Below are 72,089 nucleotides of genomic sequence, written 5' to 3'. Positions count from 1 at the left end.
TCTGGCGTGAACCGATAAGCCATGCTGAAGACTGTTATTTCTGTTTAACAAAGATTACGGGATTTTCAAAGAAAACAAGATCTAAAATTAAATACCCTAATGTTCCATCTGCAATAAGACCTGTATCACATGAACCAAAACTCCATATTCCATATCCACCTTCGCAATTGGAAGAATTGGTTCTTCCAATAGAACAAACAGGCGACTTGGCTCAACCATCAACATCCTCTGATCCGTCCTATAGTCCAGACCATCATAAAGAACCTCATTTAATTCAACAATATGAACTGAACGACTTAATAAGAGATCTTAATCTCACTAAACAACAAACTGAGATTTTAGGGTCTAGCCTGTAACATTGGAACCTGCTAGCAACAGATACTAGAATTTCATTGTAGAGGAAGAGACATGAACGGTTTTCGAAGTATTTTGTAATGAAGAATTCTATGTGCGTGTGTAAATATAATGGAAGAACGAGGATTTCAATACATCCCAGAGGAATGGAAGTTATTCATAGATTCTTCCAAAATAAGTTTAAAAGCAGTGTTATTGCACAATGGAAACACTAAACCATCAATTCCAGTGGCGTATTCAATGGATATGAAGGAAACTTATACAAATTTGTCAGTGTTACTAGATGTAATCCAATATAAAACATACTGCTGGTAACTCTGCGGAGATTTGAAAATTGTCGCCTTATTACTCAGACTTCAGGGTGAATTCAAAAATACTGTTGCTTTCTCTGTTTTTGTGATAGTAAAGCGACTGAAAAGCACTATATAGTGAAAGACTGGCATCCCAGAGAAAGCTATGTCCCAGGAGAACATAATATCAAGTATGTCCCTTTAGTAAAACCGGAAAAATTACTGCTTCCTTCTTTACATATCAAGCTTGGTTTAATAAAGACATTCGTTAAAAGCTATGGATAAAAATGGAGAAGATTTTGCATATGTAAGGAATATGTTTCCGAAACTCAGTGAAGCTAAAGTGAAAGAGGGAATTTTTGTTGTCCCTCAAATTAGGAAACTTTTGAAAGATGAGAGCTTCGAAAAAAAGTTAAGTGTTGAGGAACTAGAAGCTTGGAATGCCTTTGGAAGTGTTGTTAGTGGGTTTTAGATAATGATAAAGCTGACAATTACCAACAGCTTGTACAAGAACTCCTGCATAGTTACCAGAAGCTTGGTTGTCTAATGTCTTTGAAAATACACTTCCTACATTCCCATCTGGACTGTTTCCCAGAGAACTTAGGAGCTGCAAGCGATGAACAAGGGGAAAGTTATACACAGATGGAACAACGATATCAAGGAAAGTGAGATTCTAATATGATGGGAGATTACTATTGGTTTTTGTTCGGAGAAAGCGACTCAAACTACAAGAGGAAAAAATAACTGTAAGTAACTAAATATATTTCTTAAAAATCTAGCTTGAACTCTGTATATGGTTGTTTACTTCAATATAGGGCTCCTAAGTTATTTGATTTGAGGTTTTAATAAATTTAATTTGTAAACCTTAAAAAATTATAGTTCAATTGATCCTATTTTAAATTAATAAAATAAAAGCCTATTTTGAAGGGAAAAAAGGAATATAATGCTACTTTTCCTTATTATAATTATTATTTATGCAGCGTTATTATTTTTCTGTGAAACGTCAGTGTATTTTGTGTATAAATTTTGTATCTTAGGAATTTATTTATTTTCATTGTTGTAATTACGTATTTTGAAATGCGCGAGAACGTTTTTTTAAATCAAAATACTTCCCCTTCTGTCACACAAAAATGTTACGTGTTACAGATTTTTCGCTGTCATTTTCGTAATCAGTAGGATCGATTTAGTAAAAATCAGCTGATTTCATTTCTGTGACAGACAAAAAGTTAAAATTTGTTGACTAGTGTTATTATTAGTGTCCTTGCTGAATTTATTGGAATTTTAGTTGAATTATTATATTAGAATAGAATTATTATACATTAGAGGCCAATAATTTTTAAAGGGTGACCAAAACTTGCTAGAAGATCACATATTTTCTAGAGGTATGGAACAACAAGTTTTGGTGGAGAAATCATTGCAATAAGTGAAAGTCTCAGGAATCTTCTATTTCACATCAATAAATTTAAAAATGCAGTTATATTGTCAGACTCCAAAGCAGCTATTCTATCAATCGTCTCTAAACACACACCTTCATCTCAAACAGCAGAAATAACTAAAATGCTCTCTCAATTAATATCACTCAATAAAAGAATTGTATTCCAATGGATACCATCCCATTGTGGAATCCTGGGAAACGAGAATGCGGATGCTTTAGCAAAGAAGGGCAGCAGTGCTACTTACAGACCTGTTACTAAATCTACGTATTACTCTGTGAAAAGATTTATTAAATCTACGTACTTAGACTTCAACAAACAAAATTTGATAACACAATCCCAAGGGAAAAAATGGAACTCTCTGCATCAAAATCCACAGTTAATTCCCGAGTTACCACGAAAATCGTCTGTAGCTGCATTTAGATTGGCAACAGGCCATGATTGTTTGGCCAAACACCTGCATAGAATTGGAATATATCAGTCCCCTAACTTCCCATTGTGCAACTCAAACCAAGAAATGGATTCGGAACACCTCAAAATCTGTGCTTCAGTGGCTGGCCATGATAATATCTTTGAAAAATATTGGAGTGCAAGAGGTCAAATGACTTTATTGTCAAACGCCTGGCATTAGAAAACAACAATAACATTTTCTAGAGGTGTCCAAAGTTTTAATCCATGAACATTTTAAGGAATACCGGTATTCTAAATTTGTTGCAGCGACATTGTCAATAGGTCCCCAAAGTTGAGGGACTTCAATATTTTAAGGGATGTCCAAAGTTGTGTTTGAAAGATACATTTCACGACCAAACGTTAGTCAATGCAATCCCAGAGATTTCTTCAATCTTACTGTAACTTTTTGGGGAATTGGGAATTAATGAAGCATCGCATTGTTATGGAATAATTTGAGAACAATCCACCGACTGAAATCTAGTGGAGTCTTCAAGAAACATCCAATGGCTGCAATTCTTCCTAGAGCGAAACCTTGAGTTACCTGTCAGGCAGTCAGAAGGATCATCCATCTCTCTGAAGAGGTCAAGGTATGTCGAGACAAGAAGTCAAGCAGTATTTTGACCTACTGAAAATAACTCTATGTGAACTCAATTTGTAGGGAAGCCACATAAAATAGAGGAAAGTGGCATCCAACTAAACAACTTTACAAGGAAAAGTGGTTGAGAAAAAGGGATCCAAAGATGTTCAAGTCCTAACTTCAAGCGAGAAAGGTGAAAGTGATTCTGTCATAACATGTTACAATAATTCGGAGGGAACATTTTATTCCTCCGGCAATGTTTGAGAGGAAAAATGGAAGTTTTTTGACGGATTCCTAGCAGAAACGGGGGTTTATATGAATCCAAAATCGTCTTATGTTCCATCAGAATTATTTATGAAGCCATTGAAGGAAAATTTTACTCCAAGAAAGAATCCTGGCAAGATTCTCTTAATTATGGATGAACATTCAGCATATTTAGATAACATAAATTGCTAGAATGAGGATAATGAATCACAATTGTTTGCCTACCAACCTATGCAACTCAGGCACTTCAATCTCTTGATCACTCACATTTTAAGTCTCTCAAGCATTATTTCAAAAAGAGAATCACAGCAATGGATGGCTTATAAAAAGCAAGCCTGACTATCCATCTAGAAAGCTGCGTTGGTAGTAATAGAGTGGTCATTTGGATTTCGAGACAGAGGTTTCTATCCTTTCAATCCAGATGCAGTTCCTAAGCAGCTCTTCAGTATTTATGATCCATTAATCAACAACACAGCTGTAAGAATTCCTTTCAGTGCCTCTTCAGGAAATCTCAAAGAAAAGAAACTTTATCGGCTACAAGTTCTAATGATAACGGGATAATAAGTTGTAATCTCGGCTCAAGTGCCACAATGGCAAATTCAGCGACAGCGAATCCTTTCAAATCCCTTCATGAAATAAACTATGTGCCAGCAATATCTTTTGGTTCACAGGGCTAACGGCTTCGAAGCTGGGTACCTGGTTCTAATGAAGTACACTGGTAGCAATCTAAAACATGGGGCATGAGATAGTTACTCTGCCTGTCATTAAAATTCACTTCAACTAAATCCCCAAGGTAATAAAAAAAATCTTTTGCTGTGAACAAAAGAAAGCGATCGTTAGATCGCGTTACAGGTAGAGATAAAAATGGAAACACTATCTTTGAAAGCCTCCCAGTTCCAAAAAGCTCAAAATCAAATTCTTCAAAATCTAGTAGATATAGAAGACACTTTTGGAGAAAATATGGAGAATGTCGTCAAATGAAACAAAGTAGATAGTTTCTACTTTGTTGAGTGCCTTGAAAATTTTATCGAATGAAGGAAGTTGTTGATTGTATTCAGTGACTTTCCTGCAAGAAGTTGCATAACATGTGGGCTAAGTGCCATATGTGTGGTCGCACTGAAAAATGAGCTCAGAAAATGAACTTATTGCAAAAATAAAATAACCAACATTATTTAGAGTGTTATTTATCACATTAATAGTTTAATTTGGGAATTACCACACCAGGGCATCTCTCCCCTATATGTGTGTATATTACAGAGATATCGTGTCTGATTAATTTTTATTTTACCGCTTATTGTGTACGAATTATCGATTGTTTCATATTTTACTTAAACCTATAATGTATTTCACTTGCTATAACACATGAATAAAATATCTGCTTTGGTTTATTTAATTTTTAATCGATAAAACTTTAAGTGGGGCAACTCTCCCGGAATTACCTTATATATTAAAATGAAAATGGCACAACAAAACACATTATATACTGTAATATATCCTAACCTAAAACAGACATAAAAGTGTATAATTGGGTAGATACCATTATCCCTTCGTCAGTTCGTATCACAAACTTCCACAGCTGCACTTCTAATCTGTCTCGCCTTCAAGAGAAACAATCCAGTCTTTTGTTCGTATTCTGTATTTATTTATTGCTATTGAAGTGCTCAAATTAGCTTCTCTTGCAAGAAAAACATAAAATAAACACTAGTTTTTAAAAGTTGCCGTCATTGAACAGAAACCAAGATGGAGATTTCATTGCAACTAATTAGAAATTCCTCTTTCAGGTATGTAATAAACGATCTTCGCACAAAATAATGTACGATACACGGGCGGTATGTTTTCTTTCAATTCTCGGAAATTAAAAAAGCTCAACTACGTTTCGCTTTTTCAAACTTTTCCTTGAACATGAAAACTTCAACATACCGCTCTTGTAACACATATTACTACTACACAACCTTACAAATATTCAGTCTAAATGAAAGTGAATAAAATCAAGGTTGAAGTTAGGTTAATGTGTAGTTCATATTTTAAAATGCAATAACATTTTATTTTAAGGTTATAACATGTCCAGAAGGAAAGAGTCTGAAGAACTTATAGGCCTACATGAAGAAAGAAAAGGTTTTCGTTACAGAGCAGCTTACAATAAGCAATGGTTAATATGTACAGACAATTAAAGGGTGAAGCAGAATAGGAAGATATCTGTCAAACCAAAGCGGCTCTAATGACAAGAATTTCAAATCTCTTGTAAGTACGCTTACCTGTTTTCATAGATATTATTTGACAGGATCAGTACAGATCTTATTCCATAAGGATGCATCCATGATAGTGAGTTAAAGAATATTTACACATAATTTAACATATGAAGACTTTTCTGTAACCTAATCTAATGCAACTTCATTACAAACTAATGCATGTGGTTGAGTTTACATGCAACTGAATTTTGAAAAATTTTAAGCTTACTTAGAAATACAAGTCCGAAAGAAAGTAAAGTCCCATCACTGACAAACTTTGGTATGTATAAAAATATTCTTGTTAGAAATTAAGTAAAAAAAATACGTATTCAGTAACACAGAACAATATATTTATTATTGTCCCAAGTACTTCACTGTAAGCTTATTACCATAATCTTTCAGGCTATAGGAATAATTAAAAAGGAGCATATTATATGTCTATTTGTTCCAGATATTGCTACACTATAGGCATGTGTGTATAAGAAGCATTAAATTGCACTCTCACTTTGAGAAGGGAACAGAGGTTAAGGGTGTTGATTTTTTATTTTATTGGGTTATTTTACGACGCTGTATCAACATCTAGGTTATTCAGTGTCTGAATGAAATGAAGGTGATAATGCCGGTGAAATGAGTCAGGGGTCCAGCACCAAAAGTTACCCAGCATTTGCTTGTATTGGGTTGAGGGAAAACTCTGGAAAAAAACCTCAACCAGGTAACTTGCCCCAACCAGGATTCGAACCCGGGCCACCTGGTTTCGCGGCCAGACACGCTGACCGTTACTCCACATGTGTGGACTGTCTACTTGAAAGTTACAATTATTGAGCCAACACTTCAGGTTACTGTGTTGAGTATAGGGAAATGTGACATTTCTAACAGCGATTTGGGGTGACTTTTTCTCATCAAAGTTTGCTCATGTTTTGCATTGAAAATGAATTTAGGTATTTTTGATTTGCATTTATAGGTATACATGAATACTAACAAATACTGGTAATTGCTTTTTTTTTTTTTTTCATATAGGTACGCCTAGGTACGTATTGATCCATCATAGCACACACGTGTATGTCCTCAGTAGGTAGCCTGCCCTACAAAAACTACAATGAAGAAACTCTGAAGAAAGCTGTAGATGATGTCTTAATGAAGCGATTAAGGCAAAGAAAAGCGGCCATAAATTATGGAATTCCTATTATAACTCTGAAGAACATACTGAAAAAAAAAAAAAAAAAACAGGCACACAAAAACACTGGGGCGGGGGGGGGGCAAAAGATTTTCAACGATAGGGAAAAGCAATCATTTGTTGACCATCTTATCAAGTTATCAGAGTTTGGGTTGGGCACGCTTCCGAACAGGGGCAGCGGCATTTCCCCTAAGGTTAGAGCCCAGTTTAGGTGTGTATTAATCGAAAAAAAAATGTCATATAAACATGCGTCCTATTCTCAATACTTTCTAGTCCCTAATTTTCAATTAATACACACACACACCTAAACTGAGCTCTAACCTTAGAGGAAATGCTGCTGCCCCTGTTCGGAAGCGCACCCATTGGGTTTCTTGTGGATGAAACTGATTTTAAAATATCTGTGCTATATTATATGCCAGGCAAAGGTGTAAGTGTGCCTTAATTCAAGAATAATACCCCAGCCTCTGATTGGATCAAAAGTTTTCTCTGTGATCACCCTGAATTAATGGCGAGATTTGCGCAAAATATTAACAAAGTAAGAGCTGGCATCTCAGCAATATGAATGGGAGAGCATTTTGAGGAAAGTTGACCCTCTGAGACCTGTATTGGTGAAGAGGAACAACTAGGCTATTTTTCAGTCCTAGAGTTGAATGAGCAGGAGAAACTTGTTGGAAATAAGTAGTTTTTGAATCTGATATGTTTGAATTTTCAGCGCAGAATGCACCGTTGAGGCTGTACATTAGTATGACACACCTGCCAGTTCCAATGCTGCATTATTAGTCACTTTTCGGCTAGTTCTACGCGATTTTAGTTACTGCATGTATTATTTAACGGAGAAGAATAGTTGACATGCATAATTTAGCAGTTATTTAACTTCTCACAATGCAAAGAATCACATCTTCACAGTCTAGTATATACAGTAACAAAGCTCAATACGAAGGGAATATGCATCCATAGATAGTTGCTAACCACTAGGATCGCTACTGTCGCCTCGTTACAGACAATGCGAAATAGCACCGGCACAATCTATTATTCCTAGTACTCTCTTCACCTCAAACTTCGTGGCTGTATGTACTAGACTGTGATTTCTTTACATTGATAGGATAAGAATTCAGAGAAATTTAATTTTTGCCTGGCGGTTTTCCCTCAACATGTATTGGTAATATTGTCAATCATCGTCATAATTTCGTAATTTACCCTATACGCTACGTATCTAAAATCCGGTAAAAATAGCGGAAAATCCACTAATTTCGCAACATTTGGACTGCCGGGTGTGTCGTACTAGTGCACAGCCTGAACAGTGTATTCTACGTTCAAAATTCAAGCACATCAGACTGGACTAACAAGTTTCCCTTCTGTCCATTTTTCACTATCTGCACTAAAAATGGCGTTTGTCTATGTCGCGTGACATTTGAATCACCCTGTATTGCTGAATAAATCCATGTATCTAGTCTACTTCTTCTCCTAACATAATTCACTTGAAAACACCTTGAAGGGGGAGGGTGAAACCTAAATCTACGTCATAGTGAACTATTACGCCAGTCTCTGGCGAGGCGCATTTTCAACAAGACCAGTTGACTACGCTAAGGTTAGCTACATATAGACATACTGGTTTCACGTCCGCAGTCCAGCCGGCCTTCTCTATATGTCAGTGATCAGAGAAGTGTGATGGATATGATAACGGAATAGAGGGCGGCCAGAAAAATATTAATGCCTAACACGGGGAAGCGGAAGAATATCGAGAAGGATCCTAATTGCCCGCCTCAAGTGTCACTATGCATTTTTGAATGAAAAATCTCAGAATTACCGAGACTCAAACCAAGACTGCCTGCACGACAGACTGATGGTCTATACTACGCAGCCATCGCAGGAAGCAAGGCAGATCTAACCTTCGAAAAGACGTGTTGTATATTTTGGTCAGCATTCGAAAAAATCCAATGTGTTCAACTGTAAATAGTATAATGCACTGTTCAAGGTGGCCTTGCATATAAACTGTAGATTACTGAGTAGGCCTAACAGTATTAGTTCAATAACATGCACGATTTGCCTATTCACAAAAAGAAAGAAAGAAAGACAGACAGAGATGCTCTTCGTTCAAAAACCAATACCTTCTGTCAAGTATGCAAAAATATGCAGTTTAGTAGTAATAAACATCCATTCGAATTATCCAATACCGAATTAACCTATTTATTGCATTAATATTTGAAAAAGTTCTGACTTCTACAGAAGTTTCTAATTTATATTTTCTATCATTACGGTACCACATGACTGACAAAATGTAGTAAGTTAAAAAAAGGTGACATTTCAATTGTCTACTTTCACTTACTGTAGAGAAAATGGAGACACATGCAAAGAAATGTAATTTTTAAAAAGCAGACACACGAACGTGGGAAGAACTACGTTCCCTTAACTGCACAGTCGCAATATTAAGGTTCATCTCCTATTACGAAAATGCATCCAACATAGTATAGAATGAAGTTTCAGTTATAAAATTAATAAAAGAAGAAGAAAAAGAAGGTCTCTAAGCCAAAGAGTTTTGAAATTAATATTCTCAGAAAAAGTACAGATTTGTGGTTTTTATACAGATAAAAATGTAAGTTACATAAATTTCTTCAGAAAACTTAAAAAATATGATTTAAATATAACAAATGAAAACGACAATATTTAAATTCTCTTGCGCCGGTTGACTACATTTAAAATCAGATCGAAAGTTCTCAACCCAAGTACTATCAATTTTCTTACCTACAGCTGTGATCATAGACAAATAAATACAGCTGTGATACAGCTTCTACTCATTGACGCTAGTTCCATTTTTTCATTCTCTATGGAATTCACGTTCATTTCTCAACGCGTAACAACGCCGTCTTCAACAATGCAAATGACATATTGGACCGCCATTATGAGTTTCGATTTCAGTTAAAGCAAGCAAAGATAGCGCCTTACGGAGAGTACGTGCATTGAGGAGCTCGGTTCGATTCTCATAGGACAACTAGGATAAACCTCTTCCAACTGAGGTAAGCTTTCTACCTTATATTACGAATTATGCTTGAAAATTGCAACAATAAGTAGGGAATAAAAACATTTACGTTTTGTGGTATCAATGGCGATTCTAAGATTAAATGTGTATATTGGGGGCTGATAATTAAGCCTCGATTGGACAGGCATATTAGTTCGGAATTCTGTGAATCGTAAATTGTGTTTAAATAGTATTTTGAATTTAGAGAATAGTGTAAATGTGTACAATTTCACGAAAATACGAATCACTAAAAACATGAAACATCACCTATCTCAACAGAACTATTAAGTACTATATTTTATATATTTACGTGTATTAGTTATTAAATAATATTTTTATTAAACATACGGAAGTTAGAGGTAGAATATATTTTTGTCTACAAAGTTTGGTTATGTTTTTATGAGAAAAACTGCCCATTTAGGAATGGTGCATTTACACAAAATTAATAACTCCTCTTCTATATAATATATTTTTATGAAATTTTGTACAACAATTTGCCTACAGGTATCATACAGATGTAACCAGAGTTTGTACACAAAACATGTATGTTATTTGTAATTATTCCTGTACAAATCTCATAAAAATCTGTTATGGGAGAGAAGTTCTTAATTTTGTCTAAAATTACCCCTTATAAAGGGGTAGTTCCTCTTACACATCCGTAATCAGAGTTTGTACACAAAAAATATGTGCTACCGATAAGGTCTGTACAAAGTTTCATAACAATCAGTTAAAATGCATAAAAGTTATTAGTTTAGTCCATCTAGATTTGCATTTCTGCACACTGTGGGTCAGTGGTCGTCAGCACTCGCTGAAATGGATAACGGGTATGCAGTGCATCGTAATATGCCCCGTCGTGCAGCAGGAAGAGGAAGAGAGCATACCTGCGAGCAAGCACGGATGCACCATAGTGCAGTCTCTTATCCGCGATTAAGTGACGCTAGACCGAGGGTGCACTGTGCTGATGACCGCTGCTCTACGTTATCCTAATGGTTAAGAAAACGGAGTGCCACGAAATGGCGTTTCCGTCAAATGTGAGCTCTGCTGGACATATTTTCACTCAGGGACACCAAGACCTAAGGGGCTTTCATAGCACAATCAAAATTACCCCATGCCTACCTGTGTGCCCCCCACTCACATGAATATAAAAATTGAGTTAAAACTTTTTTTCTTCAAAATTATATCAGTCATATAATTATTACTTTAATAAATTATGTTCAGGTCACGATTTTTCATTTGTATTGCTTCACAAATTTTTTATCACTGCATAAATTAATAATATTGAAGTGTTAGTTAGGTTAATCTTTATAGAAGTTTAATTTCGTCTTGTTCTTGTTTCGCATCTAGGTATTGCGCAAACTGAATATTAATTAATTGTATTTATGAATTAAAAATGATGTCGTTCTGCCAATGTTATTATTAATGTAGACAGAACATCGAGTTTATTCTTTAGTAATAATGTTAATTTTACATATCGAGATTTTCAATGACATGACTTTAATCTTAATTCATCCTTACTCTCTTACTTAGTTACTTACTTACTTACTTACTTACTTACTTACTTACTTACTTACTTACTGGCTTTTAAGGAACGTGCAGGTTCATTGCCGCCCTCACATAAGCCCGCCAACGGTCCCTATCCTGTACAACACTTTGCTGTGATCGTGCCAGAGAATGTCCCATTCCGAGGCTTATTGTATGTATTCGTAAGAAGCTGTTTTTTCTTTACGGTGATGGGTTGTTAGCCCTTCGTCCAACCCCCAGTTTGGAGGACCACCCCTTATCGGCTGTCCACGACTGCTTATTCCATATATTCGCAGCTACCCTCGTATTTGATTCTAACAACATTAATATGTATTTCACTATGTTTATTTTTATTTTATGAGGTAAATTTTATGTAACTAGCTCTTTTGATCTCATTATGTACCTAAATTGTATCAGTATGTAATTACTTAATTCCGATCCAGTTTTATGTTCAACTGTGTAAGAAAGTTTTAATCCTGGTTGAGTGTAAGAGAAGGCCTTACGGCCTTAACTCTGCCAGGTTAAATAAAGTCATTATTATTATTATTATTATTATTATTATTATTATTATTATTATTATATCTGGAGACCGTCTCCTCTATCCGTAACCTGAGGACGCGCCATGCCGTGGTGATAGGGACCCACAATACATTGCTTAAATTATCCTGCAAGACTAAATTTCTTGGTGTCACGTTCGATAAGGATCTTAGTTGGTCTTTTCACATCGATGACCTTAATAATGCTTCAGACTCAAAAAGGGCGGCAAAGGCTAATTGGGATTTCCTGGTCTCTAATCGGAACAAAAACCCTGATGGAACTGGTATTTAACCCTTGCGGTGAATTTCGGTGAAGTCCACGCTGGGGCCCCCTGGGATCTTTTAAGATGCGAAAGAGAGAGTGGTGTGCGGACAGCAATGGGAAGCTACCGCATTTATCTATCCCAAGAAGACTTGATTAAAACAAATGGCATAATGAGTCTTTCCCCGTAAAAGATTCCGGACGTGAACTATCCCCCCGTTCGGATATCCGGGAGGGGGATACTGAGAAGGACACATCATGGCCCAAGCCAACGTACAAGAAGAAAGAAGATCGACGGACGCAGCACACAGACAGGAGAATCCAGCATTTCTGGAGGTACAGTACTTGTTTACATCAATGGCTGTAGTAATATTTCAAAGTAGGGAAGCAGTAACTAAATACAATAAATATTTAGAGAATAAATTACTAACTCATCTGTCATTTAAACTGCAGAACGATTTTTCCGTTTTGTTTGTTAAACTCGTCTATGATGACAATGTAAAATCTAAATTATTATGACAGTTCCTTAATAAAAGATTTTTCAGTTTCAAAACTGCCGACTCTAACATTTACTCTTGGCCTAAGAGTTTCTCACAAATGCCTTTACCCTCTTTAGAATAGAGAGGGAGTAGTGGCAGGATTTGTTAGTGTACGTTCACAAACTTTTTTTCCAACTGCAGAGTAGGCCGCCTCTAGTTTATCTTCCTTAATAAATTTCAACAACTCACTCACGCACCCAAAGATAATAGAATATAATGGATTTTGAAACTTTAACCTGCTATGCTGTGAAAACAGTAAAACGTTACTTATCAGGTTCTTCCCCTGTACTATTCATATATGATACATGACATCACACGATATATATATATATATATATATATATATATATATATGATATATAATACTATTCTTCCAGTCCACTTTTTCTCCTTGAATGTTCTATGTCTTTCTTGAATTGCCCTTGTTCTCTTTGTACACGCCGTTCTCTACATGTATTGCCCTTTTTCTGTTTGTATTCACGTTGTTCTCCTTGTATTCAACAAGTTTGCTTTGCTTTGAACTTGTTCCCCTTGTACTCCTGGATTTTAAAATGTTAAATTAGAACACAGTAATGCGAACAAAGTAAAATATTTTAGGAAAGCAAACATCAAAGTATGCAATTTAGTTATGTTGTTCAATGTTATGTTGATTTTGCTTTACTTAACAGTTTCTATGGAGACCAAGAGCCCGACTGCCATCCGGACAGCTCTAGAGAAGGCGACCACCAACTACAGCAGTACCGGTACCAACTTAGATGAAGACGATGGAGGCTGTTCAGCTGGACCGGCAGAGACAATGACAGAAGCAGCCACTCAGACCAGCTGCCAGAACTTGTACTGGAGCCTATAGTTATTGGGAAATATTGTGTTGACGCGGGCATCCACACAAACAATGGAATCTGAAGGTACAGTAATTGTTTACATCAGTAATATTTCAAAGTAGGTAAGAAGTAACTAAATACTGCCCACAGAGAACAAATGCTTGGGGTTGTATCTATATTCGAAGTAACCGTTACTACGTGCTTCATCTTTTTATTGATTTTCAGTCTTTACTTTCACGATTCATTTATTGTTAATAGTTTGGTGACGTACATGTTGTCATGCTACTGTCCGTCCGAGTGCAGGGAAATCACATGACAGTTACTTCTTAAGGCGGCCCTTCTCTTTAAATTATTTTAAACAGTTGTATAATACTACGCAAACTTCCAATTCCGTACAGCAAATATTTGCAGAGAAGAGCCTAACTGTTCATCCACTAGTCCAGCGGTCCTCAGCGCAGAGCACCCTGGGGCTAGCGTCTCTTACCCGCGGAAAACACAGTGCACCATGGTGCACTAGTAGCTGCTAGCGGGTATGCTCTCTACCTCTTCCTGCTGCACGACGGTGCCCACGGGACGGCACCGCGTACCCTTTGCACATTTCAGCCAGTGCTGGCACTAGCCCTTACAGAGAAAAGTGGGGCAAAATGGGATGCGACATAACCTTTCGGCGGAGCAGTACCTATTTATCCTATGCATTACGAAGATTTACACTCAGAATTTGTAATGCGTGAGGCTGTGGAACTGACACCTCAGAACAAAGATTATGCATACGTTAGGAACACTTACTGGCCCAACATTAAGAAAGCACTTTGATAAGAAGTAATTCAAGTTTACAGTTACTATCATAATATGAACATATTATGAAGCTTGTGGGTCTGCTGCCGACACGAATGCCACTTATGATTTGATGAAAAAATGCGTTATTTTTTTCAGTTTTACATTTGATCTATTCATAAATTAGTATAGTTTTATATTTAATTTGTAGAATTTGTTCTTAATTGTTTGAAGTTAAATAAATTAGGTTCTTGACAGAAGCGAAGAACATTAATTTAACATTTTAACACGAAATTCTGTAGCATTTTAATATGACAGTAAACATAATAATATCATATTATTAAATAGTTGTTTCTTATCCAAGTGTGCAGACAGACAAAACAGTAATACAATATCGACGGCCGAGTTCGAAAGTGAAACAACTCAACATTTAAAGTTTTGAGAAACCTGCATTCTGAAGCTTTAAGTAGCTGTGAAGATTCCAAGGATCACTGAACTAAATCCAAATTTAAATCATGTGTTATATATGCCGTAAGTTTCACATTAGAGTGTGTTAATTGGAATTTTCACAGCAACATGAAGCTTTGAATTACAGATGTACATATTATTCTTACTGATTATTGTGATTTTCATTGGTTCAAATAGATACAGTATTATATATAATAATAGTTTTGTCTCTCCTGAACATTTTGGAAAAATCACAAACGTGATACTAGATCTAGGCCATCGATATGATAATTTGGGGCTTTATGACACAAACACTGAAAATATGCTACATTGCATGCTGAATAGTCCGTTATATACAGGAACGCCTGAAATATGCAAAAATATGTAGGTACAATGAATTTTGACTATTCGTCATTACAGTCGTTCAAAACATAAAAAGAAAAAAAAAAGATTTTGTATGACTTGCAAATGGACAGCAAAAAATATACAGTTGCATACGAATCCTTCCTTTATTAATATGCCATTCACTGAAAGCCAGTGATTGCAATGACACATGCTTAACGATCAAGTTTGTTTTGCTTCTTGTCGCCAACTACCCAGAGGCCTTTCGAGCTCCCATGGCAGCATCCATAGGTCCCATACCAGCACCATCATTCGAAAAGGAAGAAGAAGAAGAAAAAGAAAACGAGGAAGATTCCATGTTTGCACAATCATTCGTCAAAGAAGAAGATAAGAGAAGTGCGAAGGGTGACTGCTGTCCCTGTTTAAAGAATGTATTTCGTAGGTTTCGTCGTCTTTTTAGACGTAAGTAGTTACAAATTGTAGGCCTATGTCACAGAGCCAGTTTCAGATAGATCGTTCTGCGTGTTTCTGTGTTTCCTTCCCCACTTGAAGCAATTCTGTTGCAGTAATAGTACATTATGTGCAGTCCTTAATGTTACCAATCATTAAAACTTTCGTTTTGTTTGGCGGCCTTTTTCTTTATGTGCTAAAATTTGTCTGAATCTCACGCTCCGTCCCTTGGCTCCACTCAATGTGGCGATAATTAAGCGCGTGTGGTCGCATTTTTCATTTAATTCTTTTGTATCCCGATAGGCACATCACGCCTAGAAATGTTTGGAGCTGTAATATTATGAATTAAATCATGTTTATGGCCATGTAACAGGAAAAGAGTGTACCGGTACGTTTTTTCTTGGTTCCTATTTTTTTCACACTTCCGTCCCAAGAAATCTCTTTCCCTCTAGCTGCCACTAGAGTGCACTGATATTAATGTGTGAACGGCAACAGACTTTCTGCAAGCTAAGCTCATGCATTTGCTTTGTTTTCTTCAATGTATTTAGTAATTACGAGTGTTCTAGAATTTCTAAAGATTATGTGGCACTTTGTCTGAAACTAGATTAACAACTCCGTCCTAGCTCGCCGTTTAATAAGGAAACATGATAAAAAGTTCGAAATATTTTTTTCTCAACTCAATGTTTGGCGGTAAAATCATTACCACTTAACCAAGCCGAACAATCGAGTGCTCAGACTAACAAGATTCTATCTACTGTTTTGTAAATTTTACCGGAGAGCATTTTTAAAGTTTGTTTAGAAGTAAAATGAAAATGGAAAACATTTTTAATGTTCGCTCTGATCTGTTAGCTTCGTAAATGACGTGTTTATTATTTCGAGGACTTAAAATGTTCGGAATAATATTTTTTTATATTGTACTGAGTTGAAGAATATGTGTGCGTTAGAAATAACTTTACTACGCGCTTAACTTTTGATTCCCTTTCAAACTTCACTTTTATGATTTACTTATTGTTAATAGTTTGATGACGTACATATTGTATACTTACTTAATATACTCCTATTTATCCTGTTCATCACATTAGCTAACAATCAGTTTATTACGACGATTTAAACTCAGAATTATGTTGCATTTTAGGTGGACACGAAGACAGCCAGACGTCGAGCAGTCACGACAAGGACAAGAGAACATCAAGCATATTCACACCAGTCGCTATGAAAGTACAGTAATTGTTTACATCCTGAAGTGTTGGCGCTATCATCGATTTTCGATTTTTACTGTAAATAAAAGAATAAGGATAAATTAATTTCATTCTTTAAACGAAATTAAAAACACACTCATACTTTTATTTAATTTAATTTGTTTTCTTTAAGGCTAAATGTGCGTTAGAAGTAACTTTACTACGCGCTTAAACTTTTGATTCCTTTTCAAGCTTCAGTTTTATGATTTACTTATTGTTAATAGTTGATAACGTACATGCTGTCTACTTAATATGCTACCTATTTATCCTGTTCATTAGGTTAGCTAACAATCAATTAATTACGACGATTTAAAATCAGAATTATGTTGCATTTCAGATATGTCCAAACGGATTCACAAGGAGATGAAGCATGAAGTTAACCCGACGACGAGCGGTCACCATCTGGGCAGAAAAGCAAGCACGATCACTTTGAGCAGTGAAGAAGGTAGGCTACAGTAATTATATTGTTTACTTCCTGAAGTGGTGGCGCTTTCAGCTGCGCACAAGTTCCATTGCTGGTAACGAATAGCAGATTTATGGAGAAATGCCATTCAGCCAGTTGGCCCAAACCGCTTGTTTGAATCTGTCGCCGTTCGTAGAACCTGCTGTTAAATATTTGAATTGAGTTCTTTACAGAAAGGAAGAACATTAATTTAACACGCAATTCTCTAGCTTTTAATATGGTAGTAAATGTAATGCTAAAATAAACGACAAAATGCAACTAGAAACGAATGATATTTATTATTACATTTTCTATCCAAGTGTCCAGGCAGTGAGGACAGTAATGTGATAGCCTATTATGCCTGTAGCCTTGAAACACACTTGCGCTTATTTTGGCTGTCGTTTACACCTATACTTTCAAAGATAAAACCGCATACACAACAGTGAAACGTAGTAAGTCATTCAAAAACATAATTAAAAATAAACGGATTTCCAACTACAAAATGGACTATTGAGCACTTTATAGGGACCGGATTTGTAGGTTTTTACCTTTTTTTCTCTTACTTCTCAACTCCTAATTTCTAATACTTTTCCGAATCGTGAAAGTAGGAGTCGTATATGTGAATTCTGTTGAACCTAAAAAAACCTCAATCGGTCTTTAGTACCTAAAATAACCTAAATCATTGTTGATAAGCATTATCTTGCATTTACTGCGTTTTATATTGACTTTTTTTTCAATTTTGAGAGAAATATCAATACATTGAGAGAGAGAGAGAGAGAGAGAGAATACCCTCCACATGGAGGAGGCTGCCTCAATCCCTAAGACAAAATCTGTACTTAGCAGCGACAACATGTATGACTCCCTTGCTTTCCTCAAGGTACATTTCAGTGACCTTCCGAAATATATTGAGTACTTGGAATCTTCGTCGCCACAACTGAAAGATGTAACTGGTGTCTACAGAAACTAGTACCGTGGGTGGGTGAAGCCGTGACTTTAACACTGAAGAAACTATTGCATAGGAATCCAGTTTATTTAGAAGAGCGCCTGAAATGTGCAAAAATATGCACGAGTAACTTCAAGTATTCGTCACTGCAGACGTTCAAAACATGCATAAAATGTTTTTGCGTGGCTAGCTTACGAATCCTCGCCCTATTAATATGACATTCAATGCAAGCCAGTGAATGCACGCTTAACGATCAAGTTCATTTTGCTCTGTGCAGAAATACCGTTTGTGGACTACGAAGCAGAGCAGAGAAGGAGGAGAAGAAGAAGAAAAAGAAGACGAAAAAGTGTGGTATTTTCTTTAACCTATTTTGTTGTTGTGTGTGTTTGTGTCGTTTCCCTATTCTCCTCGCATTGCACCTATTCTCCCCGTAATCACCTTCTTCTCTTCCAATTCCTCATGTTCTCCTCCAAGTAGTAGTAGTGATTTTCAAGTGTAGAGGTGTGGCAATTAAATAACGATACTCGCATCTCCTATCGCGCAGCCATATGGGAGAAGGCTGGTACTGGAATGTAGTTGACCTCGATCCTTTCGGAGCAACTATGTTTCATTTCGTCGTTGTGTGTGTTGCCAATTCAGCGATTTTTCAGCTAGATCTAGCGTTTTTAAGTCACCAACCGCTACTGAACAGCTGTCCGGTATTATTATAGTAAGGTATTTGCTTGTACTCTCAAATGCAGGATTCTAGCAATAGAACGTGATGTGTGTGCTAACCGGTATAAAGCTATCGTTTATCTACAACAGCGCCGGGCATGAGAGCGGCTCTGTGTAGCCGGCCAGAGCTGCTCTCGCTCCGCAAGGCATTTCAATTCTAAGTCGGAGCAGAACGCTCACGCAGTGGCGGACTCACATTACAGCTACCTTCCTGAATTAATGTAACAAGAGCCACGGTTGTTCTATTCATTCAGTCTGTCAGTACATAATAGTTTATAAGGATATTATATCAATCCATTGTACAGGACAGACTTTATAACATTCTTATTAATTTAATGAAATAAACTTTGCTCTAAACACATATACACATGCACACACATATCATTAGACTATATGCACAATGCTTTAACAATTACATAAAGGTATTAATAATATAAACATATGTAATAAAGGATGTAAATAAGAAATTTACTGTCCTTGTAAATTTAACGTTATATTATTGGCTAAGACCACACCGTACATGAGCCTGGCTGTTACGGTAGTGGCTAGAAACACTTTTGTTTTATAAATTTAATTTGTACTCACTAGCTAGCTAGTTAAATAAATAAAATAAACACAATAACAAAATTAATAATAAAAATTCTCTTACACCTTTTTTTGTATGAATAAACTATTGTAACAAAATCGTACTTCTATCAATCTGAAATCAATAACTATTTGCTATTGAAACAAAACTTTTTCAAACTCAATAACCAAAATAACTATGTGGTTGTTTTCCGAGACTTATGAAAACGTTTCATTTGCAGAAGTCGTTTAATGTTTGGAACAAATGAATTAGCCATGTTCAAATTATAATTTAGGTTTTCGTCTTACATACAGCTTCTCCGGCGGGTGCATCTTCAAAGTTCGCCATCCTACTGCAGAGTCAACCACTGCAATGACAGCAAGTGACGTAGAGTATGCATACGTCACACCGCTCGGGGGAAATGCTCTTTAAAGTAAACAGCGCTCATTTCTCAGAATCACATAATGTGCCCAGCCCTGGTCTACAACAATTAAAATCGCCGCGTTCATCGTCAGAGTGGTTTTTTTACCGGCGAACTTCGTAGGGATAGTAATTTGTTTTATATAGTTGACCATGCCTGATCAACTGATAAGTGGATGATAATATGAGAACATTATAAGTTTTGCCTTAGTACGGACATTTAAAGTAGCTAATGTTATGTTTAGAAATAGATATACAGAGGGCTCTTTTAATTCATTGATATTGAGACATCTTGAAAATGATCCCACCAATTTTAAGGAATATTTCAGACTTCCTCCCGAAAAATTTCATTTTGTTTTAAGTTTAATTGAAAAATAATGATATTGTAACATTATCCACGAAATTTATTCACAAACTAATGAGCCCAGCTGAAAGATAAGCAGTAACTTTAAGGTAAAAACCAATGACATAAACATTTTATTATTACTTTTTACAATGTTATTTTTTTTAATTTAAGAGCATTTATTTAGGAAATAACACTGGTCAACAAATTTTAAGAAGTTGTATCTATCGGAAGTAAAACCAATCAATTACAGTGTAATTTGACCTCCTAAATTCGAAAGTGATAACGAAAATGCTTAGTTTAGTAGTATTTTAGTATTATTTATTAATAGTTCAAAAGTACATAAACTTAATCTTAAAACTGATACATTCACAAATAATGATAATACACAATATTTACACAATTTAATAACAAATTTTCTATCATATAATTATTCAACTTATGTTGGTTTAACTTACACTTACTTCTGGTTTTAGTGCAAGCTTTCACCCTATCGCATTTATTTTACACATTCAAAACTTGTTTACATGCTAAGATTGAAATTCTCATTTTTTTTATTCTATAATAAACAAGTGTATATAAATCGTCCCTGCTGCTATATTCATCTAATTATCTTTTACCACAGTCATATTTATATTTAAATTTCAGTTCCTCGTTTACAGAATACTTAATTATTTCATGTAATAAATATCGCATAGAGGTTAGCAGATGCCGACAATATGAGAACAAACAGAAAAGCTGAATCAGTGCAGTCTATGTGTATATGTAGGGCAGTGTCTAACCTCGTGCTTACGCTTGTGAGCAAAATCCTCGACGTAACCTCAATACAGCTGTCAACTTACTTGTTTAAACACATTATTTGTCAATCTAATTACATGATAACCAGACATCGGATTCTAGGGCAAATGCCTATTTTGTTTCTTTAGGAGAAAAGTAAAAATAATTATTAATATTTGTGTTTCATGGAAATTTAAAGGTATTCAAAGAGTTTTATAGTGCCCTAAAATGCCCTAAAACGGTTATTAGAGCCTAATTTGTTAATATTCGCCTAAAAATGCCTAACTCACTGTAAAGTTTCGCATTTTACTCTTACTTTTCATAATTTATACATGCATTCACTGCGAAATTTAAGGCATTTAAAAAGTGGAAAGTTTGCTTCACACCGGCCATGAAACCATTGATAAAGGAAACAAAATGTTTTGAATCTCACGACACTCGCAATAGATTTCACCGAATTTAACATGTTTGGAGGCATAAATGCCGACAAAGAACCAACCTTAGTTTTGAAGCAGGCAACAATCACAACATGTGCTGCTACCGTTTCAGAGATATACTATACTATAAAAATGACTGTTTTCGGTCTGAAACCGATTAGCTGTACTGCCCTTCAGAGTGTCATAAAATCACAATTTTTGGAGAAAGAGTGTTTTTGAAATATTTATGAAAAGTCGTAAAACTGCGAATTAGTAGGGTAAACCGTTACAAAATATTTAAAAGAATGGCCCTCCTAGTGTTAACACTACCAGGAAATGCAACAATAAGTGGAACTTTGTATTTTTGTCCAATTGAATCTCAATAACAACGGTTCATTTGAATGCTCGTTAACAGTTGCTCTTTCCCTCACCTTATTTGTGTTGAGAAGTTTTGAGCGGTAGGACGTTTTCCTGTGAAGTTTAACGCGATAATGCCGAAAAATATAAGTGCAAAATCTACATTGATCCGGCAGTGGCTAACAGAATATTCAGAATTCACTTATGATGGAAAAATAATATTCTGCAAGATTTGTAGCAAACAGGTATGTAACAATAGTTGAAATATATAAATTCTATCAATTTTAATGAGTAGGCCTATAATATTTATACATTGACTGAGCTATCCCGAGGTATAATTCTTTTTAAGACCACTACACTTTAACCTTTTAAATTCCGATAGTTAAAGTATTTGCAGGTCATTAAAATTTTGATTGTTCGAACCCACTGACTTTGTGATAGAAATACGGCAATACAACAATTAGGATTTTATTTTAATTCAGTTTACTTTACATTTTTAGATTTCGCAAGAAAAGAAGTGCCACCTAAAGCAGCATGTGCAAGGAGCAGCTCATAAGGCTAAAGCTCAGCAGAAAAATTAACTGCAACAAACTTTACTAACACAGCCTACTTCATCCAATCTCAGCAGTAATTTCTATGCTGATTTAACCAGAGCGTTTGTTGCTGCTAACATTCCCTGGAATGCAATTGAAAATCCGGTTTTAAGACAGTTTTTACAAAAATACTGCAAACAAAATATCCCATCTGAGTCGACCCTAAGAAAAAATTACTTAGACAGAATATACAATGAAACTTTAGCTTCCATTCGGGAGGATATAGGTGATTCTTACATATGGGTCTCTGTGGATGAAACCTCAGATCCTATGAATAGGTATATAGCAAATATGGTAGTAGGAAAACTTAGTCCTGATGGACCTTCGATTCCACACCTCGTATGTGTTAAGGAACTTTCGAAAGTGAATAGCCAAGCCATTGCTTATTTTGTAAATAAAGGCCTACAGTCTTTATACTCAGGTAATATAGACGATTCTAAAGTTCTGCATGTAACCTGTCTAGCACATGGCCTTCACAGGGTTTCTGAAACAATCCGGAATGAATTTCCTCTGGTCAATTCGTTTATTTCTAACACAAAAAAATGTTTTTGTAAAGCCCCATCCAGGATTTCAATATTCAGAGAGAACTTTCCAGATATCCCACTCCCACCTCAGCCGGTTGTTACACGATGGGGAACCTGGATTCAGTCAGTGGTGTATTATTCTAAGTATTTTAAAGAAGTGGTCACAGTTATTGATAAATTACCTGAAACTGATAGTGCAGCGTGTGTGAAAGCAGTGAAAGATTGTCTGAATGACTCACGAGTGAAAAACGATATTGCCTACATAACATCAAACTTTTCTTTCATACCTGCAAGCATTGAACAATTAGAACGTGAAAAACAATCTCTTTGTAGCCAAATAGCAATAGTAAAGGAAGCTCAAGTGAACATACATTCTGCTTTGGGCGAAACTGGGAAAAAAGTTAAAAATAAGTGGGACAACGTATTAAATAAGAATGTAGGATTTTCATTGTTGGAAAAAGTATCAAGAGTGATATCGGGGGAAAGTGTAAATGTTCCAGTAAGTATTGATGTTTCTATTGTACCTAATTTAAAATTTGCGCCTCTCACATCAGTTTCGGTTGAAAGAAGTTTTTCTGCTTTCAAAATAATTCTCAGTGACAATAGGCAAAGGTTAACTGTGGAGAATTTAGAAAAAAATTCTGGTGGTGTACTGTGCAGATAATTATAATAAAGTCTGAGCATGGAACTGAATTTCAATAACTTAAAATGAGTAATCTTGATATCAATAATCATTATTTCATTAGTTTCAATATATTAAATTTGTGCAGCTCTGTTTATAAATATAATATAGTATTCTTTTTTAATGTTTAAACATACTTTTTTGTGCGTATTTTAGTGTATAACTAAAAATTTCAGTGAAAGAAATAAGTATGATACCTTGATGTGTCTAAAATGCCTATTTTCATTAAAATAGAGCCTAATTTTACAAATTTTGAGCTTATTTTAGGCGCCTAAAACTGCAATTTTTAGTGCCTAAAAATCCGATGTCTAATGATAACATAAATTCCACTTTAATCAATTCAATCGCATGCACTCATTTACATTCATTGCTATTATGTTTCTAATAAATTTATAACTTAGTACCATCCTGTCAAATTTAAAGAATAATATTTACCAATTTATAAGGTCTTAATCTTTTTATCACTTTTTATCAGCTATAATAATTTACGCCGTTATTACTTAATAAATTCATAAAAGTATTATTTTCAATTTTATTTATTAAAACTTCGACACTAATAAATCTTATTTTTAAATATGTCTACCATTCTTACTTAATTAATTATTAATTTTTCTAATGACAGGAAAGTTTATTCGTTGTTGCTGCCTATCTCTTAGCGAGTAAATTCTTTCAGTAACTATCTCCTTATTCGAATTAGATTGTTCATATCTATTTCTATTAAAGTTCCTATCTGTCATTTTACCTCTGAGCAAATGTTCGTCACCTGCATCCACCTCATCGTTTGATCCAGCAACGCTTCCCCTTACAGTAGACGTTTCACTCCTCTCAAGCACCACGAACTTCCACCAGACTGTGTCGCCAGATCTTCACTTGCGCTGACATCATTAGTTGCTCCAAAACCGCTCCTTCTTGCTATACATCTACTCGAGCCCCTCGGACTACCCTCCCTGGTAGCCTATGGTACACCTCCCCTAACAGCATCCTCTCTGGCTCCTTTAACTTCTTCCTTCTCCACGCTTGTTTCGTCTGTCGGGATTTCTGTTAACATCGTTCTCACTTTTATCTAAGTAGCTTATTAACTCCTTTGCTCCTGTAAGCCCATCCATTCTCCAATTTGTTATTTCAGATTGCTGAAGCCTATTAGTAGCATTACTTATCTGCTCAGTTCTCTCTACGCTTCTAGATTTTCTATTTCGTGACCCACTTCTTCTTCTGTTTGCGTGATGTGGAGAGGATGATCTATTTCTACTGTCGCCATTTTCGTATTTCTATTATTTTTGCAGCTGCTCAATACATCCTCAATATTTTTATCTTTGAGGAATTCTAGGTTGACTACATTCCCATTTATCTTTATTTTATCATTCACTAAGATTGCTTTAAAGCCTATAAAGCGGGCTTCTTTTAATAATGGTACTAATTTCTTTCGTTTCTCTCTTATTTCTTTCGAGAAGTCATTCTTTAAGTTGATTCGTGTTAGCCATAATGTGTTCTTTGATGAAATAACTGTTTAATTTCACGACAATTGGTCTATTCTTTCCTCCCCCAACTCTATAAGCATTATTTATTGCGCTTACGTCCAAGTTAAGTCTGAAAAATTTAATTAATAAGTCTAAGACAACGGAACAAGTGTCACTTCTGTTTCATAATTCTCCTCTTCCACACCATAGAAAACAATGTTATTTCTTCTGCTTTCAATTTCCCATCTTTTCACTATTGTTTTTAACACCACCTGCTCTTGAATGACGTCTTTTAACTTATTTTCCACTTCATTATACCTCTTAACTAGTGTATCTAAGTCATTTGAAACTTTATTTAGTAGAACACTTGCTTTCTGTCTGTCTTCTCTCGTTTCTTTCATATAGTTTATCCATTCTCTTTGAAACACTTCATCACTGTTATCTCTTCCTTCCCTAGAACCAGGCCCAGGGTTTATCTCCACATTTCCAATAATTAAGAGGATTGATAAAACAGCCGCGGTCAGAAATATATTGAATCTGTCTATCACTACAGCATTTTCACATTTTGTATGCCTGTGGTAATGCCCTGCATTATAGCCTCCGATCCGCGCTCTGTAGGAAACTAGATCGTCACCCATAACTTCTTCCACACGCTAACCTACTTATAGACACTGTTTACCACTCGACCGCTCTCTACGACTGCACTTTGTGAACTGAAATGCTTAGTTGGTTCTTGTTTTTAAGATATTTTGAACTTCATAATATATTATAAATAATTTTCTCATTCGCCAACAAATAGGAAGTATTTTTTTTCATACCTTCGAGGTCAAGGTAGCTGATTCTTATGGAAATTGATGTGCTGATTCCGAAAATGCCATTGGATGTTTTCTACCGGGTCTTGTTTAAAAGATATTCAAGAAAATATATTCAATAAAAACCAGAAGTCTAGAAATTTGAAATATTATGTTCATACCATACAGACTCAGACGAGGTTTTTTAGCCTTTCTTCTATATTTTAATTATGGGGCATACCTTATTACTGACAAGCAATCATCGTAGTGCTTCATGTTAATCACTTACTTTTCCGAGATTGTCAGGGAAGAAGTCCAAGTGGAGTGGAGGAAATGTATTTTGTGCGAGATCGTGCGTATTTGCTTGGTTTCCGCACAAAACCTATCCGCGGAAAGTCTAAAATTCCACATTCAGTATTCCCAACCTAACACATAACAATTTCCCTCTTCTTACCGCTTAAGTGACATATTGATTTTACTACTTTAGGCTTTTAACATATTATTTTTAGAGACGTTCAGTATAGTAATAATTATAAATTGGAAACTTACCACTGCAATTTCACCTAAATTGCACTGTTAATTATTGTTTTTAAATATTTGCAAAAATTAAGTAAACTCTACAACTCCACTAAAGTTACTGCATTCGTGATGCAAGTAACATTAAGGAAGCCGTGAAAAAATCAACAAGATTCCAGACTCATCGTAGACCTGGGGGGGGGGAAGACAGACGTATATCACGGCCTGCTGGAGTATAGTAAACACGGAAAACATTTTAAAGCAACAATGTTGAAGATAGATATTTTTGTTGTGCACATTTGCCGTCATTGAACAGAAACCAAGATGGAGATTTCATTGCAACTAATTAGAAATTCCTCTTTCAGGTATGTAATAAACGATCTTCACACAAAATAATGCACGATAGACGAGCGGTATGTTTTCTTTCAATTCTCGGAAATTAAAAAAGCTCAACTTCTTTGTCCTACTGATACCTATCTAGTCTAGTCCTATTTTTAGCTCCTCTACTCTTCCTATATTTACAATACGTCCTACTCATTCCTACTAATTAAATAACTCATCATGACCCTTCTCATACTTAACACTGTTCACCCATATTCACTGCACCCTTAATTAATCCTTCATTCCACTGACACACCATTTCCTTAGATTGTATGATGGTTTAGCCTTGCTGCTCTCCGCCTTATTTCCTCTAACTGCTCTATTTACCTTCTCTATACTTTCACTTCTTACCCCTAACCCCTCTTTCTTATCCCTATCGTCTTTCTTTTGCACATTAACCTTTCCCAGCTGTTGTCTCACGTTGCCTTCATTTCTTTCGCTGACACCACACACGTCTACATTACCGCTCCTATTCGTTTGACACATTACACTCTTGTTGTGACCTTGTGGTGACGTCACTACAGATTTCTTCCATACGTTCATGCCACTTTTCCCCTCTCGAATCCTCAATGTCCTCCCTCTATCTTCATCTTTCGTCATCCACCGGGCCGGGGTCGTTCTGCCCATGGCGGAAACCCTAGATCATATATACTAATATGATATATATGATCTAGGCGGAAACATAGTAAAGGTGTGGGATTGCGCATGCTGTTGCGATAGCGGCTGAGGCGTGTGACGTCATCTTCACTGCAGACAGCGATCACAGCTCATTGCGTTGAGTACATTTTCTTTAATATATACCCTAGAAGCTCTACCAAAATCAGACGCTCCACATTAATTGAAATTACACAGGAATCACTTTCTAGATCATGGTTTCAACTTGAACGGATTGAACATGTCATTAGAACCCATTCATGAACTTTTACGTCCATCCCCGTCCTCTCATACAAAATTAGCTTACAAGTTAACTCCTTTACACTTGAGTGTCCGTGGTACCCAAAGACAAAAAGTTAGTTTGGCAGCACAACTATTTTCGAACAGGGTAGCAAAGGATTTGAAATGGTATGGTGAAAACTAGCTGTTGAAATCAAATGAATGGAAAGAAACTTCAAAGGCAATAAAATTAAATAATGATTGGTTTGATTTATTTAATACCGTTTCTAAATTCGGTACCCACCGTGGGCTGCATAGTTACGGAATAAGGAGATATTCCGTTTCTCATGAGAAATATATAATAAAAATACTATAAAATTGGTTAATTCTGCCATGAAAAACGAAGCAGAAATCAGTTCTCCTCTTCCGCCAGAAGTAATTACGACATTGGTTAGAACAAGAACATTTATTAGAATTAAAGAACTTAATAAAACAATAAAAATGTCTGGAATTTCAAAGAGCAATATTATAAAGAAAATTAAAAAGATTGCATAAGAATAAGTATTTACTTAAGAGAGTGGGATTCAGAATAGTGAAATTATATTATGTCGTGAGTGGAATAGTAAGGTAAATAATGTAGTAGAATATAATATATTATATCTCCAATAGCCTAAATATATAAAAATATTTGTTTACTATATAATGACAAATTATTCCAAGAAATGCATATAGACTACATATACGTTAATGAAGGTTCAAAAGTATTTGAATTTATGTCTAAAATAATGTACTATGTTATAAATAACTGTATAGATCTAAATACGTAAATATTTATTGCACAGTGTATTGTAATTATTATAAAAGCATGTGTATATTACAGAAGGCAATTATTAATAACACACTGCCATATCACATTGTTTCTTGAAACTTGGTTTAATATATAATAGATCATAATTTTATTACGTTATAATTTCAAGGTAGTCCCTATTGTATTTGAATTCATGTGTAATATAATGTGTGTGTTATATGGACATAATTTTGTGCATATTTGTAGCATAATATATTACAATTATTATAAAAGTACGTGTATATTACAGAAAGCAATTTTATTATTAACGTTGCACTATCATATTACATTATTTCTTGACTCTTGAATTTAATTTATTGTTCACTATTTTATAATGTTATCACTTCAAGGTAGACCCTATTATATATACTGTAAATATTTACTGAATACACAAACCATGAGTTTTATTTATTCATTTAAATCTATGGACGCAGATCTAACCATCAACAATCTGCTATGTTGACTGTGTCATTCGAGTGCGGCCTGCAGTGAAGGTGACGTCATGCGCAGACTGAACGAAAGCACGCACAGCTTGTCCCACACCTCTACTATGTTTCCACCATGGTTCTGCCGCATGCTTCTCGATCGGAATTTGCTGTCCTCGACAAAACTCCGACTTCCGCACTCTCTAGCATGTCAGGTTTCTTGCTCTTCACGCCTTCGTTCCTCGTACTAAATGAGTTTTCTTTCACTATCCCCTATCCTTAAGCATTTTTTTCTTTTTTCTTCGCTTATATTTTCACCTATTCCAGATTTATTTAGGCTGTCCAAACATAACTCTACGTCGAAAGTCTCGTCATTAATTTTTAACTTGTCCTTCACTAGCCTCGCGTAGTGACCGTTTGCCCTTGCCGTTTTAAAAAAAGGCACTAACACTTTCCTCCTGCATCTCACTTCATAATCAAAGTCACTATCGATGCTAATATTAGAGTCTTTTAACTCACTCTTTTTGCTCATTACATTATATATGTATATATTTCTTACTGTGTCCTTACATTATGTGTTTATCAACATACATGTAAATATAAATAATATATAAAATGTAAATAAAATATAATCTCGAGAAAAATCGAGAAATTCGAGCAAAAATACTATGCAAAATCGAAATGAGATCTAATCCACAAAAATGAAGGTCATTTTCGTTTTTAGCACCCCAAAATTAGTAAGAAATGACCAATTTTATCTCCGATAAAAATAATGTGAGAAGGAGGTTGTTGCACTTCTCCCCTTTGCACGGCATTCGACTTTACTCACCATTTTACACTCAAACTTTTGCTTCAGTACCTAGCTAAATCTGCCGCACGGTGTGTGTCCTTCAATTATGAATCATTTTACTCAATTGTATTAACAGTTCTGGTTGTTGCAAAATATAGATGTGTTATTCTTTACGTTGGTTCTTGTTTTTGGCTCATGTCGAACAGGGATTTGTGTTTAGAAACATAATAAATTAATATCTGATCTTCATTTGTGGAGAAAGTGCAGAAAGATTTCTGTTTTACCGCCATTATGATATGTATAATGTGTAGATCACATGATATTAAATGATTTAGTTCATGATTTTGGCCTTAGAAATGGATTATTGGAGACGATCAGCAGGCATTGCAAGAAGAGATAGAATTAGGAACGATATAATCGGAGAGAAAATGCAAGTTAAGAATGATATTGTAGAGGATATTTTCACAAAACAACTAATATGGTATGGGCATATGATGCGAATGAATACGGAAAGATTACCAAGGTTGGCATTTGATTGGACCCCATCAAGAAGGAGGAAAAGAGGAAGACCTATGACAACATGGAAAAGGGCATAGGAGAAGACCTATGGAGAGATAGAGGGGAGTGGTACCTTGCAGTGCGACACATTTATCAGTGACTGTAAATTAATATTTGGCTGTCAGAAAATGTCAAAAGGCATTGTAAACTGACTAATATATATAGTTCATGACCTACTATAATTTTACAATTGGTTTCTCGGCGATGATCGCCAAGTTTTTGATTCGAAGGCAAACTCCGACGATGTTCGTCCAGCCCAGCGATGTTCGTTGACGTTCATGGCTGTAAAGAAACCATGCACATTCAAATCAACGGGACAGAATCCCAGCGAAGATCGTCGGCGAAGATCACAGTAGACAAGCCGTTGCTTAAATGTAGTATGATAAAAACTGTGAAATTTCAACTGTCTACTTTCACTTGTTCCGGAGAAAATGGGGACACATCCAAAGAAAATAAATGTAATTTTTTTAAACCCAAATACACAGTCGAACATGTGAGAAGAACTGTGTTTTCTTAACTGCACCGTCGCACAGTGGTCCGGATCGCTAAAAAGCCGGACAAAAGTCATTTTTCGAACTTCATATTAAAAACACAAAATTACCTCACTAATAATCCTCAATAGTCATTCTAATAAGACCAAGTGTTTTTCGAATAATACTTCAAAGGTTCTGGTCAATACTTACGGGCAAAAGTGACACAAATCTTTCCTGATTAATTCTGCATTTTTATAAGTGATTTCTGAACATTGTGTATACCTTAATTATGCAAAGTAAAATGCTAAGTATATTTTTTGTGAAGGTGTTATGGTCTTATGTATTAGGAACAATTACAGTTTTCAGTACTTTTTGTTTCTAAGTACTGATAATAAATCAAGTTTCTATTGCTCTTGTTTTGGGCAAAAAACAAAATTGTTTTAGTGTTTTAAAAAAATGTTCACCAGTGTACACTGTGAAACTTACATAATGTATATTGGTAGGCATTTATAAGTTTGTCACTGAAGGTTGTTTTTTTTTTTTAAGGCTTCTCCACTTTATAAGCGGTTGCCTTGGATTCCCTTTTTCCATTCTTCTCTGTTATTCAAGGATCCATCTTCCAGGCCTCTAGCTCTCATTGCTTCTATAATTCTCCCCCTCCACATATATCTAGGCCGTCCTCTTTTTCTTCTTCTAGGTGGAGACCAATTCAATACTTTCTTGGGCCACCTCTCGTCTGACATCCGTTGCACGTGTCCAAACCATTGTAGTTGTCTTCGTTCCATACGGTCATCTGCAAAACCCTGCAACTCTGCGAATTATATCTGTGCGCCTGGTCCGTCAACACGTGTCGCGCCGTACGCACTTACCGAGAGTTATGTTTGATTACTTAAAAGACTGAGGAGTGATTTGTTGGAAGTAAACAACAAAGGCCCTTAATTTTTTCCATGTTCAGAGGACTTTTGTTGATTTCAGGTCATTGTATAATGTGTGCATAATGTAGTGTGTAAAAATGAATTTGTGTTAGTTGCGAAGAAATTTACAAGATAATTAAAGAAAAGGGTAATAAGATTCTTGTGCAACATAAAGAATATGTTGTGTAATATATAAAGAATAAATGTGAATTAAATTTGGACAGTCATAGCACAAAGTCACTAGAAAGTGTAATAAGAATGTGGTTTTTTCTTCAATATTATCAGCGTTAGAACAAAATTAGTCACCGCAACGAAACCACGTATCTTCGTAAAAATTCAGACTGATTATAACAAGAAAGTTAGTTACCATTTACAGACATTTCTTCTACTTCTTATTCTTCTGAAAAGTGTTATCAATGATAGCAAGTATAATAATAATAATAATAATAATAATAATAATAATAATAATAATAATAAAATGGCTTTATTTAACCTGGCAGAGTTAAGGCCATAAGGCCTTCTCTTACACTCAACCAGGATTTTTCAAAATGTCAATAGGCCTACTGTATGCCACCCAAGTAGGCCTGCATGGGTCTGTAATTGTGCCGGCAGCTCAGTTATTTTATCGGTTGCAGAATTATTAGATGATCCCACTGAATCTAAAAACTAAGATGTGACAACATTTCGAGAAGTTTTATTCGAAGAATTTTAAAACGAGACGACAATTTAGACCTCTTTATCAGATTAATGTTGACTTCTGACCCATTAATTTCCAGTTTGAATAAACCACCAAAAGAAAATAAAAATTAAATATATCTTCGGAAGTGCTTGGTCTTTTGGTAATATCCGAAGAAGAGAAGGGGGAAGATGACGAATTTGAAACATCAGCTTGCGGGGACGAGTGACAGGCTGGAGATCTAAGTTCCTCTTGAAATTCTTTACTTTATCACGTAAGAATATTTTGTCTTCCTTTTTCAAATTCGCATCACTCTTGGTGTAATAATCATGATGAAGATCTGGAACACATTCTTCTATACTGTCCATCCATAAACCACAAAAGAAGTAAATTAAAATCATCAGAACCAGTTGCAGAAGACACAGCCCTGCAGTATATATTGACTACACCCCACCTCTGGCTACTAGCAACAGGCATCTATAATGAACACCGATCAAAATACCCCTCATTTCTCATGAAAACAAAAACTGAAAAGACTACAGTGGACTATAGTGGACTTTATGTTATCAGCAAACAGCTGGATACATTACGAAGATTGACTGATTGATTGGTGTTTGAATTGCGACCTTCAAACAGTTCTGTATTTCAACTTGTCTGCATTTACAACAATGAAACTACTCAGTGCATCCAAGGCACACTTCTCAGATGCAAATGCTCAACACCTTTGTAAGTATCAAAATGCATACTTTATTTCTGCTTAGCCATAAACTTCACAACAAAATGTATAAACATGTAGATATTCTAATATAATTTAGCACAATAATATAATGGAATTTACAAGTGTGCAAGTTCATACAAGTTATATTACCAGTAGTATTAAATGGTACGTAACATTTTGGATACCCCTACAAAACTATGAAAATATTAACGGATTATTTATGTTACTAAATGTAAGAATGTACTCACCCACAAAAATACAATCCTTAATTGAATTTCGATTATAACTTATACAGGTTATATATAATTTTAAACTTGTGGATTACATAACTTATGTAACTTTTCAACCCTTATATTAGGGGTTGCTGATGAAATCGTGTACATAAAATGACTATAATTATTGCATTTATCGAGTTTTGCAATAAAATAACAGCAGTGTGATAAAAATATCTAATTTGGCCCTTATTAATGAATGCATAATTATCTCACCCCTCAAGAGGGGTAGTTATTCATTTCCAAATGATATTAAAATTTGCATACGTTAGATACATGTTATTAGTAATAAGTGTACCAAATTTCAAGTTAATATGGGCGCTGGAAAAGAAGTTATTACTTTTGTCCGGGTTTTAAGCGATTCGGACCACTGAGCGTCGCAACATTAAGCTTCATCTCCTAACTGTTATGAAAACGCAGCCAACATAGTAAGAATGAAGTTTCAAATACAAAATTAATAAACGAATAGGAAGAACATCTCTAAGCTAAAGAGTTTTGAAATTAATATTCTCGGAAAAAGTAAAGAATTATGATTTTTATACTGATAAGTAACAAGAATGCAGTACATAATTGCATCAGAAAATGTACGTTAGATCAATCTTCAGAAAACTAAAAAATACGTTTGAAATATAAAATATGAAAACGACAGAATTTAAATTCCCTTGCAGCCGGTTGACTACATTTTAAAGTCAGATCGGAAGCTCTCAACCCAAGTACTATCAGTTTCCTTATCTACAGCTTCTATTCACTGACGCTAGTTCCATTTTTTCATTCTCTATGGAATTCGTGTTCATCGCTCAACGCGTAACAGTGCCGTCTTCAACAATGCAAATGACATATTGGACCGCCATTATGATTTTTAGTTTCAATTAAAGCAAGCAAAGATAGCGTTTTATGGAGAATATGTGTATTGTGGAACTCGGTTCGATTTCCATGGGGCAACTAGGATGAATCACTTCCCACCGAGGTAAGATTTCTTAGTTATAGTAAGATTTCTGTTTGAAAACTGCACCAATAAGTGGGGAATAAAAACATTTACGTTTTGTAGCGTCTATGACAGTTCTAGGAATAAATTTAATGTGTGTACTGGGGGCTTAGAGTTAAGATTCGACTAGACAGGTACATTTAAAACACTACCGAACGCGCGACGCAATTTAAAAATTACTGAGGACAATGAGGTGTTATGGTTTTAATACATTACATTGTTTTATGACCATCCTTCCTTCTCAATAAATACAAAAAAAATAAATCGCATAATGCTATGCTTTTGAAAGTTTGGAATTCTGTGAATGGTAAATTATATTTAAATACTATCTTAAATTTGGAGAACACTGCAAAATGTATAGCTACAAAGTCACGAACATACGAATCAATAAAAACATGAGACACCACCAATGATAATTAGGCCTATTATGATATAATCGTAATATTAAATAAATAATAATTATTATATTTAATTATTAATAATGTCATTAATACTATTAAAGATCTAAAAAGCATGAAACATAATAATAATAATTATTATATGATCGTAATATTACGAAATAAATATTAATAATTGTATTGTATTATTATTAATATCGTTAATACTATTAAAGGTCTAAAAAATAATAATATTTATAGTTTCGTAACTTATCTGGATTCTTTGCGTATTTATCCATGAAAATAGATTAACGAAATAAGCTAAATGCAGAAGTAGAAATGAGGCTACAGCTTTCCGCCCTAAAAGCAGATAATTATACAAAAAATGTGTACCCTTTAAAAAGGAACGTAATTATTCAGCCCACCCACAGAACAATTGAGGACTGGTGACCGATGAAAGTGCCGCGAAGGAAAAGTTTGGGAATCTTGCCAATTTCCCATAATTTGCACCTCATCATTAGCTAAGTCTTACCACAAAAATTATACTAAACCAGATGGATCTAGCATTTTCCACGTTCACCAGGTTACAAAGCACGGCACGCAGGCTACAATCGTTCCAAGCGAAGAAGCGGAAATTGAGATTTGTGACACTTTCCGTCGTTTGCCATATTAAGTCCTCAATTGACTACTAGATTTTATATAATAACGTGTGTGAATAAATACTATCAAAACATATTAACATTTATATAGCTGGTGAGGATTATTTTATTTTTTATTCTTTTAAAAATCTTACAAAGTTCATAGTAGGCTTACTGATTACAGCAATGTGCACTTTAAACTGTATTGAAAATGCGAGTTTTTGACCATTAATTAATTAATTAATTAATTAATTCATTCATTCATTCATTCATTCATTCATTCATTCATTCATTCATTCATTCGTTTTACCTTTAAGGAGGCCGAGACGTAGATGGGAGGATAATATTAAAATGGATTTGAGGGAGGTGGGGTATGATGATAGATACTGGATTAATCTTGCACAGGATAGGGACCGCTGGCGGGCTTATGTGAGGGCGGCAATGAACCTTCGGGTTCCTTAAAAGCCATTTGTAAGTAAGTAAGTAAGTATTCATTCGTTTAGTGTTCTCCCCAAGGGCAGGTCTTTCACTGCAAACCCAGCTTTCTCCAGTCTTTCCTATTTTCTGACTTCCTCTTTGTTTCCTCATATGACCCATATATCTTAATGTCGTCTATCATCTGATATCTTCTTATACCCCGGTCTCTTCTCCCGTTCACCATTCCTTCCAGTGCATCCTTCAGTAGGCAGTTTCTTCTCAGACAGTGACCCACCAATTCCTTTTACTATTCCTGATCAGTTTCAGCTTCATTATTTCTTCACCCACTCTTTCCAACACAGCTTCATTTCTTATTCTCTTTGTCTACTTCACACGTTCCATTCTTTTCCATATCCACATTTAAAATGCTTCTATTCGCTTCTCTTCACTTCGTCGTAATGCCCATGTTTCTGCCCCATGCAATGTTACACACCATACAAAGCACTTCACTAGTTTCTTCCTTAGTTCTTTTTTTCAGAGGTCCCTAGAAGATGCTCCTTTTTCTATTAAAAGCTTCCTTGGCCATTGCTATCCTCCCTTTCACTTCGTGGCAGCAGCTCATGTTATTGCTTATATAGTACACCCCAAGTATTTGAAGATATTCACTTGCTCTACTGCCTCAATTAGAATTCGGAAGTTTCCCTTCTTTATCTTTCTTCCTATGACATGGTATTCGTCTTATTTGCATTTCAAAATATCCATATTTTTCTTCTTGTCTAATCTAGTATAGCCAGCAGTTCTTCTTAAAAACTCCATTTCATTGGCAATGATTCGATGTTCGTCACATTTACGTATGGTCCTCAACCTGTCCATAGGCTAAAGGTGACAACCCCACCACTAGACTTGCTTTCATCTCTATTTGTACAACATAAGTTAAAATACTAATTTTTACAAAATTGCAATGTAATAATAATAGCAATAACAATAACAATTACTTACTTATTTATGGCTTTTAAGGAACCCGCAGGTTCATTGCCGCCCTCACATAAGTCCACCATCGGTCCCTATCCTGTGCAAGATTAATTCAGTCTCTATCATCATATCCAACGTCCCTCAAATCCATTTTAATAAATACCCTCCCATATACGTCTCGGCCTCCCCAAAGGTCTTTTTCCCTCCGGTCTCCCAACTAACACTGTATATGCATTTCTGGATTCACCCATACGTATTACATGCCCTGCTCATCTCAAATGTCTCGATTTAATGTTCCTAATTATGTCAGATGAAGAATACAATGCGTGCAGTTCTGCGTTGTGTAACTTTCTCCATTTTCTTCTCACTTCATCCCTCTTAGCCCCAAATAATAATAATAATAATAATAATAATAATAATAATAATAATAATAATAATAATAATAATAATAATAATAATAATTGTATTTTTGCGAGTGTTGTAAAGGACGAGTATTTTCCCTAGGCCAAAAAATAAAATACAAATTAAGGAAAAATTACTATTTTACCGTGGACCTACTGAAGCTGTTCATTTTAATTCCTAAGGTTATTCTAGTGGTTAAGAAAACAAAGTGCCATGCAATAGCGTTTCTGTGCTCATCATTTACTCACTTTTTTCTCCTGTGTTTCTTAAAATAATATTTATGTTCCACCTTAATTTTTTATTTGTTTTTGCTTACAACGTAAACAATGATGCACAATTAGGCCAACACAAAGAATTATCTTGGTAGGTTAGGCCTACACAATCCACGCTATTGAAATTGGATTGGATTGATTTATTAAGTGTAGTATCCAAGACTGATTTAGAAACACGTTAATGGAATTATTCTTGCACCAAATATATGCGTCATCAACTAAAATTATCATATTCTATTATTTATATACAAGTTAAATTCGGAAACATGTTGAAGGATTTATTCTTGTCCAAAGACGAATGCTGCATGGACCAAATAAGGGCTATCATGTTTTTATTATGTAATTATTTCATAAAGTTTGTTCCAGCACGGTTCAGAATCGATTCTGAACTGCCTACTTATGCGTAGTATACGATTAAATTTCACAACACTTGTTCATTTAAGATATGTTGAGTGTTACTCCATTACCATCATGTGCTTCTTTGCCATGAAAACAGGAAGTCACTGCAGCAGACTGGGCAGGAGTAGTGACTGACGTCAAAAGAAGAGGCATGGACGAAAGAGGGAATATTGGATGAGTGTGTCGAGGAAGTAATTAACTCCCTCAATTCCGGTGATTTCAGCTCTGAAGATCACGGACTCATCACTTGGTGCAGCCCCTTACCATAATGTGAGTAACTATAATCACTATTGAGTGTTTTGACACTGCAGTCGCACATTAAAATTTAAGTAGTCGCGTGTTATATGTTGGTTTGTATTATTTTTACGCTGTTGCCCAGCTTATCAGTACCTTCCTTAAAGGTGTCGGCAATACGACTACATGATAACTTCCAGTTTATCACTGTCATTTGTTGCGTTAATTTAAATTTTCTAGGCTTGGGGTTCTGTTGACCCCACGCGACTACTAATATCATAAATTAGTCCACAAGTAGTATAGTGTTATTTTTGTGATTCTATACGTGAAATCTCTTACTCTAGAAGATTATGGCAAGTAATGATGCATATGAGTCAGAGTATTTACATACAGTAGAACAGGGATATTTCGTATTTTAATTCGTGTTTTTAATTGGGGGTCACTCTAACCCCCACGCGACTACTAATGTTACAATTCGGCCCACACGTATTACAGTGTATATACATGCAAATTATTACTTAAGAACATTTTGGCAAGTAATGAGCCATAAGAGCTAGAAAGGTTACGTGGAACAATGAATTTTATATTTTAATTATTCGTATTTTTGCTTGGAGGTCACTTTGATAGTTCTCGAGTACTTAGATGTTGAACGAGGAGCTTCGTTTCAAATCGTATTAGGTACGTCCAACATACAATTTCTTTACACGAATGACGAAAAACTGAATTACTCGTAAACCGGACAAGTTTTCAATACACTACACAAAACCATTTTTAAGAATTTGTTTCACAGTTTACAAATATGGCGACTTGGAACCATCAAACTTCACAACATGAAAGATAAAGGAATAGAAAGTAACAAATTTAATTTCGTTCACTGGTGGACTTAATACGTGGTCATGAAATCACTGAACAATATGGATACAAATTATTTATCAGAAAATCTGCCGTCTTTATCTGCATTAGCTTTTGCTGATAACATAACTTTGATCAGTAAACAACAATGCTCAATGTGGCAGAGGGCAGTCTGCAGAGTTGGGTTAACAACTAATCCTTCAAACAGTAAAGCTTTAGAACTAAGGAAAGGGAATTTAACACAGGGAAAAATAACAACTTTACAAGGGTAAAAAATTGATTCAATAACAGATAAAAAAACAGATATCTTGGCATTGATTTTACTGATGAAATTTCAATTGACAAAATTAGAATTTTTAAAAATCTAACATCTGAGCTTAATGGCCTTGTACAAATAAAATTACTTTAAATCTGAGCAGAAATTAAAAATTATTAATGAATATGTGTGGCCTAGTCTCATATATCCCTTACAATATGCACCTTTAAATCAATTATCCACCGGTTTCTTAAGAGATCTTGACAAAATAGAAGTGCTGTCAAAGAAATCACGATGTTGCCAGACGACACTCCAAATTCTTTGTTATATTCATCTAAAAGGTTCGTGGACTGGGTATACTGTGTGCGGAATGGGAAGCCAGTATACAGCATTTTAATATCTGTAATCGTCTTCAGCCCCTTCATGATCCACATTTACACCACATACGGAATCTTGAAGAAGAGAAAAATGCGACCCTTGGAAAATTTAATTTTACTAAATCGTCTCTTTCTCCAAAGACAAGTGGGAGGGAACTTAGAGAAATTCTAAGAACGAGATCTTTCCAGGCTTGGCGTCAACTGCCACATAAAGGGAAAGGAGTGATTATGTATGCTGAGTGCCCTAAAGCTAATTCATGGATGTCCAAGTGCGTCTGGCCGCGAAACCAGGTGGCCCGGGTTCGATTCCCGGTCGGGGCAAGTTACCTGGTTGAGGTTTTTTCCGGGGTTTTCCCTCAACCCAATATGAGCAAATGCTGGGTAACTTTCGGTGCTGGACCTCGGACTCATTTCACCGGCATTATCACCTTCATCTCATTCAGACGCTAAATAATCGAAGATGTTGATAAAGCGTCGTAAAATAACCTACTTAAAAAAATCCAGCAAAAAACCTCTTTCAACATCTGAATACGTCAATGCGGTGAAGGTTGCTTGCAATCTTATTCCTGGAAGATCCGTTCCTGGCAGATCCTTTAATACAACCCGTTGTAGGCATACTGTCTGCAACGAGACAGAAACTGTCGGTCATGTATTGGGATTCTGCAGGAAAAGCGAGCTGCTACGGAACAACAGACATCACAGAGTGAGGACAAGTATTGCAGAAGTCCTAAGACACCTTGGTTGGGAGGTTCACGAAGAGGTTCATTGCATTTCGGCCGCAGATTCCAACAGGCGCGCGGACATCATAGCCATCGGCAGGGTTAAGGATAAGGCCATGGTATTAGATCCAACCATCCGCTTTGAGAGAAACCTCTTACAAGCGGACGAGGTCAACAAGGAAAAACAAGAAGTACATGAACCATGCTTACCTTTCCTCTCTTCTAAATATAACATACCTGTGAATCAGTGGGTCGTCAAAGGTATGTTATTTGGAGCGAGAGGTTCCCTTCCACAGTCTACCTACAACTAGGCTATTAGTGAAATTAAAATTCCAAGTCTTTGAAATACGAAACATTTTATTACAAATTCTTAGGGACTCTTTACATATCATTCAATATCATCTATATTTTCAAGAAAGATAATTTTGTCAATATGACATTTTGGCATCAAGCGCATCTCAAATCGAAAATTTAGTATTTTTTTTAATTAATCGATTTAAAAAAAAACATAACTATTCTGTATTCTGATCTTTGTGGTCACCCTCACTGGAGGGCTGATGATTTAATCAGTTCCTTCTCTGATGCACTTTTTTCCATTTTATCTTGACTTGCTACTTTCGTATATCAACTCTAGCCAAATGTGTAAGAAGTCTTTGCACATGTGTCCAAGATAAAGAAGCTGTAATGGCAGATAAATAATGATCCTTCTTTCACAGTATTATTCATTTCCTTGGGCTTACAGCCGCAAATGTAGCATTTTTGAAATTACATAACTATTACACGTTACACCTTGTTGTCTACTATTGTCATAAGGAATTTTAGATTATGTGTACTTGTGTCCTCTTTCAATTAATATCTGGTACCTAATTGTATTTCAAGGCTTCTTACTTCTCTCATATGTTTCTTTTTTGTGAAGCAGTTTAATAAGTTTTTGATGGTGTGGAAAAGAAGGCCTGATGGCCTTAACTCTATCAGAGTAAATAAATAAATAAATAAATAAATAAATAAATAAATAAATAAATAAATAAATAAATAAATAAAATAAGTAAGTCTTGCCAAATCTGGCTGACAAAAGCCTTTACTTTTTTCATTCCACATCTTTTTCCTTTTTCTGAATTTTTAAAACATATTTGCAAATATACAGCTAATATTGTGGCCTTATATTTGAAAATAAATACAGGATTGCTACGACATGTTAGTTCAACTTCAAAATCTTAACAAAACAATTCACATACAGTGGGCACAGTCCCGGCACATTGTGGGATCGAGTGCAACGAACTGGCAGATACACTTGCCAAGAAAGGCACAACAATAGGCTACAGCAAATGAAAACGACAAAATTTGTCAATGGCTTCAGTAAATCGCCTAATCAATTCTGAATTCTCACACTTTCATATTGAGGAAACAAAAATACATGCCGAAAACAAAAAATGGAACACCCTAATCTTGAACCCAGAAGTAATCTCACAAGCACCACGGAAAACTGCAGTTGTAGCCTTCGGGCTGATTGCTTGGCAAGCCACTTACATGAATTACAAATCGTGTCCCTGTGCAACAGTCAAGAGCCACTGCAATGCACTATCTGCAGAAGACATTGTAGCCCAGAAGTATTGGAGAGCAAGAATGCTAATGACTTCGTTGCTAGATGCAAGGCATTGAAATAACAACATATTTAATTAAAAATATTTTCCTACGGAATTTCTGCTTAAGCTACATTATTCACTTATATCTGAAGTCAGGAAATCGTTTCGGCAGAACTCATATCATTATACGTTGCAGACGGGCGACGGCCAACTGATCTACTGCGTCCATTCATACTGCGTTCAAGTAACCTTTGCGAGGTTCATACGAACCGTGTCCTTGCATATTTATGTCCATTTTTATAGATTATATGTCTAGATTACTGCAGTGTCGGATTTACGCCTAGGCAACCTAGGCAGTTGCCTAGGGCGGTAATTTCCAGAGGGGCGGCATTTTCTCTCCCTCTTTCTCTTTGTCTCTTTTTTTTTTTTTTCCTTTTCATTTTAGAGTGAAATTTGTTTTTAAAATGCTTGTTGGTAAATCTTTTCGGAAGTTTGTTCTTGAACACCTTGTGGAAATTGGATATTGTCTTGTTATCGCATTGTCGTGGTCGTGGCGATAGTAAAAGGAAAGTGTGCAGCTGCATAATTATATTGTAATGCCTGTATCACGTTATTGTACTGTGAAACTGCTTAAATTTAACTGCTTGTATAAACAAGAATGCATTGTTGAAAATCAAATTGGATGTGTGTTTATTATATTATTGCTATGAATAGTAACTAGAACCCTCAGTTACTACTTGAACGCAGTATGAATGGACGCAGTACATCAGTTGGCCGTCGCCCGTCCGCAACGAATAGTGATATGAGTTCTGCCGAAATATCGTCAACAATATTATTTAACCACTTTCCAGAATGTGCACTATATAATTCGATATGAAAGGTTTATTCCGCAAAAAGATTGGAGTTAATTTTTCAATTTACTTTATACTTCCTATCGAAGTAAGAAATACTCGTAATAATTATTATACCACAGACAAAACCCACAGTTTCCCTTTCACAAATTAATTTTGTTTCGACAATGATTAGGTTTGAATATATTCGTATTTCTTTGCTTCGAGTCTGATATGCTTCGTCAGATCTACTTTGATGTCGACCTGGTTGGCAAGTTGGTATAGCGCTGGCCTTCTATGCCCAAGGTTGCGGGTTCGATCCCGGGCCAGGTCGATGGCATTTAAGTGTGCGTAAATGCGACAGGCTGATGTCAGTAGATTTACTGGCATGTAAAAGAACTCCTGCGGGACAAAATTCCGGCACATCCGGCGACGCTGATATAACCTCTGCAGTTGCGAGCGTCGTTAAATAAAACATAACATCTACTTTGATGACGTCATGAATGCTTTCTCTGGGAAGAAAGTGAGAAGGAAATCGTTATAATTCATAAGTAAGACGCATGTATTTTGATTCCAGTAATTTATTGTTTTCTGAACTGTAACATTTCATTCAAAACTAATTTAAACTAAACATGACATATACAGGGACATCATTTTACTTTTACTTCAATTTTTATTGTACCTGAGTTTTTTAATGTACTTCACTCCCACCCTCTCTACTAGTAAATTTGCAACCGTCCTTCACACAGAACCAAGCGTATGCAGTCAAAGTCGCCTTACGGTTATAGTAAACACAAACAGTACTGAGTTAGTGGTTATAGTACGTTCCAGAAATATGTTCGCGTTTTCCAGTGACGAAAGAGCTTTCAATATTGAATCATATTCTCGCACAGGTACTATCGTCCGTTTGCATATGTCGCATCCCGGTTTCCCTCACCCACTTCTGCTCGGCCCTCTGTAAAGGCTAGTGGCTGGGCTATCTTAGATCTTTTCTGAAAACATTAATTTCTGTTAGAAATTGGACGTCTACGTAATATTATATAACTGTTTAAAATGATTTAAACAAAAGGGCCTCGTTAATTAAATGTCACGTGATTTCCCTCCTTTCTACGACCCTGCGACAAAACCACTTGGAAGGACAGTAGATAGCTTGTTTGAGTAATTTTATCTTTCCGGATCGGGCAGAAGTGAGACAGACAGACAGTAGGTTATTTTACGACGCTTTATCAACATCTCAGATTATTTAGCATCTAAATAAGATGAAAGTGATAATGCCGGTGAAATGAGTCCGGGGTCCACCACTGAAAGTTACCCAGCCTTTGCTCATATTGGGTTGAGGGAAAACCCCGGAATAAACCTCAACCAGATAACTTGCCCCGACAGGGAATCGAACCCGGGCCACCTGGTTTCGCGGCTAAACGTGCTAGCCGTTACTCCACAGGTGTGAACGGCAGAAGTGAAGATTGTATTTACAGTATGTAAGGTACTCTTTTATAGAGTAGGTACAGAATTATTCCCACATCAGTTACTAGTACGAAGGACGAAACTGGTAATTGAAATTAGGTACAATATTCTATAGTGCGATAATATGTACAAAAGAACTGAAGCCTGTATCGAAATGAACGGCCACCATTTTCAAAAATATGTTTAAATGTCCATATTATGATTATTTTTGAATTTATCTTCATTCTCCATATTGTACGCGAATGTGCAATAGACAGTATAATGTACATTGCATAATGAATATGTCGGAATGGATAGCTCAGTTCATGAGTGAAAACACTTGTTGTTAATACTGTACTGAATTTTGATTAAAGAAAAACCTCATGAATATTATCAAACTCAAAATCGCGATATTTCCTACTTTACGTAAATGGATGAACTACTTTTCTTCTCTCCTGTACCTAGTAAAATGATTTATTTGTATTTTACGCCAGTATCATCGAACTCCGTGGAAAGGGGTAGCAAATAGTGTTTTCGGTTCTCAACCGTTAATCCAGAGGTATAGCCAGGTTAATATTAGAAATGTTAGTAAAAATAAAATGATATCCCTGTATAATAGCTGCTCATAAACTGTTTGTGGGAGTTGGGGGCGGTAAATTTTAGCACTGTCTAGGAGCGGCACTATACCTAAATCCGGCCCTTGGTTACTGTAGTCATGGTAGTGCAGAATAAGAAATGCATATGTGTATTATTTACAGTTAAGGCCGTAAGACACACCACCAGGCAAATTTGTACAAATTAATACAGTGTTTTCATCATCGTTTGCAATTTTATTATGCTCAATGTTCTTTTCCATTGTTTACTGTGACTGTGAGAACGATTTGGTTATACCTATCTCGCTAAATTTATCCAGTCGTAGAAAGGAAAACCTTTGTTATTGTACAAATTAATACGGCAGGAATGGGCAGGAGAATGGAAATGTGAAAATAGAGGTACTTATAATGCAATTTGTACAGGAACATCCTGACTTAAAGATATTAGTTATCTTGAAGGTAATATGAAAAAACAGAAGACGACGTCTGGGTAATTGATTAAGTGGACATACAATTTGTAGATGGACTTAATTAATTGGACATTCATGCAGTGGACGTACAAATGTGGACACAACATTTGTATTTTGGACAAAAATAAAGTGAACATGTACTTAGTTGGACATATATTTATGGTCATAATTAGAGCCCGGATTTTATATAATATGAAAATACGACATCTGTAGCCAAAAATGGCAAAATATGTAGATCTAGATAAATATGTAAAGGTAAAAGGTAAAGGTATCCCCATAACATAACACGAAGGCACTTGGGGGGCATGGAGGTAGAGCCCCATGCTTTCCATGACCTCGGCACTAGAATGAGGTGGTGTGGTCGGCACCACGCTCTGGCCGCCTTTTACCCCCGGGAAAGACCCGGTACTCAATTTTATAGGAGGCTGAGTGAACCTCGGGGCCGTTCTGAAAGTTTGGCAACGAGAAAAAATCCTGTCGGACCTTCCAGTCCGTAGCCAGCTGCTCTACCAACTGAGCTACCCGGCCGCCAGATAAATATATAATAAATAAAAAAATATGTAACTTAAAATGTAAGCTCTATTAGATATATTTTGCAAAATTACAGGCGCACATGTAATTGATGCTCATTTAGAGACGCAATTAACAATTAAATATTTATTCCATATGTTCTGCGGTAACCCATTGCATAGGAATCGACAAGTGAAGCTCTAATCTTTTCCATTGTGTCAATGTAGCAGGAGTTCAAATAATTTTTCCAGAGTGTTGATTCATCAGAGTTGCAGTATTTGCTTAGGAATGCTTGAAACTCTGGCATTCCAAGTTTATACCACAGTCTACTATATACAGTCACGAAGCTTGAGTTTTGAGGGTGCTAGAAACAATAGACTGTGACGGTACTATTTTGCATTGCCTGTAATGAGGCGATATTAGCGATCCTAGTGGTGAGCAACTACCTAATGTTTGCATATTTACTACGTATTGAGCTTCGTGGCTGTATATACTAGACTGTGGTTTATACCCCTTTGCCATGCACAAATCTTTATTAAATTCACTGGTAGAAGGTTGCAGCACCACTTGTGTAAGAAGAACTTGTTTTTTCGACGGAGCACGGTTTTTATTTGTAACATGAAGATTTTGTACGGAGCGATTTTGCCGTCACTATAGTGACGGTCACATAAGAACACTTCCTAAACAGCAAATATTGCCGTCTTGTCAGTATTGCCAACTGTTACCAGATATCAGACGATCCTTCGTACTAAATGTCTTACTTGCTTACCGTTGGAAGGTTATTCTAAATAATTCAATAACTTGTAACATATTTTCGTAGGCAAACTATGCGAGAAAGGGATCAACATGTCAAGTATTTTGTCTAGCAATACGAAATTCATTGGTTTGACTAAACAATTCACTTACGAGTCCTACCGTGTGCACCATTCTCGATCATCTATCCCGTTTATTAGCAATCACGGAAATATGGTTAATTCTTGACAGTGATCAAGTTACAGATGCGGTGCACCGACATCTTCCCTCGATCAACTCAGTACCGTCAGCTGACGGTACGCTCGCTTGAGAAGAATCATCTGAGCGCTAGGTTACAGCGTATAAAACAGCGAACGAACGCACTCTGTCAATTATCGCTTCGTTTTTGTTTGTCGGACTGCTTTCAAACATCCTCGCTGTTTTCAAATAACAAGTTTCAGTAATCATGGAAGAAAAAAAGAAAAGAGCACCGAACTTCTCACAGTTCGCAGTGGGAATTCCTTTAGAACTCGTCAGCAATTGAGGCGCTGACATGGGAAAGGTAGTAACTGCCAAAAACAAAATTTTTCAGGGGAAGCAAAAAACAAATTTATGAACACTTTCTCACTTACATTATTACAGAAACTGCTTTAAATGAAAGGCATACACATGTTTGTGTTACATATGAAATTTGAAAAGTGTGGCACAGATTTACCTGTGAAATCCTATTTTATGAAAATACAACATTGAAATAACTCCTTAGCCAATCTGAGAATTAACGTTATTTATACATTATGCACAAATTTTTCGGTAAAATGCATGATACTTTTCATCGAGGAAGTCTAACAAAGATAACAAGTCTCTCTTTTTGGCATCAGGGACGACTGGTCTTCTTTCAAGGTGTTGCAAGCACTGCAAGTTAGTGATTGACGTTAATGACTGTCCTTTCTTAAAAATCCTGTGCTCTATCCACATTTCAAGGTCATTAAATGACTGTCTTGTTTTTATTAGAGGAAAATCAGCTCTTGAGAGTCTAATCCAGTTGAGGGTGCTGATTTTGATAGGAGTTGTATTAAAAACTTGTCACATTCTGCAGAAAAGTCGAAGATATTCTCATCCTTCATCATTATTACATTATTAGGCCTTACCTCTTCTGGAACCATGGTCTTGCATCTTTTTTTTTTTTCTTTTCTCTATGATGCCAAATTCCCTATCACATGGCATGTAGGAATGTTCTGAAACCAGGAATTTCAAATCCACTGAATCAAAATGTTTCTTGGCAATCATGTAAATCAAGACCATTAGAATCATCCGATTCTTATTCTGCCCTGCACAGTTATCAGCCCATATTTGTCTAGACACACTCTGATGTTGTAAAAGGAGTTACTATCTTCTCCGCGCCAACAGCTGTGCACATACAAGTTACAATATCTAGTGACTACGTTTCCAACTTCGTTTCATTACATACGGACATACTACCTTCTCTGTGCCATTGGCATGGCCATTTACTACCTTATCAATGAAAAACCTAAAAATTCGAATTTTTGGCAGTTACGACCTTTCCCATGTCAATGCCTCAATTATGCATCCATATTACAGAATAAAAGTACTGACGGAAGTTCTCTAAGAGAAAAGCAGGCTACCTGGTTGGATTTAACCTCACAATTCACATGAGTTATACGTGTTTACATAATTCCACATAATTTGTAACGTAATTTATACGGTGGTTATTTCATATTATTGATAATAATTGGGAAAAATTCAGTATACGGATACCTCACTGACAATTATCTTGAAATAGGCTACTAAAAAGAGCAGATTTGTATGTGTTTGTCGAATGCTCATCATCTTGCTTACGAAAAGACACATTTCGGTGCCAATAACTTATTTGGGAAAATTTCAGTATACGTATACCTCGCTAACAATTATTTTAAAATTACAAACAAAAAAAAAATTCGTTTGTGTATGTCGAATACGCATCATCATGCATACGAAAAGGAAGTTTTTAGTGCCAATTTATTTTGTGTGCACAAGGTTGGAATTTTGGAGTAAAAGGGAAAGGAAAGTATCCTTGTTCTGAAATTTATCCATTTATTTTGTGTTCACAAGGTTGGAATTTTGGAGTAAGAGGGAAAGGAAGGTATCCATGTAATTTCTCTTAATTCAAGCGTAAATAGCCTAATTGTCCAAAACGTCATGTAGGTCTTAAAAGTTCCAAACGGCAAATCTATAGCTAATAAGTGATAATCTCGCATTCTACAAAATGGTCATTTAGTTTTGCTATAATATTACCGGCATAGAATAACTACTTTATTATTATGTTAACAAAAATGGACAATTAGGCCTAAATAATGTTTTGTCCTCAAGTAAAGTCCCGATCTTCCAAAGCAGAAACATATATAAAACAGTAGTCTAGTTTGAGAAAAAATAACATTTTTATTATTCATCTACAAGCTTACTCTTTCTACAATAACACCAATTCTGTTATTTCCGCAGTGATTTGCGTGTTCAAGATACATCATTTCATCTTCAATTCCATCAAGTACGTCAAATCGTGCCGCCATTTTGGTTTTCTCGACTTTACCATGTTCAATTCAAGATAATCGGTCCCACACCCGTGATCAAATTTGATCATCATCAACTCGCTTGTTTAACTTTGCTCGAGATTGATACTCCGCAAATTGGCGTTGAAGATGATCAAGTGCCGACTTAACCATGGTCAAATTTTAATCGAGAATGGTGCACACGGGCACCAGTCACGAAGGTAAACAGTTATGGGAGGTCTGAATGAGATTTTGCCTGTCTCCGCTAGCAGCAACTGTAGTCGGTAGGGATTATTATGAACATACGGTAACCATTTATATTCATTAATAAATTTGTAATAATTTTATTGTCAATATTATTTAATACAAAGATTCACGACCATTAAGTGGCATTATTCAGCTATGATACTTGTTACTTGCATTTTGTTGTTTGTTTACAGGTATTACATACTTTACAAATTGCTTCACTCGAATTTTTCTTAAAATCTGTAGCTTCTTGAAGCCAGCCTGAAAATATTAATTTCCTGCATTAGGTGTGTCTGTAGTCTAATGGTGCCCAGGGCCGCTTCTCCCACTCATTGTACTTTCTGCACCTCTCATATTTCGGCATCTTCTACATAAACGTTATCACAGTTAGAGAAAGTAACCAAGTGAAAGAATCAGCTAATATGTCCAAGGTAAATTGCTGATTTCCCGCTATTATTAATTAACGGCTTACTGCTCAACATCGTATCTTATTAATTATCAAAGTTTAGAAATTAAGCATAGAAATGGATTACATGTATTTTAAACTAAAAGTTTAATCGGTAATAAAATCCACTTCTTTAATCTATTAATGTAATACATTTATAAGCATTAATTCCGTTATTAAAGACATCGTTGTAAATCACAGATCCCCGTGTCATTGCCTGGGAAGCTTTCTATGCAACCTTGAACGTTAGTCTGCCATCTTTTGAAAATTAAGGGGAATGCAATAACTGACGAATATTTACGTTCTGAAGAATATTACGTACAAGGGATCACAGTCACTCTTGTGAGAAAATGTTTTAATTAAATTATTTTTATAATTTTAACATTAAAGACGCCAGAAACGTAGCCAGGTCGCCAAGTGGAAATTTTCGTCGCCACAAGGAACATAAAAGGCGCCAGAATGGCGACAGTAGCCACATCTGGCAACTGTGGTAGCAGCCATTTCGCCTCAACAATGAATAAATTTGTTTATATGAGCTATTATAAGACAGTGTTACCAATTAGGAAAACAATGTTGACACAAATAATCTTTCTGAGTTTCTCTTTCCATTGGTGCTATTTCACGCATCTCAGATTCATAGAACGTAAATTACATGTGTTAGAAACCGGAAAGGTCTTTTGTAGATCTGTATATAAAAAAATCTTATTGTAACACATTGTGCGATTTCAATTTATGAAACGAATTGTTGTAAATCCACAAGCAAGACTTCGTTACATACGATAAGAGAAATGTTAGAGCTGATGTTATGTTACTTATCACAAAACGTCTGTTAAATACCATGATAAACTGAGATGTAATAGACTAATATGATGAATTTTCAATGGGAAAGTTCTATCATGTTTGAGAAATTATGAAATAACAGCAAACCTACTTCAAGAGTTAGGAGTTAGGTTGAACTAAATTAATAGGGAAACGTGAAAGGCCTAATTGAAAGTACAAAAAAAAATAATATTGACAAATATATAGCATACTCAGGAAAGCTCCCCATTAATTATTACAAAAAATGAACGGCATGAAATTGGTTTGTTACATCCCCAGCGAAACAAATGCATTTCTATGAAGATACCTTATCTTGGCCAACAACTGCTAACGTTGAATCACCGGAAGAAAACTTCTAGATGTGAAAAACTAGAAAGTTAAAAAATACTGACTGACTACTGGCTTCACAAAATATAAGATAGAACTGTAAGAAATTCGACATCCCGTTTGCAGCTCTCTTTATATTGTCATACTTATTTGTCTGTAGTGTTAATATGATCATCAGGGAAAGGATTTATATGTAAATACATATTTACTTATAAAGCTAATATAATTTATATTTTGCATTATCTTTATGTTTCACAATGTGTAGGGTTGAAAAATCCTACTTTTATTTTCCATATTTTTCCATATTTTAGAGTTTAGTACATATTTTCGTTAATTTCCATATATTTTCCATATTTCATATAAAACAGTCCATATTATATTAGGTTTAACAATAAAACAAAACAAAATTCCATTAACTTTTAAAAATACATTTCAACAATAGAGATTTAAACACATGTTCAGTAATCCCTTTAACATCAGAGTTATTTGAAAATTAGCAGTCCTATCAACAATGGGAAAGTAAGTTACAAAACTGTATTAATTTAATTTAAAATTTTTAACAGACTTCAGTTGTGCAGCTCAACAGTTAAATGCCAGTCAGAGTACACATAGGTTCAGTTTTGTAAATCATACTATAAAGACGGTAAATATGCCAAAAGTACGTCATTCAGTCAATTTAAAATCAAAACTAACAAGTTACATTTCAGAATTTAAAGAAGATGGTTTATCAACTGACAATAAAATATTATTTTGTAATTTGTGTCAGTGTGCAGTATCATCTACACAAAAGTTCCTGGTGCAACAACACATTACAACTAGTAAACATCAGGCCAACAAACAACTAAATTCCAAGCAGAGACAATTGTTTTTAACACAACCAACAACATCGAATGTAAGATCTGAGTTTAACATCGACCTGTGCCGTTCTCTCATCTCTGCTGATATTCCTCTCTACAAACTAAAGAATAAGGTCTTCAGGGAATTCCTTGAAAAATATACTCAACATACAATCCCGGATGAGTCAACACTTAGGAAGACGTATGCTCCATCCATCTACGATGAGACAATACAGAAGATAAGAGATGAAATTAAAGATAGTTCAATTTGGGTTTCCATTGATGAGACTCCCGACAAAGAAGGTAGACTTGTTGGTAATGTAGTTATCGGTTTGTTAAGTGAACAATATTCTGAACGAATTCTTTTACATTGTGATGTTCTAGAAAAGTGCAATAACAAAACTATAGTTAAACTGTTCAACGAAGCTATGGGTATCCTGTGGCCAAAGGGTATTATGTACGATAATGTGTTATTCTTTATTAGCGATGCTGCCCCTTATATGGTCAAAGCTGGACAAGCATTATCTGTTGTATATCCTAAATTGACTCATTTTACTTGTGTGGCGCATGCATTTCATCGTGTGGCAGAAGTGGTCAGAGACAATTTCCCTAAAGTAGATTTGTTGATTTCATCAGTGAAAAAAGTATTTCTCAAAGCTCCCAGTAGAGTTAACGTGTTGAAAGAAATGTACCCTGAAATTCCATTGCCACCAAAGCCAATTTTAACTAGATGGGGTACATGGCTAGAAGCAGTTGAATATTATGCCGAACATATAGACTCTATTAACAATGTTCTCCTTGCATTGGACTCTGAAGATGCAGTCTCAATTGATACTGCGAAAACAGTTACCTGTGACATAAGTGTGAAGAATGACTTAGCTCACATTCAGCATACATTTTCATGCATCATAAAAACGCTCAAAAGTCTCCAAAATAGGCACCTTTCACTATCTGAAAGTTTTGAAATTATAAATAGTACTGTGGAACAACTGAATCGTGGTAGAGGTAAAGTTGCAGATGCAGTAAGAGCTAAGGTGGACACTGTACTTTCAAAAAACCCTGGATATGAAGAACTACAAAAGGTTGTTGCTGTGATGAGTGGTGAATCAACAGTGAAGATTAACTTGGACTTATCCCCAGCAGACATTGTGAAATTGAATTATGTACCAGTTACTTCTTGTGACGTCGAACGCTCTTTTAGTCAGTATAAATCTATCCTCAGAGACAATAGAAGAAGATTCACTTTTCAGCACTTGAAAGAAATGTTTGTAACCTATTGTTATGGTAACAGACAATAAAAATTGTGTTTTGTTGAAACTACATTGGAAGATAAGGTACGTCCATTATATTTTTTGTTTAGTTTGATTAAAATGTACCAATATTTAACGTACATAGTCATTTTTTTATAATTTTAAGTCCATATTTAATTCCATATTTTGGTAAAAATCCATATTTAATTCCATATTTTGGTAAAAATAACTACATATATATTTACATATTTCATATATTTTTAGTCCATATAAATCCGTTCCCTGATGATCATTATATTAGTGTTAGTGATAATTCGTTTACAAATACTTTATGAATACTAATGTATTTGTAAGTATTATTCGTATAGGCTAGTACAGCGACTGCGAGCTGGCACTCAATGAGTGCATAAGGTATTTCCCCTCCATTACTCCTTCTACCACTCGCCCCGCTACGCGCACGGTTTACGCAACATTACATAGTTTTGAAGCAGTCAGTTATGTACAACAGTCTGGTATATACAGTCACGAAGCTTGAGTTTATGAGGGTACTAGGAACAAAAGACTGTGCAGGTACTATTTCGCATTGTCTGTAATGAAGTGATAGTAGCGATCCTAGTGGTTAGCAACTATCTATGGATGCATATTTACTACATATTGAGCTTCGTGACTGTGAATGTACTACGTTACCTAAGGAGTATGGCACAACCAAAGAGAAAATATTCTTTCCGTAAGGAATGGGAATTAGATTATTTTTGTGGTGAACAAAATGAAAAAGCGTTTTGTTTGATATGTTGTGTATCAATTTGCTTTATTGCACATTTTAACATCAAACAACAGTTCAATACGAAGCATACCAAGAAGTATGGAAAAAGTATAATTTCAATATTATTTGCGGAATGTCATTTCTGCAGAATTATTATAAATTTAATAAAAGAAACAAGTAATAAATTACTGAATTGACTTATCAGTTAATATTTAGCTGCGTCAAATGACTGTTTACTAATAAATTTAACGATTAGAGTAGTGTAATTCTACACGACTTTGTATCAACGTTAGAATTTGTTATCTATTATAGGAGACGAGAGAACGTAGTTGTTACCAAATCTGAAAAGGCAAAATACTGAAAAAATCGCACAAGATAGTGAACAAACCACAGCATAAAATTTGGTTCGTGCCAGCTACCGCATTTCAAAATATATTGAGGATAGAATGAAACCATTCGCAATGGGGGAGAATGTTAAAGACTTTAGTGTTAGCTGCAGAAGATGTTTGCCCTAACAATTCAAGTGCATCAGTCTGTCTCCTCACACAGTTGGGGCAGAACAGCGGTACTTAGTTCTGATGTAGGGGTACAATTAATGAATAAAATACAAACTATGAAGTGGTACTCCGTGGCACTAAATGAAAGTACAGTTAATAAAGATATTGCTCAATTAGCCATATTTAATGTCATTGACTTTTCAGATAATAATGCTACGCCACTGATGCAGACTGTGACTGTGCTGAAGTGGAGCGGCCGTTCATCGACTCAGTGTTGTGTACACGAACAGAAAGTGGAGTGAGGTTGCCATTGAGTTTCCCCTTCAGTACGAGCTCCCTAGGCTAGTATCATAACTTGTTAAAAAAATGTTATGATTATTTCTTATAAGTATTAATTGTCACATTTATTATGGTATTAGTATAAAATAATATATGTATTTGAATATCTATTTATGAAACTATTATTTCTGTCTCATTATGTCCCAGCAGATAACATTGTTTGTAGTCCTCAATGTCAATTTTGTTCCAAAAGGCAACATCTCCAAGATACATATATTTACATATTTAAGAGGTTATACCAGGTTTGCAGAACAGGGCGACAATTGTGGCGTTGCGTCATCACTCATCGGAAACGTCACACATCTCTTCCTTCTACCCCCGCGTCATTGCCTTGGTAGGGGAGGGGATTTGTATTCAGTGTCTGTGTTATGTGATTGCGTGGGGGCGCAGTGACGTCATCCAACCCCAGTGTTCTGTGGGCGGGGAACGAACGCTTTCCACTCCTCTCTTGTCAGTTCTGTAACCCTGGGTTATACACTTAAAAAGAATTTAGGCACATAAAAACAATTCATATTAGTCGCTCTTTATATTGGTAACCTCAATTTGTGTATGGTAATGTAAATTCTGAAAAATACAGTTTTTTGTTCTCCTGTAAAATTTGATTTTATGGAGAAGTGGCCTTTTCGAAATAACCGATTCAATATTTGACGTCCCCCTTAAATTACTGATACCAATTAGAGACGAGACAGTGTTGCATCAATGAAGTAGACCTAATGGTGGAGTGAGAAATGTTTAGTGAAGTACTCGTAGGGAAATCTGATTCACAACTAATTTGTTTACAAGTCTCATGGCCCGTGTTGAATTTAGAAGCCTTGTCCCTTTGGTAATGATTTACCTGTAGCTTAGTTGCTTCAACTTCACCTTTTGTCGTATGGGTATTTTATTTATACCAAACTTGACAAAGGATTGGCAATTCGATACATTAACTTCAAGTCTGTCACATTCGAGAACTGACCAAGGTATCGTCACTTACATTTCGACTGATGAATAAAGTGCGAAATAGATGAAGTGATAAGTAAGAGAATGAACACGGAAGGACACAGTATTGACTAAAGAAAGATAAGTGCATGAGTCGTCCAGTATCAAGCAAACGTTCTCATGGGGGCAGATAAAAAAGTTATTTTTTTTTTCCTTCCACCATGTTAATAATGTCGAAAGAAGTGCGTATACAAATTCTGGTCACTCAGCCGGAATTACAAGATCGTCCAGAAGAGATTTTCTCTCTGGCCGTTCACAGAAAAAAAGCACAATTGCGTGCAAAGATTTATTGAAACAGATACAGCAATTGTTGCGCTTTTTGTGAACATATCCCCTACTGGAACTGAGACATTTGCCATACCATGGGATCAATTTCTGTAACCTTTTGTCGCAGAAGTTAGCTACTGAGATCGGAACCAGCGTTTCACAGCCGTCTGCAACTCTCTGTCGCTCCCATGATATGACAAATATCTCAATTCCGGTGGGGAATATGGGGCGTTCAGAGCACAAGGGAATCAAGTCACAAAAATAAACTTTTCAGAAAATTAGACAAAGTCTTTATGTATAGTTAATAACCCATTAAAGGTGAGTATGATTTTAAACATCTGCACTATTGCAAAGATTGTGAGGACATGATTCTTTTATGCTCTGAAAGTATTCCCATCTAAGCTAAGGTATGTACAGACGAAATATATCCCAATTGACCAAAAGTGGACTTGATTCCCTTGTGCTCTGAACGCCCCGTATGTTGAAAAATAGCTCAACATTGCTGTATCTGTTTCAAGATAGTTTTCCAATAGGAATTATGTTTTCTTTCTGTTAACGGCCCCTGGCGGACTTATTTTCACGGCCCTCGTAATTGAGGTCGAGTGGCCAAAATTTGTATAAGCACTTTTTTAACATGATGAAAGAAAAAAAATAACATTTTTATCTGCCCCCATCAGAACGTTTGCTTGTAAGTTTAAAATTGATGTAAGTAATGTAAGATTGGGAACGCTGGCCCGAATATAGTAATGTGAAGGGACAGCAGGACCAAACACTTGGGTGACAATAAATCATATCATATCTTATATCTTATGTGGATGACGAATTGATTGATTGATGAATATCAAATTTGATGATTAAAACGTCATCGTAAGCTACAGTTTATCTGAGTTTGTATTTTCTGGAAGAATTTCTCTGTGGGAATCCTGCAGTGTTGCTCTCTTGGAAATATTATACAATGGATACGATGCAGTTGTTGTTTCCTATTGCTTTCTATACCGGTTGTAAAAATGATAGTAAATTAAGGAGAAATGCGGAACACTTCCAGAATAATGTAGGCCTATCTGAACTACCACGAATTCGACATGTTCTTGCTGGAATCCTAAGCCAAAGAGATTAAAGAGGCATTGATGTTGATGTCGTCTAGATTCACAACCCTCCATAATCCTCATACATGATTTTATAGGAATTTCAATGTTTTATAGTTCCATGAAAGAATCAAGTTGTTTCTAGAATAACGGTTTATGAACATTATTAGGTGTCAGGATGAGTTTTCGATAAATAATCTGAATCATACATATGATACAGTACATACCGGTATGATATTAACATGAGTGTTAGTTCAGCATTTATAAAAAAATTTACAGAGTTGAAATTTGAAATGCCAATTGGCTGTAATTTTGAAACGTGTCTGGGTTGCATTCTTCTAATCAAATAGGCCTAAAGGTACATGATTTTAAACATCCTGAACTCTGTCTGTTTTCAAACCTAAACCACCAAGAAAAGAATTTCAATACACAGGAATTAGGGAACCTGTATATTGTATACGAACAACGAATGTTGCATTTAAATGTTAATCCTCTCTTTGAATTTTGTACAGCAGTAGTCTTTACTGCAGGGGCGGTTTTTCGGGTGAAGCTCGTGAAGCGGCACTTCACCTGTTTACTAAGCGTAACTTCACTTATTTACAAGTATTTTAATATTTCTGTTTTATTTCACATCAATTTTGTCTTTTACGTTCTGCGTTGTGATATCTTCTGCACTTGGGTATTCTGCATTATGGAACACCAGTCCCATAGTCTTGCCGCAGAGTGGGGAAGGGTGACAATTGCAGCTATATCCCTCTTTCAGAGGTAGAGCTTCTCAATTTGCGGATTTGTTTACGGGTAACCATGGCAACGAACCCTTGTAAGATTTCTATAGAACCTGTCTGCGAGGGTACTTGAATCGCTGACAAAACATTTCTCTTGTAGCTGCAAACACCTTATAGCTTCCTGGCTTGGCTCTTTTGAAAGGAAAATAACGGCACGCGAATACAATGAGATAAAATTCCTTGTCTTTCACAGTGTTCACACTTCTTTGTACCTGTTAATTTCAGTCTGTGAGACGTGTGAATAGAGTGACTGTGTTATGTCTTGTTGCTAAAACGATATATTAGAAGATTAAGTTAACTAAGCAGTTATTTATTTTTAGTGATAGTTTTATAATTATTTTTAAAAGTGGTGACTCAAATAATTTTATTAACAACAAGGAATGTATCCTATAAAGGATATAATGTGTAGCGTGTTACAGACACCATTTTCGCGATGGACTGAAGGTGATGAAAGAGATGTATTGTTAGCGGGGAAACCACACCGGCGTGGCTCAGTCGATTAAGCCGCTTGCCTGGCGATCTGAAGTTGCGCTTGGGCTAATTACCTGGTTAGGTTTTTTCGAGGTTTTCCCTAACTGTAAGGTGAAAGTCAGGTAATCTGTGGCGAATCCTCGGCATCATCTCGCCAAATACCATCTCGCTTTCACCGATCTCATCGACGCTAAATAACCTCATAGTTGATACAGCGTCGTTAAATAACCGACTAAAATAAAAAAAAATTGTTGGCGGGGAAACCAACACTTGTTATTAATATATCGGCAGAAAAGTTGAAAAGGAAAGGTGCAAGATCTTACACCAAACATTTTAAAAGTGCTTGGTACAGTGAATATCAGTGGCTGTGCAGTAGTTCTTATTTGGAAAAATTGTTTTCTTGGCTCTGTTTGTTAGCTGGAATAAAAAATTTGGAACGGAACTCGGATAGATTTTGTGAAAACAGATTACGTTTTCGTCACTTTTTTGAATAGGCTAAAGGAAGGAGTGATTTTTCTGGGCGGAAATATGTTAAGCTATCAGAAGGTGAACTTTTTCAGAAGTACAAACAATTATTTTTGAAATATTTGACGTCATATTTATGCAAGTTAACACTAGATATCAAGATATTGAACAGCTTCAGTTTTGCTCTTTTGCCAGTACTTTAAAAATTTCTTCAGTATTCTAATGCCCTTGCCGCTCTACAAAAGACTTTCCCAAATTTGTTCAATGTAAGTCGTTTGAAAACAGAACTAGAGCTTCTCTATGCAGATCATGAGTACCATAACATTTCCCCTGATACAAGCACTAAAACTTGTAAGAGAAAACAAATGCGTATTGAAGAAACCTATAGGCTCTTTTCCCTTATTGTGATATTACAGTCAACAAGCGTTGCAGTGGAGCGAAGTTTTTGTGTTTTTTTGTGCACTCAACCGCATAAAGACAAATCTTCGCAATTCAATGACACAAGCGAGATTAACATCATTGGCATGCATCTCCATTCACAAGGACTTGCTACATGATCTGAATGAGAAGCAGCCATTTCATGACGACATCAGTGACAAATTCTCCATTCGTAGAGACAGACGAATCAACTTAATCTACAAAAAAAATAGGTAAGTCGTACATCATGTCCCTTAATAAAAGAGCTTCACCAACTTTTGAGGTTGCGAGCCGCCACTGCTTTACTGTAGAATACTTGCAATGTTGTAGAATACAATTATTCTGATGTATTTTGTCTTTAGACTGATAAAATACCTTACGGAACTTCATTATATGAGCCGTTCAGAGCAAAAGTGGTGTAAGTCAAAATTGGATAATGAAGTTTAAAGTAAAAATTCTGTAAAATACAGCGCAAACTAGCAATTAATATAGCCTTCTTGCTATCCACTGACTAGTAATAGTTTAAATAAATTGAATATTAATTGCTACTTTGGGCTGTATTTTACAGAATGTTTACTTTAACCCTCATTACCCATTTTTGACTTACACCATTTCTGCTCTGAACGGCTCAAATCAGTCATTCGTAATGTTGTACTTCGGAATATTTTCGTCTTGTGCTTAATTTAGAAATGTGTGTGTAACAATTAAAATGCCAATAATTACCCTATCGATGTTGACTGCAAAAATAATACGTAAAAAAAACTTGGAAGTTGTGTTAAAAGGCTAAATTTAATTACCTTTCTTGGCCCATTCAGTTTCTCTTCCAGCATCCTGTTTGTCTTGTTTGCTTTCTGGATCTATACGGTGGACAAGAGAAGCATGTGCACTAAATTCGCTCGTGTTTTACTGTGATTTGCAACCAAAAACACAACTATGTTTTCACAACAGGACCGTATTTGAAGGGTTCAAAGCCAAGCGTCATTTATTAAAACGGAGAAAGCAAGGTTTAAAGTTAACTGAATATAATAGTTTAATGAAGACTGACATGCCATTTAGTTTTAATGTTCATACTTTATATTACTTGCTATATGTTTTTATTAAATTATGGTGATCACTTAATTTTAGCCTTTGTTTTCTTCGTTTTTAATATATGGCGCTTGGCCCACTATGGCTCTGAACCCTTCATTTAAGCTACAACAGAATGCATTACCCCATACTGGCACATGACCGATCCTCATCACCGATTGGCTCTTTTGTTGAGAGAGAATTTTAAATCTAACAATTTTGTAAATTTTACGCTCTTCAGGGGATTTTGGAACTAAACCCAATTTTCATCACTCTATTTCAGCCGGATTGGGTTGACTTTCAACTTCAATATTTATACCATGGTATAAAAACATGAAAATGTGCAAAAATTGCGTTTAGAAGGTTTTGAATCTAGACGAATCTTATATTCACTCTGCCTTTCTCTTTCATTATTATGTACGCCTGCTCTTCTTCCTCCATATAATCCAGCTCTATTGTTACGATTAAGACTATTATCAGAGTCTAGTATATACAATCACGAAGCTCAATACGTAGTAAATATGCATCCATAGATAGTTGTGGTGTAGTCACATAAACTATAAATGTTAGGGTTCGTTCGGAACCTAAGTCCCGAAATGATGACTCGAAGAAATTGTAGAGTATATTTATTACAGTACTAGCCGTGTGGTGTAGTGGATACTCTTTTACTATCTTCGGGATTGTGGGTGGGGTCCTTGGACCCAAGGAGACGAAATGACGTAGAGTAGAATTTCTAAGTTGAGTAAATAAATGTAAGATGGTTTATTCTGGTATATATAATCCTGGTACGTCTGTCACAGGATCACAGACGTACTTCACACAAGCAATGATACAGAAAGACGTTATTTTACCCTTTACACGGATATTTATAGACTAACTCTCAAAGTCACTCAAGGATTAGATCAAAGTACAATTCTGATGAAATAGTGTCAAAAGTTTCGTGGAGAGCTTTCCAGAGTGTTCTATCAATAGCTGATGCAACATACCGACTCAGTATCATCATTGTCTGTGGTTCAGGGTTCGATAATACGCTGGAAGAATGATTGAATTTTGTAAGAATAAGTTGGCGTAACATCGGTGTAACACCACACCTTCCCCCTATTTTAAAAAGTTTAATGCTACAGCTGTAAACTTTTTCTTTGCTGTTTCCAATTTAAAGGCGTATCTTCGTTTTTCTTATTTCTTTCTGAACGTCACAAAGGTTTTAGAGAGGTTTCTTCACTTTCCGTTTCTGCGGTAAGTGAAGGTAAAGCGTACTTACGTCTCGATACTTCCACCTTCATTTTGTACAATGATGATACTCTATGGACAATTTCTGATACATAAGATTTTTCTTGTGTGCTCTCAACAGGTTCTAGGTTTACATTTTCTTATTAACTATTATGTTCCTATTCGACAGCACTCATAACAAACACATTATCCATATAATAATCAGAGCAAGGAAAACAATAAGACTAGTGAATTTCGAAGTATCTAATTAAAAAGTATTAAATTTTGAGTATTCCACCTCATCCATTTTAACACTAGCCATTACCAAAAGATCAAAGGAAGATACAAAATTATGAAGTTTGATAACTGGCAATTTTCCCTTAATATTATCCAGTTTACTAAAAGAAACAAACAACAATCAAAATTAATATTAGCATCTCCTCTAATAACCAATAACCATTAATATTATTTAGCAGTTAGAATCACATCTTGTTGTGTACTCTTACCTTGTACATACGATATACCATATAATACACTGTGTATAGTCAAACTTTTACATTGTAATGCAAGATTCAGTTTGTCGGTTCCTTCTTAAATTTAAGCACACGATGTTCACATAATCGTTAGTTGTAACCTTTGTATTTCGATGTAACAGAATTGTTTCACAATCACTATTGTCAACAGAAATGTTAATTGATGTGATTTCTGCACACACATAAAAATAAACACTTTCTTGTTCACAACACATAAGATCTTCTAGATTAACTTTTTCCAAATTTTTGTTTTAAAGCGTCCACAATCATGCATTCTTTTCTCGTCACTATGATGAAACTTGTTTGGTTACCATGTCAATTTTGAGGGAAAGATAAAGCTTTATACAATACACACATATTATCTTGCAATAAAGGTTTCTTATAACACACACTAAATATTGATCTTGAGTTTCTTATAATATACATTGATTTTGGGTATATAATTACAGGTTTAATCAGGGTCAAAATTTCCAAGGTACTTAGGATGGGAAAAACCAAAACTTCTGGCACTTTCTGTTGTTGCAATAATTCGGTAATTCTAGCTATGATTAATATTTGGGGTTGGAGAATGTCATCTTGAGAATGCAGGTAGACATTTACCAATAGATGAAACACCTGTTGACACTCTTCAATACCTCTCTGAATTTAAAGTATGTACATATTTAATATCATTATCACTTCTAGTTCCTTTTGTATCTTTTGAATGATATTCCCTAACTGTTTTCTAACGCTAGCATACTTTCTTTAAATTTGCTTCACTGCGATTAATACTACATAAAATAACATTTATTCCTACTAATACAGATTTAGTTATAGTCAGTTGCTGCTTTGTCAAATGCAAAAATTCTCTTTGTTCTCTTTCTAGGGTTTGAATGTGCTCGTAATATTTCCTTGCATCATCCTGTGTTAAGGTACCAAATAAGAATTTTAAAGCCCCTCCTACAAAATTTAAAACACCTCTTCGAGAACAAGTGTTTTTCTGTTTTTCCAATTAAATCTGTCAAAACACCTTTTAATCTATCACTGCTCTAACTTTAGACTTAAAGTAATAAGTACTAGTTTCATAGTCCATTCGCGGATACCATGTTTGCGTTTTTATTTCCTCACAAATTTGCGTGAATCTTATCATTACATCTTTTGTATTTTGCCACAGTTCTTTAGTAGGTTGCAAATCTACATAAGTTATTAAACTCCATTGCGCTGGATAGAACTGGATAGTACCTATATTGTCGAAATATATTCTTGTTGGTGAATCCATCATCTCTATCCTGACCACATCCTCTCCTATGGCTAGATCCTGTAGCTTAGGCCTATAGTGTACGAAGAAGAAAACGATCAGCGACCCTTAAACTTACGACATGCGAAAACGATCGACAACCAGCGATGCTTCCACTTATAGTAAACGACTGAAAAACGACCTGCGATCCTGAAACTATCAGAGATCCTTTAACTTTTAGTGTTCGCATAGAAGCCAATCGCCGAACCTTAAACTTATAATGCCCGCATAGAAAACGATCAACGATCCTTAAACTTGTAGTGTCTGCATAGAAGACAATCAGCGATCCTGAAACTATCAGTGATCCTTAAACTTATAATGCCCGCATAGAAAAAGATCAGCAATGCTTAAACTTATAATGCCCACATAGAAAAATATCAGCAATGCTTAAACTTATAATGCCTGCATAGAAAACGATCAGCAATGCTTAAACTTATAATGTCTGCATAGAAGACAATCAGCGATCCTGAAACTATCAGTGATCCTTAAACTTATAATCCCTGCATAGAAAACGATCAGCGACCAGTGCATTTTCATTGTTCAGCCCCTGTAACATACGGTTTAGTCTCCAATTATTAAACACCGTAGTTCCTTATTTACCTTTATAAGGTCCTTTTGACCTTTTTAATTAACATACGGTTTAGTCCTGTTACTATGAACCGTAAGTTCCTTATTCCTCCTTATCTCAACTACAACACTAGGTCCCTTGACCTACTCACACGCATATGGGCCTTCCCATAATGCTTCCCTTACTCCTTTTTTCTTAGTGAATGAGAATCTTTTCTCCCTTCTTATATTTTTTGTTCTTTTAACCTCTGATTATGTCTAGCCGTTCTTATCTGCTTGATTCTTATAGATGTCTTCTGGCTTCCTCCTACTACCTTTAAATTCCTGTCTTATCTCCTTCATGACATCATTATAATTATAAAATGATTGAGGTTCTTTGTAATAAGCTGAGAACATTATACATTCTTCCAAACAATAATTCATAAGCTGTAAATTTGTATATGAACTGTGAGAATGACATACTGCATATACTTCACGCGTGCGATCTACAAAATAACGTACAAATTCCACAACTGCTTTGTGCATTCTTTCTAGAGCCCCATTACTGTCTGGATGATAGGCTACTGTGTTAAACTCATCAATTTGCAAAAGTTCGAAACAATGTGAGAACACTTCACTCATAAATTGATCAAGGTGCTCGAAATAATATTAGTACAAACCTACAAAAGCTTTTGCTAATGTTGTCGCAGATTGCTCTGGAATAGCAATATAATACGATATTTTCTCAAGTTTTCTGACATGATAGAATATATTATAACCTGTGTAAATAATAATTGGTAAGGTTCCTACGATATCCAAATAAATTTTCTTCTCTGTCTCTCTTTGCGTCAGCTAACCATCATTTTTGTTTTTACCTTACTCTTTCCTTCAATATTAGACATTTGTGGTCTTGAGTAATATACATATTGTTTAACGTGCTCTTACATATTTGACCAATAAGTGTATATAATTTCAATCCTTCCGAAGTTCTTTAAGCTCCTTGCATTTCTCTAAGCAATTAAGTTTTCTTTCCTCATCTATGTCTGTCGTAGAACTTGTTATTACTTACTGGGTACCTACTTAATATGTTAGCATTACAATTACGGACTCCAGCTTTTTATTTATCTTAAATTGATATTCTTCGAGTAGTAAACGTCATCTCTATAAACGTGAACTAGGATTCTTTATATAGAATACCCACTGAAGTGATTTGTGATCAGTCACAGCTGTAAACTCTCTACCAAGTCAGATTCAAAATGTTTGTATGCCCATACTACCTTATAATTAAAAGTACCAATTCGTCTCTTGAATATCGTCCCTCTGCAAAAGCAATTATACACTCTAAATACACAAATGACTGTAATCCAACTTGACTGCTAGAACATTATCAAACAATATTTGAAACATTGCCTTTAATGCAAACGAGTGAATTCATAATTATCTGAACTCATACTAAATTCAATATTTTCTCTATCTTCTAAACTCAGTGGAATTTACCAATAACCTTTACAGCAATCTAAGGCTGAAAATATCTACTCCTCTCTAACTTATCCAATACGGCTTCTTTATGCGACAAAGGGTAACTATCGCCAATGGTTGCTTTATTTAATTTACGAAAGTCGACACGAATTCTCTACTTCTTAACGCCTGTCGCATCTGATTTCTTAGGGACCATTAAAATGGTAAAATTCTGTGGATTTGAACTATCTTCAATAACTCTTGTTTTTCATCTGTGTTATTGTGCTTATCCACTTCCAACTTAAAATGTTAATGTGATTTTCTCTTCCTTTATGTATATTCGTAATAGAAATACGAAGCTGCATGCCCTTTATTTAATTTAACGTGCCTTCTGGTAATCTAAAATATCATGAAATTCATGACACGAATCATGAAGTTTCTCCTGTCCTTCCTGAATATGACTTAACCTTAATTTTGACAATAGCATTTGTTTTCTACAAATTATTAAATGCAATTCATGTGTTTTCAAACTTGGGTGTAACGTTAATTACGGAAAAGTGTTTGGTTAATTCTCTTTCTTCTTCATTCATGCAAATGTTATTTTAATTTATTCATTTAACTAACCCTTCAGCACAATATACACCTTCACCTAATTCTTTTGGATAGATACCCTGTATCCTGCTCTTTAGTTGTAATTCATATAATTTGTTCAGTACACGGTGTCAACCTGATACGCATTCCTGGTATCATTATTTAACTTTTATGTTGTATAACCCAATTTTGAACTAACAAAACTTCTACCTACTGTATTCTAATAAATACGTACATAAACTTCAGATATCTTATCATCAATATCCATATTAAATGTCCCAATAACGATATTACTTTTCACGTATCCCCGTCAAAACTTCAACAAAGAAAATCATAATAAATATCAACATTTACGATATGACATAAACTCATCTCTTTTACATATCTAATGGCTAGAACATTTTCTTTAACAAGCGAAATCTTGACACCTGTATCTATAATGATCGTCTCTATACCTTCCTTTAACTGAGGGCTCGTAACATAAATCACAAAAAGATTCTCATTAACTTTGTCATAGTCTCCTAGATCTTCTAAAGAATACGATGACGACTGCTTCATCGCATCTAACGCCTTTCCCAGACTATTAATGTATTTCCCATACTATTAACGTCTTTCTTAGACTATTACTCCAATCCCAAAAGGAGTCCCTTGAAAATTTGCTTTCCCAGCATTACTCCCATTCCTTTGAGGAGTCCCTTAAAAATTTGCCTTCCCGGCTAATGGCAGGATTCCTATACCCTTGAGAAATTCCTACCTTTCCTTAGAGGCGGGATTCCTAAATCCCTACCTTTCCTTTCTGGCGGGCCCGCCCTTAACAAAAACTGGAGTCATAGCTCCTAGGCAATATCCACATTTAGGACTATTCCTACAATGCTTCACGATATGCCCCCAATAGCTGATATGAAAAGCACTGGATCGTTTCTAATGCGTTCACCCCGGGTTCCTTCTTTATCTTTTTCTTTATAACTCTTATCAGAGCTCGTGTAACCTTCACGGCCCGAACGATGTTGAACCCCCTAAATCGTGTTTCTCTATCCTTGACTTTTGACTCGATTATACTGAACTTCCTTCATCCAAAGCAATTTCAATTAACTGTGTGAGACGTTCCTTCTCACGTATAGTGCGGACTATCATTTTAACCCTGCGTCTGCTAGACCCTGTAAATAGCAACACTTAATTCTTTGAGGATTTCTTTAACTCCTCCCATTCTATTATTCTGTGTAAAATTATGAGTTTTGCGTCACCTCTTGTTTTAGATTGTACAAATTTAAAAACAGTTTATGTTTTTCCACATAGATAACCGACAAATCACTTTCTATCTAAATAAATACGGCCAATTCGACCGGGTCTCCTGTTAATTTAGTGGTGACGAGTTTCATTGCTTGTCCTATCGATAAAGAATTTTCATGGTCAATAAATTATCACTATCCGCCTTTATGCCAGAAGATTAGGTTGGTTAGGACTTACCAGAATAAATGGAAGAAAATCAAGGGGACTGGTCTGCGCCTCGACGCCACGCGAAAGTTGAGCCACCGTCCAGAGAAGCGGGAGTGATGTGCAGAGGTTGATCAGGTCTCTGCCTGCTCGCCTTCCGGGTCACTAGGCCAGTCACGATGCCGGATCCCACAGGATGGTTGCCTGCTGCCAGCCAGCGGAAGAAGTCGCCAAAGCGTCGCCAAACCTGGACTGCCAAGTTGAATCACCTCGATGGTCCAACGTTGGTGATAGTTGAAGAGTAAAGATGTGTCGAAAATATGTCGTCTCCTTTCTAATTCATTTCCCAACTCGCTGCCACCAGAAAAGAGTATATGTGGTGTAGTGGATACTCTTTTACTATCTTCGGGATTGTGGGTGGGGTCCTTGGACCCAAGGAGACGAAATGACGTAGAGTAGAATTTCTAAGTTGAGTAAATAAATGTAAGATGGTTTATTCTGGTATATATAATCCTGGTACGTCTGTCACAGGATCACAGACGTACTTCACACAAGCAATGATACAGAAAGACGTTATTTTACCCTTTACACGGATATTTATAGACTAACTCTCAAAGTCACTCAAGGATTAGATCAAAGTACAATTCTGATGAAATAGTGTCAAAAGTTTCGTGGAGAGCTTTCCAGAGTGTTCTATCAATAGCTGATGCAACATACCGACTCAGTATCATCATTGTCTGTGGTTCAGGGTTCGATAATACGCTGGAAGAATGATTGAATTTTGTAAGAATAAGTTGGCGTAACATCGGTGTAACACCACAGCCGTACCCGTGCGCTCCGCTGCACCCGTTAGAAATAAATATAAAGTAATTACATAATTAAAATAGGACATTTGATCCAGGGAACATTGTGTTTGATAGAAGGATAAATCGTTTAATATGTTACTTAATTTAAATTACATCCATATAATTAAAATGCGATTATTTTGGTCCAGAGAGCACTCATTTGGTGCAATGACAATTCCTTTAACATGTTTCTTAATTTTTATTACATGCAACCATAGTTTAATGAAGATTGACATCATTTAGATTTAATGTGTATATTTTATTTTACTTGTTATAGGTTTCCATTGAATTATGGTAATAACTTAATTTTAACCCTTGTTTTCTACATATTCAGTAAATGGCGCTTGGCCCACTATGGTTCTGAACCCTTCAAATAACTTAAATTATATTATATTATATTATATTATATTATATTATATTATATTATATTATATTATATTATATCAGAAGTTACTGTAATAACATTATAGCATTATGTCCATCCAGAGAAACTACACATTCCAATGGTGAAATAATAATTAATTGTACAAATCAGTTAATTTAGCTTCCGATATTACTTCATACAAACACAGAAACATTCTCTGTAGGCTATCTTTCATAGCTTTCGATTGTTGTTGTCCAAGGCCCCTTATAGACCAAGTCATTTGTTTTTTATTTCGTTACTCGGCCTTAGATGGCAGTTATTTTAATTTTAAAACTCATTTATCTCATTAAATATCAGTCCTATCAAAATTTTTCAAGGAATAAAACTTATCGCAAATTATTTTTAAAGAAACATTTGTTATGTAACATTTTTCATAAAAATCAATAATAAGCGAGATATTTCGATTTATTTAATTCAGGCCCCCTTATAACCCCCCTTTTAAATAATGCAGTTTGAATGGCATATAGCCTAAAATCTAAGTTACAACGAACTTAATTTATATTCCAATTTTCATCGAAATCCGTTCAGCCATTATCGCGCGAAAAGGTAACAAACATACAGACAGACAGACAGACAGACAGACATACAAACAAAAATTTCAAAAAAGCGATTTTCGGTTTCAGGGTGGTTAATTATATATGTTAGGACCCATTATTTTTGGAAAATCGAAAATTACCAGAAAAATTTCGGCTACAGATTTATTATTAGTATAGATATACAAAATACAAATAATGAACTCAACTGTACAGCTCCCAGTAGCAAAAGGCCCCTCTGGTAATGAATTCCATGCTTATATTATCCGAGGAAATGAAAAACTCCATCCTATGAGGTCATCGGCAGCCAATTAGATTCAGAACCATATGGTCATTACCTCCCCATGAGGTCATTAGCATCCAATTAGGGGTAGAAGAATTTTTAACCATGAGGTCATCAATAGCCAATAGTAGGCATGTATGGATAACATCTTTTAAGTTTATCACATGAGTGCTGCTTACTCTGACCATCTTACTTGTGATGAGAGAGTTAATGTTATTGTGGCCCTCTGCGCGTGATTTAAGATTGTTTATACACGTTCACTACAGACTACTCATGCGGGCGACTTCATTTCCTCGTGATATTGATACAACTAGACTCAGCTTGTTCCATGAACATAATACAGATTAATAATATATAATATTAATTCTAAATACAATATTAATTCGATAGATAGGTAATCATATCTGGTTAAGCCTCTATATATGACATAGTTGCTAACCACTAGGATCGCTACTATCGCCTCATTACAGACAATGTGAAATAGTACCTGCACAGTCTATTTTTCCTAGTACCCTCTTAAACTCAAGTTTCGTGACTGTGCTATTATTATCAAACTGTCACAGTGACAAATTTGTCTTATTCTGCCACTGATTAATATCTCGACAAAAAGTCTAGACATGTTTTAAAATTATTATAAAAATTCTTAATGTTTAATTCCGCTCTCTTAGTATCATCGCCTGTGAGTGCAGTTTCATTCATCTTGTGTAGCAAATAAACACACAGTTCCTCTTGAGTGTGTGTTCATACGTTCCTGAATGCCAGAACTTCCTTGAGCATAGTTAAGAGCATTGATAAATTTTTCACCAATAAAACACTGGCGTGTGCGTGTGGTCGCCAGATGTCCCTCGCAGCACGTGGGAATACAGCTTGTTTGTTCAGACTTCCAATTAAATTCCACATGAGTTGAAAGTTTCAAGAAATGCTCCAAGATTATGACGCTCTTCTCCTGTGTGAAAGAAAGAACAAAGCAAAGATTGCGACATTATTGGGACAATAATACGCTATCTTATAATTTTGTTGTTTTGACTCACGTAGGGTCATTGTATAAACCATTTAATCTTAGATCAGAGGTTAAATTGATCCTCGTTCTAGCTGAACTTGGAATTTTGTGTTGTATAAAGTCTAATCTGAGATTAATTTGTCTTAAACTAAAGTCAACTTTGACTGAAGAAATTTTTCCGATTAAGTTAGATGATCGAAGTTCAGTTATTTCTTTTCTGTTTGAAATATACGAGTAGCAGATTGTGTAAAAAGAATAACCATTATTATTAGTATTAATACATATTATGGTAGTTACATTTATATATATATATATATATATATATATATATTTTTTTTTTTCGATTTCCTGCCTTCATACACAAACAGTCTTATATTTTGTAAGGCTTTACCGTGTTCAGCAGTATCAAATAACATAACCTATAATTATATTATGTTTATAACAACCATTAATTATTAATGGATATGATAGGTACATTCATAAATTTTCAATTAACTGTATTACTAAACGAAAATTGTCGTTTTATAAAGCTTTATTATGTTTAGCAGTATCAAACACCATAACATGATAACAATTTGGAGAACAATAAACCTTCTTTTTATTGTTTGCCATTATTTACAATGCACGAAACAAACCAGTGTCTCCAACCGAATGTACGGAAAGTCGCTAGATTTCTCATTATCAACAAAGAAAGATTACGTTTTATCATTATGGGGTGCTAAAACGGTCGCTAAATACCTATTTAAGCAATATAAAAGTTATAAGATATTGTCGGTGAAAAAGAGTTAAAGTCACTAAATTGGCAACACTGAACAAACTTGTACAACATGGGGCGCTCATCACTTACTTCACCTGTTTATGCGATCTTGTCATATCCTTTTCACGTGAACTTAGTGAACCAAGGTAATTTGATCGAAGAAAAGTTTTATACAATAGAAGAAGTGTCTGAACTCAGTTCACTTTCCGATCTTTAGACAGGGAGGTTTATACAATTGGGCCGTATAATATCGCCGAAAACTCGGGTTCAAGTTTCTGTGAGTTCAAGTAGAATTTAGTTAAGAATTTCAGCATTGAATAGGTTTTCTCGTGATAGGGTTGCGGCCATTCACTTACTTATTTTTTTAATACTTAGTTACAAAAGGCTTTTAGAGACTCGGAGATTCATTGCCGGCCTTACATAAGCCCACCATCGTTCCCTATCCTGAGCAAGATTAATCCTGTCCCTAGCATCATATCCCACCTCCCTCAAATTCATTTCAATATTGTCCCCTCATCTACGTCTCTGCCTCTCCAGAAGTTTTTTTTCCCCTCAGGTTTCCCAACTAACATTTTTCTTCCTAATAAACTAAAATTAATCCTTGTACAAACACCCGTGATGCCACACTTCGACTACTGCGATATTATATTAAGTACCTACTCTAAATGAAAATTTGAGCAGCAAGCTACAACGTGTGCATAATGCGTGCGTCCGTTATATTTGTAATATTCGTAAGTATGATCATGTTTCCCCGTTTTTCCAAAATCTGTCTTGGCTAAAGCTAAGCGATCGACGAGCCCTGGATTCTCTTATTTCAAATTCTGCCCACCGCTACCCCAATCTATTTGGCTTCTCGTTTCCAAAATTTATCCGCATATCATCAGCTAAGTACCAGGTCTCACATAACAATTTACTCATTATACCCTACCACAAGACATCTTTATATTCTTCATCTTATACAGTTTCAGTGGCTAGGAATTGGAACTCGCTTACGAGTGATGAAAGGGGTTGTTGGACAATAACATCATTTAGGTCAAAATTACATAAATTCTTACTTAACATATTAATTAATGATTAATATTTGTTACTTATAATGAAACTAACATCTGTCCATTCTTATTATTACCATTAATTTCTCTAAATACAGGGTGTTTAAAAAATACGGGGCATAATTTCAGGTATGTATTTCCCACATGTAGACAATCAAAATAGTTCATTACAACATGTGTCTGGAAATGCTTTATTTCCGAGTTATGGCCTTCACAACATTGAAATTCACCGGAACGTTTTTCTTTCCGCAGGTCGTTGCCATCAAAGGAGACATTAAGAGGGCACTCTGACAGTTCATTCCGAGGTGA

The 72,089-nt window shown here is 35.5% G+C and overlaps 1 long non-coding RNA gene across 1 annotated transcript; it reads left to right on the top strand.

The window, feature by feature from the left end:
• The first annotated feature begins 17,051 nt into the window (after positions 1 to 17,051).
• LOC138702709 (uncharacterized) lies at positions 17,052 to 54,407 on the top strand. The gene is made up of 3 exons (XR_011332868.1): positions 17,052 to 17,161; positions 37,743 to 37,915; positions 54,175 to 54,407. It is a non-coding gene; the product is annotated as an uncharacterized lncRNA (long non-coding RNA).
• The last annotated feature ends 17,682 nt before the right edge of the window (positions 54,408 to 72,089 follow it).

Source organism: Periplaneta americana, chromosome 7 (genome assembly GCF_040183065.1).
Source record: "Periplaneta americana isolate PAMFEO1 chromosome 7, P.americana_PAMFEO1_priV1, whole genome shotgun sequence".
Taxonomy (NCBI): Eukaryota; Metazoa; Arthropoda; class Insecta; order Blattodea; family Blattidae; genus Periplaneta; species Periplaneta americana.
Note: the sequence above shows the minus strand (reverse complement) of the source record. Positions and strands in the feature narration are given on the sequence as shown.